This window comes from Thunnus thynnus, chromosome 6 (assembly GCF_963924715.1).
Source record: "Thunnus thynnus chromosome 6, fThuThy2.1, whole genome shotgun sequence".
In the NCBI taxonomy this organism is placed as follows: domain Eukaryota; kingdom Metazoa; phylum Chordata; class Actinopteri; order Scombriformes; family Scombridae; genus Thunnus; species Thunnus thynnus.
The window spans coordinates 34,247,190-34,319,278 of NC_089522.1; the positions used below are offsets into that span (position 1 = coordinate 34,247,190).

Consider the following 72,089-nt stretch of genomic DNA (forward strand, 5'->3'; position numbering starts at 1 on the left):
TCACATGTAGCTCATCTGCTGTCTTGACATCTTCACATATCACCAGGACAGCTTGTCCTCTACTTGCTGCTTTCCAGGTAGTATCACAAACAGTCTGGATCCATTGGTCATTGCCCCCATTCACCTGCAGGGCTGGCAACTCAACCACTTTTTTATGACGATGAGCTGGAATAGTATAGCTCTTTGTTCCGTAATGCCTTTCCAGAAAGTCTCTCTCTGCATCTCCCCCTAATGTGCCAGAAACACCAAATATGCCATTTCCACGGATGTACCGTTTAAAGTAATGGAAGTTAGACATGTAGTTGGTCACACTGGACAAAGGTGAAATTGCAAGCTGATGTTTCATCTCCAAAAACTGCTGGAGTCCATTACCCCACTTCTTGTTTTTCTCCAACACCCCACTTGCTTTGAAGTCCACTGGAATTATGGCATCATACTGATGCTGGTCAGGATCACTGGCAGCTACGTTGTCAGCAGCTCGTGAAATGTCGATCATGTACTCTCTGCCCTGAGTCATCCCAATGGCCCTCAAGGCATTCTCAACAAACACTGGTAACTGATTTTCAACATATCCCTTCAAGAAGTGAGGGATAATGATGAAGTTGTCGTGTTTATCAAAATCAGAATATTCATCTGAGTACTTAATACAGGACTTCACTGCACTCACAGTTGCTTCAATGAGAGATTTTTCTGACATGATTTCACATGCTAATCCATTTTCAAGGAGTAACATGCTGACTTCTAAGTCAGCATGTCTTTCCTCAGTCCCGTAACGTTTGGCTTTGTTGTTCTCTGCCGAATAGCACTCAAAAGCCACACTGTTCTCCATTACTTCCTGAAATATACTTAGAAGATCATACTGTTGTGAAACTCCTATTTTCTTCATGACTTGTTCAATCGCTCTCCAGCCGTCATCCTGGTAGTCATCACCTGTGTTTTCTGTTTCTGTCTTACTCATAGCTTGCCTCAATGTCTCAATATCCTCTGATGAATAGAACCCCAAATCCACACCTGGCAGCAAAATGTCAAAGGCTGAGAAGCTGTCAGATGGTTCTGATCCCATAACAGCAGATGTTGCTGCCTTATGGAAATGTTGGATCCTTGTTGCCCATTTTATCTCTCCTGTATCTAGCATTTCAATTGGTTGACAAGTAGATGTCATTGCCCAAATGTTGGCGAGAATTTGATCCATATGCCTCAAACTGCTGGCTTCATGAGACAGGAATGTCACTTGAACTCCATTATCCAAGGTCATGTAGTCCACTTCATCCACTATCACTAGTTCAAATCCTCTTGTTCCACGGGTAGTTCTCCTCTCAAACTCTTCTTTTAATGTGTCTGCTGCAAAAGCACCAACAGTGCCATACACAACTTGTTGTTTGTATGCCTCTTCTAACAACTTATCTGGTTCCACAGAGGAAGATTGTTTGGAGAGGGGTGGGGGTACTACAGATGATGTGACACCAAACTTTCCAAAAAACTTCTTCCACTCCTCCTGGTCTCGTCGTGCAAGAACTGGTGAGCTTGTCACAATGTCCACCTTTATTCCACGAATAGCCAGGATTGTAGCGAACATTGCCAAGATCGTGGATTTCCCTTCACCTGTGCCAATCTCAAGGAGACAGCCTTTATTTTCAGTTAGCTGTGACAGTAGGAGCAAAAGTAACGATGCCAGCTGAGTCTGTCTTGGAAAATAGCCTGGACTCTCGGTTCCATCTTGCATCTTGAATGTTGTGCTGTCTTGCACGGCTACAGACATTCCAATCAACACTTCCTTCAGAGTATTGATATCTGGGTTTGCAAAATCAAGAGATTTAATCTTCATCTTGAGATCCTCTATATCCTTCTGAATAAGATCTTTCTTCCAATATTTTGGAAGTTCTGTTTCCATGTGTCTGAGAACATCCTCAATCACTGTCAGAATATTCTCTGGGCACTGGGATTCAGAGAGTTCCCTCAAAATGGTGTCAGTATCTTTGTCCTTGTCTTCTCTTACTTGTTGTTGTAGAAACATTAGTGGCTCTTGCTTCTTCAGAGCAGAGAGGGTGAGGAGGCAGTTTAGCCTGTAGGTCTGTACCATGTGGAGGACTTGGGGAATCTGTTTGTGGTCTATTGATGAAGCTTTGCGAATGAAGAGCATTATTTCTGTTGGTGTCCAGATGTTATTGAACAGTATTTGACCCAGAGTCTCCCTGCTTTTTGGTAAAAGCTCTGAAACTGCATCAAGAATTCTCAAGGAAATCGGCTCAGCCAGAGTTGGATTTGTGACGTAAAGTTCCTCAACCAAACAGAAAAGGAACTCATACTTCTTATCCCAGTGAAGTGAAACCACATTTTCATCTTCAATCTCAGTGGTGCCCTGAAGAGTTAACTTCAGAACTGCCTCAAGAATGGTGAGTTTCTCAGTCAGAAAAAGTTCCTCATATCCCACAGCATGGTCAAACGTAAACTGAGACCACTCTGGAAGCTTGTTTTCTCTGCAATATTGGAGCGTCAGTTCATTATGAAGTGTTTTAATCCTGTCCTCAAGCCCGCAGTCCTGCAAGTCTTCACTCTCTGTGATTTTGTATTTTGAAAGAAGTTCTTTGAATTTCTGCTCTACATCTGCAAGCTACATGGGACATTAACAGAAAAGAAAGAATACAGAAGAGGGGATGCACGTGAATTAAAAATGCACAGTTATATTTGATTTTGTAAGGTTTTCAAATACTATATTTGTAAAAGGATTTTCTTTAGTTGTATAGAGCAAGGGTCAGGAACCTATGATTTGTTTCATTCCTGGATTTTATATGGCTCTCAAATATTCCAATGTTGACTGAAAATACAATAAAAAATATGATGCTGCAATTTAAAAGTATCAATGTAATTGATTAATTCATAGTAATTATAGAAAAATGATACATAGTATTTCAAAATAGTAAGCTTTTGCTCTCACAAGTGCCTCTTTTTTTTATCCACAGCTGTAGGCTAATAGAAGAATAACAAAGGCCAAATATCGGCCAAACTTTATTTTGAGCGGTCCCTTGTAGATGACTTACAAAATATCAGCAGACTATCAGAAACATAAAAGCGACACCTCAGTAATGAATATCAGTTGACTGGTGTCATATATTTATGTGTTGAATATATGTTGACAACAAACATTAGAATTCTGAATTTATGTGTTCAGTAATTATTAAGGTAAACATCTATTGATATGAACTTGGACACTCCAAATGAAGTGAAAGACAACTGAACTCAGTAGACTGTCAACATACTTTAGGTTTAGGATAATGGTAAGGTTAGGTTTAGGGCTGGGGTTAAGGATTCATAAGTTAAGTAACTTTGTAGGTAAACGTCAACAGATTTGAACTTGGACACTCCAAATAAAAGATTATCAACAGACTTGATTTCATCTGGGTTATGCATAGTCTGTTTATAGTTTACAACTCATCTGTAAGGAACTACTTTGGATATGTTATGGATAGTTTGTAGATAGCTCACAAATCACCTGCAAGAGATCATACCAACAAAGCAGCATCAGAAATTAACGGGGGGCAAGGGCAAAAATGCCCCAAGAAATCTCACAATGCCACTAAAAACCTTGATCGAGGGGCAAAAATTGCCCCCAGGATTTCGGAAATTTTTTTTTAGATTCACCAGTTTAGGTCAATATCTTAATTCTACATGATGCCATCATTTTATTTTCTTTCAATTAATTTAATTTCAGTTTCCGTCTCTCACACTACACTGCCTGACAGAGGCGTTGCACTCCTGTTGCACCCGCAGAGAAGTTCGCTGCCAGGGTGGACCGCTAATGTTACCTCCTTAAAAAAACTCCAACTGTTCCACCCAAAGAAAGCAACCTAAATCCCAGGCCGTCACCACCACTGCCACCAGCGAGCAAAATAAAGACGAATAAGACTAATTTTGAGACTAAAAGATGTTGTGTAGCTGAAGATCCATTGGCCCAATTGACAAAGTTTTTTCAGTTACTACAGGCTCTTTTGAAAAATGTTTCAGTTTGTAAGAGAAATTTAGATTGTTTGGGTAAAAAGGTTCCTGACCCCTGATATAGATGCTGATTTTGAAAGTAGCTCATTAATGCCATACCTCATTCCTCTCGATTGCAGCTGCATCGTCCTCTATTTGCTGGTGGAGAACTTGTGTGCGCTCATGATGGTGCACCTGACCTTTGAAGCTCTGTTTCTGACGAAGCTTCTCCCTCGATCGAGACAGTTTCTCTCTGGAGATCTCACTCTCTCTGTCTATCTCCTCTTGAATCCTTTGCTCCCGTTCCAGACGCTCCTGTCGTCTTCTCTCCTCCTCCCGCTGGTCTTCCTCCTGTTTTCCTGTTGAAAAGATTCATACGTTAAGTTTTTTTTATTCTTTCCATCAGAGGATATGCTTTGGTTTGATAATTTTTTTCATAACCAAAGCAAATCGATACTTTTTACATCAGTGTATGTGTTGTGTGCTAATGACCAAATAATATTTTGGGGGCCAATCAATGGAGCTCTAGCGAAAGTTCAGTCAGGAAGAATATCTTTCCATGCATAAGCTATAGTTATATTTCTCATACCATCATGCAATTCACATCTCTCAGGCATGCTCACTCATAATTTCCTTTGCTGTCATTATCTGGGCATCCATTGAGCTATCAGCTGATCACATCTAACCAACAGCACGGTGACATACCTTCATTGTCATCATATTGCGACTGTCTTTTTAAATACATTTTCTCCTTCTCTGCTTTAGTGCTTTCATACTGCCATTATAAAAGGAATTATTAAAAGCTGCTTCAAACGATTTCCAGCCTCTAGCATTTGGAAGGGAATTGCAACAGTAAATCAAAACAAACTCTTTTGTTTGTATTGACTTGTCCTTTTGCTCAACTACCCTCCCTCCCCGTTTCTCCCCCCTTTCTTCCAAGAACAAAGCTTACGATAGGGAAGAGGAGATTATTATCAGTCTGGCAAAGAAAATCAGGGAACAGAAGACAGACAATAACAACAAACTGACTTAGAGCCGGGCGATATGGCAAAAAATATGATAACAATAATTTTTCCATATTGATCAATATTGATAGATAATTTGATAATGCTGCCAGTTTGAAGAGTATCTTCAGAGGGTTCATTAGTTAAACTTTATAATAAATTATTAACATATGATTACACAAACATTTAACTTTGCAAAAGCTTTATCTGCCTAACAAAACAATACAAGTTAGTTTGCCTTGTAACTTATTAAGATAATATAAATAAAACTAAAAGCTGTGACTACTATCACATCAAATTCCTTTGACCATCTCTCAGTTTTAGAGGTAGAAATCTGAGTAAAAAGTGCAAAATTGTAAACCAGCCATTATGCTACATCTTCATTCATATATATACAGTAGGGTAATAAAAACTTCTTCATTTATCTTACTGACAACGTTATTTTCTGTGCTTAATTCATCATTAGATTCACTTTTACAGAGGACATCCACTTTCTTCACCGGTAGCTCAAACAATGCTCCGCGGTAAAAAATAGGTGCATGTACTCTGATGCGCAAGTCAAAACCTGCAGACTGACAGGCTGTTGTCATGTTTATTTCTGCTGTGTGATAGGCTGTTAGATCTATCCATATCGAATTAAAAAGGTCCCAAGTTTATCATCTTAATCAACATTTTATTGCGATCCCATATTGAGATAATTTTCGTCCAGCCCTAGACTGACTGGCTCATATTCAGAGGAAAGATCATTCCAACATTCCCTCAGATTGCACATGGCTATTTTTTGCTATGTTAATGCTGAAAACTTTAATGAATGCAACTTTAAGACCCACAACCACAAATGTACAGTAAATCTAACTTACATGACCTAACAAACACACCCTCCACAGTCAACGGCACCAAGGAAGAATCTCTACCAACCATAGTTTTTTTGTTTTGATCTTCTTTTTGGTTTAAACTGTATCTGAAATAAACTAGTAATTAACATTAATGAAAAATTGTGACAACTCACCATAGTTGAGACACGTATTAACACTCCCCTCTGTATTGCAATGCCACTCAATGCGTGAGCGGTCAAAGCTCTCTCTGATGGTAAATGTGGGGTCGCCTTTGTGAGAATTGTATTCAGTTCCAAAACTATTCCAAGTATGACTGTGGTATCTCAGATAAATGTAGCACCAGATATCACGCCTCTCTTCATACTGTACGGTACAGCCACTGGCTACACAATGAAATTCCTAAGAGACAAAAAAAAGATCATTTTGATTGGCTGTGGAATTGTAGCATCACTGCACACATGAAAATAACAATTACACACACATTAAGTGTTATTCATATGGAACACTGAAAACGCTTACTGTGCATTTTTAAATAAAAAATTCAATATAATAAAATGATTTCCTGGTCTTTCTGATGTTCCTGTAACAATAGACTTAATGTCGCATGTGGACCATTAGAGCCCTTTGGATACCTGGACACATGAAAATGGAATTTCAATATAAATGCGAAATTAAGAGTCTTTTTTTTTAAATCTACATCCTAACAACACATTCTCATTCACAATTTTTTTATACTTCATTTATTTTTGTGATAGCATTGCCTGCTTTGTAGATAAACTTATCAAACTTAACACATGTTAGTTATGTGTCTGTGTAGATATCTTTCAAGTTGTTAGTGCTAATGTTTTAGTTGTTAGCTGTAAGGTAAGCTGGTTCATGGCTACAAGAGTCTGGGTTAGTTGTAACAACATGTGAAAAAATGTTGCAACCTACCCCAAGCAAAACATTTCATTGTATTTATATGTTTACTTTGAATTTCAGTATGCCTAGGTCCTGTAAGAGAGACTGACAGGGGGGTGCCTCTCAACATTTTGAAGAGAGCATCAAATGATGTAAAAGAGCGGGGAAAGAAGATTGGGTTTGGTTTATGACCTGTAGTCTGTGGGCCCACAAAGCCTGCACTCCAGGGATGCCGTACATTTGTCACCACTGTGACAACTGTGACGGTGACTAACATACTTTGGCACACACAGACACACTAATGTTCAATTGATGAAGCCGGTGCACATTTGCATATTTTTTTTCAGTTTTATTATTATGTTCAAATGCTAGTGTGACACACACACATGCAGACATCCCAATTATGTTAAAAAGTAATTTAAGTGTTGAATAAAAAGTCTTCAATATCTTAAGTATTTGTCATAATCTTTATTTCATAATGTTATACATTTCACCCCAAGGTATGTTACAACTAACCCAGACTATGGGGTCAGTTGTAACATTCCACTCCTTGTGTTTGAGACTAAACCATGCATTTTCTGTTTGTATTGCAGAGATAACAGGTACACCATTTAATAGCAGACACATGCCACTAGTTTGCATCACATTTTGAATGCACTGGTTTAAAAGAGCTCCAAGCTACAGACAAAAATGTCAAAGATGTTACAACCATCCCCGGTCTCCCCTACATCAGAAAACAGACAACACTATCATGTGCAGAGTTGCACCAATCAGTTGAGCTCGCTGGTAGATTGATAGTTATATTATTGTAAGTACAATAAAAGCTTTTCAAGTAAAAAGCCAATAAGAGTAATTTATTAATTACTCTTTCAATATTGCTTGCATAAATGGAAATCAGGTGACATTGTTTATATTGCATTTTAATTTTCAAATTTGAAATAACATTTGTATGTGAAAATGAAAATGCAAACTGGATTATTGCATTTTCATTTAATTTTTTTCCTCAAATAACACATATATATGTGGAAAATCATAATGCTAATGTGCAATTACATTTTCATTATCAAGTTTACATGATCATTTCAATAAAGTCCCCTCTGAGCTTCCACATAAACCTAAGTCTGGGTAAATATTTATTTTCCAGAATTTCAAATAGTTGGAAATGTCGATTTAACCATGTAAGGGTCTCAATACCGGCATATCTGCCGGTCTTTAGCATCCAGAGTGAGATGTAATGGGAATTATATTGAAGTCTATCGGATAACCTCACACATCCAAATATGACGCTAAAGGGCCTCCATGGCGTCGAGATGTGACGGCAGGGGCTCTTGACCAAGCAGCTGTATTCAATGATTTGGGAATGAGAATGTGTTGGTCCTAAATGATGAAATAGAAGGTAAAAATGTAAGTCAGCCAAGAAAGAACAGAACTAACACGTTTTATCTGTTACTAGATTCAATTGTTTGCTGGTTATCTGGCTTATATAAATATGCAACACAAAAAGTCACATCAACAGTTTGTGCATACATGACCAAAGTTATTTGTATAATGAACACTTCAAATTGATGACATACTAAATCCTGCAAAAGTATGAACAAAGTTCATATTATGAACAAACAAACAAACTCTCACCCCTGAGCTTGACTTGGAGTAGTACCAGACGTAAGGAGTCTCATTCCTCACTGAAACTTTAGCACCCATGGTTCAGGATCTGTCAAAGAAACATGGCATTAAAACATCAGTGAGTAGATTTGAATCTGTCTATACTGTATTTAAGTTATGCTCCTAAAAATAATATTTTTAATTATATTTTATTGTGACTGTGAACAACAGCCTATAGACTCGCAGGGGCAGTTTCCCAGCCTACACATGACTACATGGTCCTTTAAATTTGGACAAATCATAATTACATTTTTAGAACATGGTTTAAAACAACTCCATGATGTGACTACTTGATTTCAAAATTCTTTTAGAAGGATTGGTTGAGGTTATATATTAAAACTAGTGAGGGAGGTTTAAATTCAAATTTGTGGAGTCTACAGTATTCAGTAATACTTGATTATATCGGTCAATGTCTGAAAGCATCTAAGGGCCCGGGTAGAGGAGCAGCCGTAGACAGGAACAACCCAATGAATGACTTTGATTAATTATTGTGTGATCACTTATCTTCACAGAAACCAAGTACCGGTATGCACCAACTGTACCTTGAACTGCATAAAAGGCTACTTGAGGTGTAATTTTCTTTTTCTCAAGCCTTCTAGTAGTGCCGTCATGATATGGTTATGTAAATTTCTGTCTTCTGCATAATTATGGTAACATATTTTGTTGATTTCCACAACTCATAATAACATTCATGTTAAGAAAATGTATAATATTTTTATTCACATCAATAATTGTGAAAAGGTGAAAAGATAAACTGCATGCTGTCAGTTTAATGAACACAGATATGTAATCTGTTGAATAAAATATTATTTATCTGCTATAAATACTGATGTCAATAGTGATATTGATTTCTCTAAACTTACTGATAATCAGAATATTTACTGCCCTCCAGTGGTCACACTGAGTCACTACAACACTACTTTTAACTGATATGTGTCCATCAGGATTCAAACTTATTAGGGTCAATATGTACAATGTGTATGCATGGAGGAGGAATTACATTCATTGACATACATTGAATTTGAAAGGATTCATTAATATTCAGTAAATTTAACACCAATACATTTTTTTTAAGTGTCAGTTATCCATCAGGTACTGAAGAGAAACTTAAACTATTAAACAAACCAAACTTACAGTTAACAGTCCAAACTGCTGAAGGCAAAGACTCTCCATTCAACGTCTGTCAGAAAAGCTCACAGGTGAGCTGTTTCCTGGAATGAGTCAGAGCTTGTTGTGGAAAAATCTTCAGATGAGCCAATAAATCTTCAGTTCCTAAACAAATATCAATGGAGTATGATATTTTTAGATAAAAATGGTCAAATTGCTTCAATACTTGATAAAATACTTAATAGCTGAAGAAAAACACTTGTGCAATAACTGATATACTATGTAATCAGCAAGATACAAGTGCACTGAACATGAATCAGAGAGCACTGTCTTATATACTCCTAGTTGTTCCTCCTATTTTGGAGCCTATTCAATAGGATGCCTCCTGTTTGCCACCACAACCTCCACCTGTAGAGAAGGTCGGACAGGTAGGAAGACTCAAAACATGATGACAGTTTAAGCAACCCACTGTCAAAGCTGGTTGGACTGAGTGTCAAATTAATTTGCTGAAGTGTCATTAAGACATGAAACTTTCTCATGTGAACACAAACACTCAGCTGCTGTTTGAATGTTTGAAAGCTGGAGTTCAATAATCACTGCTCAGAGTCACATTGACAAACGTTAACATGAACTAATCAGTCAAATCAATTACTGCAAAACATCTTTTGCTTCAATATTGTCACACTTGATTCACTTGCAGCTGTTTTGTCTCTGACATCATAACTGGACAAATACTTTTCAATGTGCTGATTGTTACGACCCTGCCTAGGGGAAACCCTGGTGCAACATGAATAATGTGAGACTCCTCTCTTCCCAGCTCCCAAGAACCACCAGCCACAAGGAATTTGCAGGATTTTTTAGGTTTTTATTCAGAATTTCTTAAATTTCAGGATGGGCTAACAGCAAAATACCAAACAGAAGTAACTAAAGCTAAGGAACCTAAACTTACCTACTCAAACAAAAAAAGAACAAAAAGACAAGCCACAAACCTAACTCCTAACCTAACAAAAACAGGAGAAAATAGAGTTAAACAGAATTGCTACCCACCCCTGCAAAACCTGGGCTGATATTTCACATGAGAAAAACTACATAGTGCATCAAAACATGTTGGCTGGAACATGCTGGAACAAGCTGGAAGAAGCTGGCCACAAAACTGCAAGCCTGGAGGCTGAAGCCAATCAGCTCCCTAGAACATCCCGCAAACTCACACAGTCACAATCATTCAGTTATCCCCTGCACACCTGCATCCCAACACACACACACACACACACACACACACACACTGCTGAGCTGGTCGAATTCTATGCCAACGAAAGGTGCTTCAGTGCTTCCTTTCTAATGTCCTTTAGTATACGCTACACTTGACCATCCCTCACAAAAGGAAAGGAGATAATTCCTTCCCACATCTCCTTGCAGCTGCAATATTTAAAGCGACCAAGCAATGCACCGATCACAAACTCAAACGATTCAATGAGAAAAACTGTCAACATGACTGAAAATGGACAGAGACGACCATCTAAGTTACTGTTGTTTAAAACAAAAAGCGTCTGAAATATGAATGTAATGAACAGACAACCATCTTTCCTCATCTAAAGATGAACTTTAGCAGCTGATATTTCTGTTTGAAATGGCGACTGTTTAAAACCACCACATGGTTAAAAGAAACTCCATCCAACAAAAACACATTCTTCATAAATTAGTTTCTGCTTCTGAAATAATTATTGATTGATTTACCACGAACTAGGCTGCTGCCAAACCACCACTTCTCTGGAAAAATAAACAGTCAGACTGGTTGGACTGAGTGTCAGTCAGGATAAAATTGATTTGCTGAAGGCAAGACAAGTTTTTTGTATAGCACATTTCAACAACAAGGCAATTAAAAGTGTTTTTCATAAAGCATAAAAGGCATCAAGACAGAATATAAAAGCAACTCAAGTAAAAAAGACATTTAAATACAATTTAAAAGTGTTAAATTTGGAAATAAAAACAAGACAGATAAAACAGGAGAATAAAAGTTACAGTGCAGTGTAAAATATTAACCCTCAAATGTGGTTTGATAAAAGGCAAACAGAAAAGTCTTCAGCCGTGATTTAAAAGAACTGAGAGTTGCAGCAGATCTACAGTTTTCCGGGAGTTTGTTCAGATATGTGGAGCATAAAAACTGAACACTGCTTCTCCATGTTTAGTTTTTACTCAGGGGACAGAAAGCAGACCTGATCCCAGACGACCTGAGAGGTCTGGATGGTTCATAATGTAGCAGCAGATCAGAAATGTATTATGGCCCTAAACCTTTCAGTGCTTTATAAACCAGCAGCAGTATTTTAAAATCAATTCTTTGACGGACAGGAAGCCAGTGTAAAGATCTGAGAACCGGAGTTATATGATCCACTTTCTTGGTCTTAGTGAGGACTCGAGCAGCAGCGTCTGAATCAGCTGCAGCTGTCTGATCGTTTTTTTAGGGAGACCTGTGAAGACAGCGTTACAGTAGTCGAGTCTACTGAAGATAAATGTAGGACAAGTTTTTCCAAATCCTGCTGAGACATAAGTCCTTTAATTCTTGATATATTATTCAGGGGATAGTAGTCTGACTTTGTATTTGTCTTAATGTGACTGTTGAAATTCAGGTCTGAGTCCATGACTACACCAAGATTTCTGGCTTGATTTGTAGTTTTTAATATTATTGATTGAAGCTGAGTGCTGACTTTTAAATGTTCTTCCTTGGCTCCAAAAACAATTACTTCAGTTTTATCTTTGTTTAACTGAACAAAATTCTGGCTCATCCAATCGTTGATTTGTTCAACGCACTTACTCAGTGCTTGTATCGGACCATAGTCCCCTGGTGATATGGTTATGTAAATTTGTGTGTCATCTGCATAACTGTGGTAACAACTTTTGTTGTTTTTCATAATCTGAGCTAGTGGGAGCATGTAGATGTTGAACAGAAGAGGCCCCAAAATGGAGCCTTGGGGAACTCCGCATGTCATTTTTGTCTGCTCAGATGTGTAAGTACCTATAGACACAAAATAGTCCCTGTTCTTTAAGTAGGATTTAAACCAGTTCAGTACTGTGCCAGAAAGTCAACCTTCAACTCAGTGGGTGCAATGGTATCAATAACATTTGTAATTTTAGAACTGAAATTATCTACAAGCTCATTGACTGAGACGCGAGAGAGGGCAGGTGTGGAAGAGAAGGCCTGAATAACTGTTTCACTGGTGTTTTCAGTGATGTACCGTTTTTTGATTACCTCTGTTTGAACATTTGTGTGCATGGAGATAGCACTCTCAAAGAAAACACAGGAATGATCAGAGAGAGCAACATCAGTCACCACAATCTTAGAAATGTTCAGACCCCTGGAGATGATTAAGTCCAGAGTGTGCCCCTTGTTGTGTGTGGGTTCTGTCACATGCTGAGTCAGTCCATAGTTATCAAGAAATGGTGACTGTTTAAAAACACAACATGGTTAAAAGAAACTCCATCCAACAAAAACACATTCTTCATAAATTAGTTTCTGCACCTGAAATAATTATTGATTGATTTCCCACAAACTAAGCTGCAGCCAAACCACCACTTCACTGAAAAAGTAAACAGTCTGACTGGTTGGACTGAGTGTCGTTAAGACATGAAACTTTCTCATGTGAACACAAACACTCAGCTGCTGTTTGAATGTTTGAAAGCTGGAGTTCAATAATCACTGCTCAGAGTCACATTGACAAACGTTAACATGAACTAATCAGTCAAATCAGTTAATCGACTGCAAGACATCTTTTGCTTCAATATTATCACACTTGATTCACTTGCAGTTGTTTTGTCTTTGACATCATAACTGGACAAATACTTTTCAATGTGCTGATTGTTACGACCCTGCCTAGGGGAAACCCTGGCGCAACATGAATAATGTGAGACTCCTCTCTTCCCAGCTCCCAAGAACCACCAGCCACAAGGAATTTGCAGGAATTTTTAGGTTTTTATTCAGAATTTCTTAAACTTCAGGATGGGCTAACAGCAAAATACCAAACAGAAGTAACTAAAGCTAAGGAACCTAAACTTACCTACTCAAACAAAAAAAGAACAAAAAGACAAGCCACTAACCTAACTCCTAACCTACCCACCCCTGCAAAACCTGGGCTGATATTTCGAATGAGAAGCAGCACATAGTATATATAAACATGTTGGCTGGAACATGCTGGAACAAGCTGGAACAAGCTGGCCTTAAAACTGCAAGCCTGGAGGCTGAAGCCAATCAGCTCCCTAGAACATCCCACAAACTGACACAGTCACAATCATTCAGTTATCCCCTGCACACCTGCATCCCAACACACACACACACACACACACCTCAGCAGAAACCCTGGAGGGAGAGAGAGATCCACAACACAAGCACAAAATTAAAGCACATACAGATTACACAGCAGAAAAGTGCTCAAACAACTTCTGGGTCATAACATGATGATCATCTTTAAGAATAATTATTGATAAATGATCAGTACAGTTATAATGTGTCTAAGATATGCATTAATTTTGGATTATTAGACTGGAGATGTACTTGCTTTTTAACCACATGTTGGTGTAGACAACCAGCTAACGTTCTGAACGGAATCGTTCATACTTGCCTATGTACTTTGCGTGTTACTGGAGGAATCCCCTTGCAGGCACATCAGAGATCAAACGATACAAATAGAGCTTCTGGATTTGCATGATGTAAACAATAAACATGATGACACTCAAGGAGGTTACTATTTTGTAGAAAATTGGTCTCAGGCCCTGTTTATATTTGGCATTAACATGTGTCTTGGGTGATCGATCACAAGTGGATAGCTCTAAGTACAGGTGTGAATGCATCCAAGACTCATCGAGGACACATTGAGAACAGATCACTCAGACCACATTCGGAGGTGGTCTGGGCCACATGTGACCACATTCTTTTCGCAGTAAAAACGCAATGTGTCTTGGCTCACATTGAAGGACCGCCTATTCAACTGACATCCTCTATTTTCCAGCAGACTTGGCACTGGAATGGCATTGCTGCCTCCTGGTCCATGAACCCTCAATCCAAAGCTGTGCTCAACTTGTTTGACAACAGGATAAAGAAATTCAATATTTTGTTTTTCAGTTTTTCATGTGAATTAAAAAGACAAAACCCATTTTCCCATTTTTCCTGTTCTCCTAACCTGTTTTCCTCTTTAAATTGGCATTTGGAATAAAAATTAAACCAAACCCTGAAAATAACTTTCCCATGTCTGTCTAATAAATATTTCAGAAGCTAAATGTTTAATTCTGTTTCCCATGGATAGTTTGACTGTATGAACCTGGACTGTGTGTGTGTAACAGCTGACCTTTTGGTGTGTAGAAGAACACAGGACATTAATTAGTCTGTTTGAGCTACCAGTGTGTAATGTGATGACAATCATGTCTCGTGGTAATGAACCTTCAGAGAATCAGCGTCTCAGCCGCTTCACTCTCAGTGCTCTCATAGCGTCGTTTGAGCCGCAGCAGGCAGCTGTTTTCAGAGAAAAAGCTGTAAAAAGCCGCTGTACACTACCTGCTCAGCACCAAACAGCAAACAGACACAGTTAGCTGTAGACTAGCTGGTGAACATAGTGGAGCATTTAGCAGCTAAAGAGCCAGATATTTCCCTCAGGAGTTGGTAGAGACCAGAAACAGCTAAAAGAGAGTGAATATTGGGCTCACATGCACCAGGTGGACAGAATGAATGACCAAATGAATGATAATGTTGCTCCGTAACTGCTGGATGTGGAAATAAGCGAGTGTTTGCTAACAAGTTCAATATATCAACTTAAAAACTGATGATGAGTCAGAGTTGTGTTCACTACTAGTTTCTGATGAAAACTAGTGGACAAAATATCAGTTAATGCAGGTTTAAATAATAATTTTCATATCATTGTCAGTACATATTGACATTTCAATGAATTTGCAAGTTAATTTCAGACTTTGGAGATTGAGGGAAGCTCCAGCAAAAACAGACCCAATATGTTAAGACAGTGGAGTGAAAAATGAGACAGGTTTTATATATTACAGGTTTTGCCCAAAATTTTTTTTATTTTTTTTTTTTACCTTTTTAACTCATCCAGATAAGCAGTTTTGAGATACAGAAAATTGAACTTGTATTCAGTTTTTGTTTTTAGATATGTTTGGATGTATGTGTGTAAATCTTATATCCTGTTGCTGGCATCTGTACTTTAACAGTATTGTATTTCAAATGTTATGTCCTAATGAAAATGCTTTGATTTTTATGAAAAATCAATAAACTAAACTATTGCTAATGGCGTGTAGGGTAAAAATGAATGAATGAACATACACACACTCTTTCATTCATTTTCACCCTGCATGTAGTCCTTTCTTGAAAATAGTTCCTTAAAGAAACTATTTTTGCACAAGTTCTTTAGGGAGCCATTCAAGGTGCCTCAAAGAACCTTTGTGGTTGTTTAAAGAACCACCCACAGAAATGGTTCTTTAAAGAATCACACTCTAAAAGGTTCTGTGTGGAACCAAAAATGGTTCCTCTATGGCATCACTCTGATGAACCATTTTTGGTTCCAGTTAGCATCTTTATTTTTCTGTGTGAGCTTAGTTACTTCCAGCACTGCTGGCTGAACTCCTGTAAAGATCACAGGCACTGCAGTAGCTTTGTGTTGCAGCGCCACCATGTGCAATGATGCAGTATTGCAGCTACTTTACAGATAATATTTCTTTATATCTTTCAGCAAAGAATGCGACAAACAGCCTGCTGGTAAAGTCAAGTGTCATTCATATTAGTGCTCAGTTTCAGTTCACCTTTGTTGTTTTTTAATGAATTCTGTAACTGATTGAATTATTGTTAAATAACACACTTCCTGATATCCACAGCCTGTCTCACCTGTTTCCTATGTAACACAAGTTGTCAGATAGAAAGACAGATATAATTCAGACCTGGCAGTGGTAAATAAAGCTAAGCTGTTCTCCAGTTCTCTCTGGGTATTCAGTGTACTTCTTTGGACAATTCAGGTGTTTTGAATGTACACCAGCTGCTGAATTCACCCAGGACTAAACTTTTTCTCCACAGCTTTGCATTCTCAGCTCTAAGTGTAAACATTTGCATCATTACACTAAGTGCATCAATGAGTCTGCTGCCTTTGAGTTTCTTGTATTATTGCAGAATAGATACAACCCCGGAACATGTTCCCGTTCATAATGACCGTCAGTGTTTCGACCAGTAAGAGGCTGAGCTAGATTCAGTTGTTGTCCCTGCTCAGCCTGCTGTAGTTTAGTGTAGTCCATTTGTGGATTCCACCACAGAACAAAATAATCCAAACAGGTTAACAAACTTTGGACGTATCACAGTCCATTTTTAAAACCTCATCAAACCGGCCAATCACTTTGTCTTTGTCACTGTTTATGTCCCACTCAAGACACAGCAAAGTGAGGTTGGACAGTTTGGCCATTAGCCACTGTCAGGCTAGTCATGCTAACAGTAATGTTAACTTGATTATCTGTTCCATCATCACCACAGTTGTGTTGAAAGGACAAGCAAGATGAGAAGTAAGATGTAAGAGGAGCACAGGATGCAGTTAAACTTTTCTTACTCTCTCTTGTGTTTTAATGCACCCGATTTGTACTTTCTCTCCATTTTACCTCCTAGCTAGATTAAAAAAACACATCACCTTGATCAATAACTTGATAGCATGTGACAACATGATGCCGTATTGCGCCATTAAATGTATCCAGAATTGGTTATCAGTTCCTTTTTATTATCAGTTTGCAGTGTAGCCACAGATCAATAGACACCTCTGGATTACTTTGATGCTGGAGAAAACTTACAGAGAGCGTCTTTTTTCTATCATTTATAAACACATTTACGGACATTTATTCACGATGCCCATCACAAATGATGATATAGTAATGCTGAATCTAAAAATATGTGTATTATGTTTGTATGTTCAGTTTTTACTGAGTCCTAACTCAAAGATGGAGAGGGTCTCTCACTCTGCCCCTCAACTCAGAGTGAAGACCAACAAATGAGGCCAAATTCAAAAGAAAAACTGTTATAAACAACATCAATTAATTTATGTCCATTCGATACAAAGATGAGATAAAGTACTAACATTACAACCAAAATTCATTTTAATTTAACCTGTTTAAGCCAAAAAGAGATGCTCATAAATATGTTATGTTTGTGACACACACACACACATACGTTGTAAGTGGCAGGCTGTAGGGGAGAACGGGGTAACATGAGCCACTTTTTACATTTGATGATTTTACTGCAAAAAAAGTGTATTTGTTTTAAATAACAGTTACTATATATACCCCAGGTTGTTGTGTACCCATGGAAATTAAAACAAGTTATCTTATTATTATGGTTTTAGAACAATGACCCATCAAAAAAAGTAAGTCCTATGGTGCAAGGTAGGGGTAAATTGTTGTTCAAGATGTTACCTAAAGATTTTCAGTAAAGATGAAACTGTGATCTTTGTGTGTTAGCTACAGAAAGAATGTGTGTGTAAATGTGCTCTTGTAAAGGAAAAACTGGTCCAGGTCTGAATGCTTGACCCCTACAGTGAGGGGATCTGGTGGCTCTGTTATGCTGTGGGGGGTCCACTTGTCCCCTTAGAGGGAAGGGTCACTGCTAATCAATACAAAGTTGTTGTGAGTGATCACCTTTATCCTATGATGAAACATTTCTATCCTGATGGGAGCGGTCTCTTCCAGGATGACAATGCCCCAATTCACAGGACACGAGGGGTCACTGAATGGCTTGATGAGTATGAAAATGATGTGAATCATATGTTATGGCCTTCACAGTCACCAGATCTCAACCCAACTGAACAATTATGGGAGATTTTGGACTGATGTGTTAGGCAACGCTCTCCACCACCATCATCAAAACACCAAATAAGGGAATATCTTCATGAAGAATGATGTTCATCCAACTTTAATTTGTGGTCACATGATTACTTATGGTTACCTAGATACAGGCAGTGGCTCATTTTACCCACTGGCTCAACTTACCCTGTTCTCCCCTACTGAAACTGAAAGTGTTCAGTCAGTTCAGACTCCATTTTGAGATGACCAAGCAGATTAGATGGATAAAGACTGTCTGATGCAAGGTGAGTGTTAATAAAACATTCTTATTTTACTGTCAAAGTGTCAGTCCTCAGTCAGTTTCCTCTGTAGAGGGGAGAAGAGTCATAATGAACTTCTGTGGATATAAAGAGAGGAAAGAAAATGGTTTGTGTGTTACTGCCTGTTTTCTCTGTCATTGCTGTGACTCTTGAACAGATTTGTTTCTCTTGAATCTTGCTTTCTGACAGTCAGTGTTACTGGTTTACATCTCAGACTGACTGATGACGATGTGTCCAAAATAGCATAGTATGTACTACATACACAATACATGTAGTATTGTTCATCATAGTTTTTTGTGAATAAAGAGTAGTATGTATGTTTTCAGATGTACTGAGCCTTAATAATTGCTACCCTTGATTGTGCTTTGAAGTTGTTATGGTTGATACAGGCTATGGATGTGTAATGTGACAAAATAGTTAATTCCCCAAAGATATTACTATCAGATAATCAAGGGCCCAACGCTTCTGTACACAACGATCGGCCAATAACTCATCTACCCAGCTGAGTAGTATATATCCCAAGTGGCCTAAAAGGGCAGCTGGGGATTTTCAGAGTTATACAGCAAATGGGAGACATGGAGCTTGGTGCTGCTGTGTGGCTCACCTTACAGCAAAACATAAGAAACATTCACAGGAGGAGGGTAAGACTGTGGAGGCTCATAGCATTGTGTTCACAAATTGTAAGAGGATGCTGATTTGTGTTTTGGACATAGATCACAGGGCATGCTTCAACTGAACATATTATCAAAGCATAACTGAAATTGTTTCTGAATATAGCTGTTGTTTTGCCTAGGTTTAAAAATGAATAAAAGGGAAAAAAAGAGCACACTAGTTCTTTATTTACACTTTGTACAGCTTGTGAATGGTGTGTCGCTTAGTGGCTTTAAATATTGTGGGACAGGATTAAATCCTTTCCTTTCGTCCTTTCGTTCCTAAGTAAAAAAGACTATTAAACCGTAGCCAAAGTTCTCACCAGAACAGGAAACAAACTGGTAAGTTCATCACTTTGTACAACTAACTCAATAAACAACAAGCTAAACTGCAACTGGAAAATCTGTAGTTTGGGTCTGCCTAAGATCATTTCTAGCCTTCCTTTGTATTAATGGCAACTGGAAAAAAGGACGTTGGAGGGTTAAAAATCGCCATTATAACTGCAGAGCATTAAAACATATTCAATAAAACTTCTATAAAAGAGAGTCATCATCTCAGAGGAGACATTAAAAGAACACAGTTTCCTCAGGAAAAAAAAAGTTGTTTGACCTTTTTTTTTTATTATTGTGGAAGCAACATGAGATTCAAAACACAGTTTTTTGATCCACTAACTTATGTTTTAAAGCCATGTTTCTTTAACAGATCCTGAACCATGGGTGCTATAGCTTCAGTGAGGAATGAGATTCCTTACGTCTGGCACTACTCACGATTTGACTCAGGGGTGAGAATTTGTTTGTTTGTTCATAATAACAACTTTATTCATACTTTTGCAGGATTTATTATGTCATCAATTTGAAGTGTTCATTATGTAAATTAAATTGGTCATGTATTAAACTGTTAATGCTTTTGCCTTCCTAAGCCCCATCATGTATGTCCTTAACTTTTTGTTCCTTTTTATGTTGCTTACTTATATGAGTCAGATAACCAGCAAACAATTGAATCTAGTAACAGATAAAACTTGTTAGCTCTGTTCTTTCTTGGCTGACTGCATTCCGGCAGTGTATTACAGGTGTTGCCTGCCTGTTTCAAGTCACAAGGTTGGGACATCAGGGATCAAGGACAGTGAATGATTGGTTAGTGTGACTGGTGGTCAAGGGCCCTATGGATTCTGTTTTATTTTTTTTGGATTTATTTTTCTGTGATTCTGATTTTTATGTTTTAGCTTCTATTTCATCATTTAGGACCAACACATTCTCATTTCCAACTCGCTGAATACATGCCCTCTAGCATCATATTTGGACATGCAAGGTTATCCAAGAGACTTCAATATAATTCCCACTATGTCTCACTCTGGATGCTCTGACTGAGCTAAAACCTGGTTCATCTGTAGGTATTATACACCTATGGTTCTTCTGTGGTTGTTAAACTTGCCAAAGTTTTGATAATCGGTGACTTCAATATTCATGTTGATGAAGCATCAGATAAATTTGCTGCTGAACTCTTAAGCATAACTTAGTCCTTAAATTTAATACAACATGTATCAGGGCCAACCCACAATCATGGTCACACTCTTGATTTTGTTTTTTACCTTGGATCTGAATCTGAATACCATATGCATTGATGACTTTTTTGTGTCTGACCACAATGGTATTATTTTTGATATTGTCTTCAATGCTGACACCAAATCCATCAAACGCACAACCTGCTCTCATTCTCATTCTCAGCCAGTCTGCAGACAATTTGCCTCTGTCTTTGTAGATCTCAGTAAGCATATGGCTTTGCCTGCTCAGACCAACGATGTTGTCTGTTCCTTTAATAACCTCTGTTTATCATCCCTAGATGTTGTTGCTCCACTTAAAAACAAAACTATTCGTACAGTTAACTCATCTCCTTGGATGAATGACGACATATGCTGTCTTAAAATAGAGTGCAGAAAGGTTGAGTGGAGGTGGAAAAATACTAAACTTGAGGTTCATTTCATACACATGAAAGAACTACTTTCATCTTTTAATAAGAGAGTGAAGGAGGCAAGACCAGGAAATTTTAATACACTATACTGAGAACATTTTATTGTATTGAACTTTTCATTTAAAAATGCACAATTAACGTCTTCAATATTCCATATGAATAACACTTAATGTCACTGTAATTGGTGTTTTCATGTGTGCAGTGATGCTACAATTCCACAGCCAATCAAAATGATCTTTTTTTGTCTCTCAGGAATTTCATCCTGTAACCAGTGGCTCTACTACACATTATCGAGAGACGCGCATCCATTGTAAACTTAATCTGAGATTCGAAAATCATGACTGGAATACTCTTTCATATGATTATCATGGCTTTCTGATACACCAGTACCACAGGTTCACCATCAGAGAGAGCTGTGACCGCTCACGCTTTGAGTTGCATAGCAATACAAAGGGGAGTGTTGCAACGTGTCCCAACTATGGTGAGTTGTCACAATTTTAGATTAATGTTAATTAATTAGTCTATTTCAGCCAATGTTTAAACCAAAAAGAAGAAGAAGAGGGTGTGTTTGTTAGGTCATGTAAGTTAGATTTACTGTACATTTGTGGTTGTGGGTCTTAAAGTTGCATTCAGTAAAATTTTCAGCATTAACATAGCAAAAAATAGCCATGTGCAATCTGAGGGAATGTTGGAATGATCTTTCCTCTGAATATGAGCCAGTCAGTCTAGGGCTGGACGAAAATTATCTCGATATGGGATCGCAATAAAACGTCGATTACGATGATAAACTTCGGACATTTTTAACTTGATATGGATAGATCTAACAGCTTATCACACAGCAGAAATAAACATGACAACAGCCAGTCAGCCTTCAATTTTTGGCTTGCACATCAGAGTACATGCCCACCTCCTTCCGCGGAGCATTGTTTGAGCTACCGGTGAAGAAAGTGGATGTTCTCTGTAAAAGAGGAAAAATGAGGGGAACTGAAAGCAATATGATGATACCGCAACACCCTCAGATTAGGCTCTATGTTGGAGTCTATTCTCGGGTGAACAGTGAAGCCAGGCTGGTGAAGAGGGACAAACTGTGCCGCATCTGCCGACGAAGTGCAAACATTAGCAGGGCAACAGCTGGAGTGCCCGTCACGTCTAAACCTAGCCCAAAAAAGCTGCTCTAACTCACAGACACTTCTCTCTAGTAGAGACAATCTGTCTGCGACTGCAGAACAGTCATCACACATCATCGTTTTAATGAGGCTGCTTTAACTGTTGATTCACCAAGCTAACGGCTAAGCAAGGCTAAGTGAACAGAGTAACAAAGACTACCCACTAACATTCTTCTTGACTGAACTTTCGCTAGAGCTCCATTGATTGGCCCCAAAATATTACTTGTTAATTAGCACACAACACATACCTGTAAAGTTTGCATACATTATTAAATTTTACAAACACTAATGTAAAAAGTATACATTTGCTTTGTAAATGTAATGAAAAAAATCAGTATTGCACTTTTATACATTATTAAAACAAAGCACCTTCGGCATGGAAAATGTTGCAGAAGGACGTGAAACTCAACAAATTAATCTCATTAAACACATTTAAATCCAAAATGAAAGAATTAGATGCAGACTCCCTAGAATGTAAATGTTTTTAATTTACCTGACAACTGATTCCTAGAAATGTTTCTTTTGAAATGTGAGTTTACCTATTCTTGTTTTTGTTTTTATTTTTTTGCTTTTTTAAATTTGCCTCCTTTTATGTTTTCTGTCTGTAACTATGTGTTTGTATTTGTACTGCTGCCTGTCTTGTCCACATCTCCCATGAAAAAGAGATTTCAATGGGATTCTCCTAGTTAAATAAAGGTTAAATTTTTAAAAATCCTCTGATGGAAGAAATGAAAAAAAAACTTAATGCATGAATCTCTTCAACAGGAAAACTGAAGGACGACCAGCTTAAGGAAGAGAGAAGACAACAGGAGCGTCTGGAACGGGAGCAAATGATTCAAGAGGAGATAGACAGAGAGAGTGAGATCTCCAGAGAGAAACTGTCTCGATCGAGGGAGAAGTTTCGTCAGAAACAGAGCCTCAAAGGTCAGGTGCACCATCATGAGTGCACACAAGTTCTCCACCAGCAAATAGAGGATGATGCAGCTGCAATCGAGAGGAATGAGGTATGGCATTAATGGGCTACTTTCAAAATCAGTGTCTATATCAGGGGTCAGGAACCTTTTTACCCAAAGAATCTAAATTTCTTTTACAAATTTAAATATTTTTTCAAAAGAATCACAGCACTTATACTGTCCCAGTGCATTGCTAAAAAGATCCACGTCCAATTGTCCATGTTTCACTGTGGGTTATCATGGGTAACCACTTCTTGGTCAACATAGTGTTTGCCTCTACATGCTTCACTTGGTAAGGCCTGTTAAAAGGTTAAAAGAAGTGTATGGCTGCTTTCCGTTGTAGCAGCAGATGTGCAAGCTAGGCTTTGACCTTTCAGATCGCTGTTCCTCATGTAAACAAAAATGCTAAATTAGCAGATAAGGGGGAAAAATATCCAAAGAGGAAGTTGATTTTAAATATATTTGAAATGTTTGATTTTTTTGCTGAAATTTTTGAGTCCTTGCACAGGTAGCTCAGTTGCAAACAGTTTTTGCAGGTGCCAATAACGTTCTCTACTGCTATACTGTGGTGACTATTGATTCTACATTTTCAAATTTCCAGTTATATCAATTAGTCATGCTGGGTGGAGGAATGACAGCTCGATTCTTTACATGCTATTGTATTAAACTTGAGTTGATGAAGTTCAGAGGCTCCTGTATTCACAGGTTTTTCTTGTTTGAATAGTTTTCTGTGCAGTGTAGTTGGCAAGCACACTGTACGCTCCCTCCCAGTAAGAACTGTATGCTCCTCCTCCGTTCCAACACCACGTAGTTCCTGTTTCATTATATTTAACTGGGCTAGGAGGGCTCTGCGGATTCTGTTTTCATGGAATTACAGATAATTTAATGGAATTCACACATGAAAATAGAATTTCAATTTCAAGGGAATTGTGAGTTTCCTCCCTTTATTTCAAAATATTACCAAACAAATTGTTTAACACGCGGATGTACTACAAGTATGTCACAGGAGAGGCGCAGCAGTGATATGCTTAGATAATTAAGTCAGCTACGGGCATGTATATCATCTGTCTATTTTGTATACATGAGCAAGCCTATGACACTTCAAAGTGACCACAACCACAAACTTCCAAACCCTCAAAAAAAAAAAAGAAAGAAAATTCATTACTGTCAGTTTAGTTTAGTTTAGTCAACAACATTTACGAATCAGATGGTCAATTATTCTTTAAAGCCAACACACCATTCTCCATTAATGCTAAGAGTTTATTTAATATTTTTCTTTTGGGTTATTTCATGCATTTAAACAGTTAAAAAAATAACCAAAGATATGAAATCATGTTTTTTGACCAATACCCTAAACTTTGATGTAATAGAAAAGGGTAAAAACGTAACAATCTGAATCACCTAAAAATTAATCTGAGAAAATGGAAAATGGGGGAAAAAATAGAATTTGGGAAGAACTTAAAACAGAATCCCTAAGGCCCTGCTATGTATGCTATATGCTATAATGCATGCTATAATGTGAACACCATCACCAATTATGTGTTGCCTGCTACCTAGCCGTAAGGATTGCTGTCTAAGAGAAACTACGAAGACATACACCCAAATTGGTTTTAACATAAAATGATTGTTAGATATATTAGATAGATAGTTTTTGAAAGAAACAAAATGCTCCCTTCATTATGGACATATCACTAACCCTGATCTCTCCACAAATTCATAGGCAGCTGTCCATCCAATTGAAATAAATAATGCTCATCTTTTCCCGTAACATACGTAACATATCCAAAATAGGTCCTTATAGATGAGTTGTAAACTATAAACAGACTATCCATAATCCAGATGAAATCAAGTCTGTTGATAATCTCTTATTTGAAGTGTCCAAGTTCACATCTGTTGACATTTATCTACAAAGTTACTAAACACATAAATCCTTAACCCCAGCCCTAAACCTAACCTTACCGTTACCCTAAACCTAAAGTATGTTGACAGTCTACTGAATTCAGTTGTCTTTCACTTCATTCGGAGTGTCTAAGTTCATATCAATAGATGTTTACCTTAGAATTTACTGAACACATAAATGTGTAACCCTAATGATGCTGTCAACATATATTCAGTAGGTAAATAAATTACATCAGTCAACTGATATTAGTTAATGAGTCGTTGTTTTTATGTTTCTGATAGTCTGCTGATACTTAAATCATCCACAAGGGACCACTCAAAATAAAGTGGGACTGATATTTGGCCTTCAAGTGGCCTACAGCTGTCAAAACTCTTGTGAGAGCAAAAGCTTACTTATATAATTTACTTTTTTTGTATTTTTGTATTATTAGTATGAATTAATCAATTACTGATATACTTTTAAAGTGCTACATTATCAACATCATTTTTTAAGGTATTTTCAGTCAACTTTGGAATATTTGAGAGCCATATAAAATCCAGGAATAAAGGAAATCATAGGTTCCTGACCCTTGGTCTATACAGTTGAAGAAAATCCTTTTGCAAATATAGCATTTGAAAACCTTACAATATGAGATATTACTGTACATTTTTAATTCAGGTGCATCTCCTCTTCTGTATTCTTTCTTTTTTGTTAATGTCTCATGTAGCTTGCAGATGTAGAGCAGAAATTCAAAGAACTTCTGTCAAAATACAAAATCACAGAGAGTGAAGACTTGCAGGACTGCGGGCTTGAGGACAGGATTGAAACACTTCATAATGAACTGACGCTCCAATATTGCAGAGAAAACAAGCTTCCAGAGTGGTCTCAGTTTACGTTTGACCATGCTGTGGGATATGAGGAACTTTTTCTGACTGAGAAACTCACCATTCTTGAGGCAGTTCTGAAGTTAACTCTTCAGGGTACCACTGAGACCAAAAATGAAAATGTTCTTACACTTCACTGGGATAAGAAGTATGAGTTCCTTTTCTGTTTGGTTGAGGAACTTTACGTTGCAAATCCAACTCTGGCTGAACACCTCTTTTTCAGAATTCTTGATGCAGTTTCAGAGCTTTTACCAAAAAGCAGGGAGACTCTGGGTCAAATACTGTTCAATAACATCTGGACACCAACAGAAATAATGCTCTTCATTCGCAAAGCTTCATCGATAGACCACAATCAGATTCCCCAAGTCCTCCACATGGTACAGACCTACAGGCTAAACTGCCTCCTCACCCTCTCTGCTCTGAAGAATCAAGAGCCACTAATGTTTCTACAACAACAAGTAAGAGAAGACAAGGACAAAGATACTGACACCATTTTAATGGAACTCTGTGAATCCCAGTGCCCAGAGAATATTCTGACAGTGATTGAGGATGTTCTCAGACACATGGAAACAGAACTTCCAAAATATTGGAAGAAAGATCTTATTCAGAAGGATATAGAGGATCTCAAGAGGAAAATTAAATCTCTTGATTTTGCAAACCCAGATATCAATACTCTGAAGGAAGTGTTGATTGGAATGTCTGTAGCCGTGCAAGACAGCACAACAATCAAGATGCAAGATGGAACCGAGAGTCCAGGCTATTTTCCAAGACAGACTCAGTTGGCATCATTACTTTTGCTCCTACTGTCACAACTAACTGAAAATAAAGGCTGTCTCCTTGAGATTGGCACAGGTGAAGGGAAATCCACGATCTTGCAATGTTTGCTGCAATCCAGGCTATTCGTGCAATAAAGGTGGACATTGTGACAAGCTCACCAGTTCTTGCACGACGAGACCAGGAGGAGTGGAAGAAGTTTTTTAAAAAGTTTGGTGTCACATCATCTGTAGTACCCCCACCCCTCTCCAAACAATCTTCCTCTGTGGAACCAGATAAGTTGTTAGAAGAGGCATACAAACAACAAGTTGTGTATGGCACTGTTGGTGCTTTTGCAGCAGACACATTAAAACAAGAGTTTGAGAGGAGAACTACCCGTGGAACAAGAGGATTTGAGCTAGTGATAGTGGATGAAGTGGACTACATGACCTTGGATAATGGAGTTCAAGTGACATTCCTGTCTCATGAAGCCAGCGGTTTGAGACATATGGACCAAATTCTCGCCAACATTTGGGCAATGACATCTACTTGTCAACCAATTGAAATGCTAGATACAGGTGAGATAAAATGGGCAACAAGGATCCAACATTTCCATAGGGCAGCAACATCTGCTGTTATGGGATCAGAACCATCTGACAGCTTCTCAGCCTTTGACATTTTGCTGCCAGGTGTAGATTTGGGGTTCTATTCATCAGAGGATATTGAGACATTGAGGCAAGCTATGACTAAGACAGAAACAGAAAACACAGGTGATGACTACCAGGATGACAGCTGGAGAGCGATTGAACAAGTCATGAAGAAAATAGGAGTTTCACAACAGTATGATCTGCTGCGTATATTTCAGGAAGTAATGGAGAACAGTGTGGCTTTTGAGTGCTATTCTGAAGAGAACAACAAAGCCAAACGTTACGGGACTGAGGAAAGACATGCTGACTTAGAAGTCAGCATGTTACTCCTTGAAAATGGATTAGCATGTGAAATCATGTCAGAAAAATCTCTCATTGAAGCAACTGTGAGTGCAGTGAAGTCCTGTATTAAGTACTCAGATGAATGTTCTGATTCTGATAAACATGACAACTTCATCATTATCCCTCACTTCTTGAAGGGATATGTTGAAAATCAGTTACCAGTGTTTGTTGAGAATGCCTTGAGGGCCATTGAGATGACTCAGGGCAGAGAGTACATGATCGACATTTCACCAGCTGCTGCCAACGTAGCTGCCAGTGATCCTGACAAGCATCAGTATGATGCCATAATTCCAGTGGACTTCAAAGCAAGTGGGGTGTTGGAGAAAAACAAGAAGTGGGGTAATGGACTCCAGCAGTTTTTGGAGATGAAACATCAGCTTGCAATTTCACCTTTGTCCAGTGTGACCAACTACATGTCTAACTTCCATTACTTTAAACGGTACATCCATGGAAATGGCATATTTGGTGTTTCTGGCACATTAGGGGGAGATGCAGAGAGAGACTTTCTGGAAAGGCATTACGGAACAAAGAGCTATACTATTCCAGCTCATCGTCATAAAAAAGTGGTTGAGTTGCCAGCCCTGCAGGTGAATGGGGGCAATGACCAATGGATCCAGACTGTTTGTGATACTACCTGGAAAGTGGCAAGTAGAGGACAAGCTGTCCTGGTGATATGTGAAGATGTCAAGACAGCAAATGAGCTACATGTGAAAATGCAAGACGAAGAGAGATTTAAGCCACACCAGATCACGATGTACACAATTAGTGAGAGACACAACATTGAGAAAGATAAATTTAGTGGAGGGAGGATTATCATTGCAACAAACCTTGGAGGGAGAGGAACAGACATCAAGGTTGAAGAAAAAGTAAATGAATGTGGTGGCCTCTTTGTGCTTCTCACGCACTTCCCACGCAATCGAAGAGTGGAGAAACAAATCTTTGGTCGCACTGCTCGGAAAGGAAACCCCGGCATGGTCCAGATGGTTCTGAACCAGGATCATCTTGCACCAGCTTACCAAGGTCAGTCTGTTGAGATAATGTGCCAGCTCAGAGAAGAGTATGAAGTAAAGCGTATAAGTGAAATGGAAAGTGATGAGCTGGTAGAAATAGACTTGAAGGGAGAACTTTTTACTACATTCTGTCAATCCCTTGTGGACTTTGACCAGAATTACACGGAGGATGAAAGAAAAGATCTCTCACGATTGAAGCCTAGAGATATACCTGATCATCTCAGAGACTCTCAGGCTAAGTTTGATTATCAGCCAGCCCTGAATGCTTTGAAAGAAGCATGGGCATTGTGGCTGACTCTTCATGAGGAGCATATCAACAGACATGATGACATCCATGACCTTCAGGCAGACCTCATCAAGACAATGAATGAAACTAAGGGAAAGCTCTTGCAGGGGGAAAGTGATCATTTCCATGATCACATTAAGCAAGCCATTCTCAGGACTAACCAACACTGCAGAAACAAATCCAAATGTGACTATGGAGCTAAAACCTATTGGCAGAAGGCAGCAAACTCTGACCCACTGTACAAAGCTGTGGCACTCTATAACCAGGCATACATCACCCTCAACCTGGCCAAGGGTGACTATAAAGCAGAGGCAAGGAAACTGTTGGAGCAGGCTAAAAAGTCCGTGGGTGTTTATATCTCAGAAACATCAAACACAATGGTCTCTTGTCAGATGTCTGTTACTGACAAACTGAAACCACACAGCAACAACTTTCAGAGTCAAATGGAGGCCAGAATGAACATCTTCAAGTCGTGGACGACATACATCGATAACGCATTGAAGAAACTTGTGGAGCTGGAAAAAGACAACAGTGATGCAATAACAGAGGAATGTTCGGTCTACATGTTGTTAGAGGAAAAAGATTTCATCACCACAAATGAGCTAATGGCACTCTATGAGCTTGGCCTTGCTATTGTTTTTGAGGTGAAAAAGAAACCCAAGTTTTGTTTTGATGCTCTCATTTGCTTCTTCATCGGAGTAATCCAGGTGTTGGCTGGGATTCTTGTTTGTGCCTTTTCATTTGGCACTGCAAGCCAGTTTGGACTTGGCCTGATAAATGAGGGAGTATCAGACATGATCAATGGAATAGTGGGCATGGTAACAGGTACATTTGACTGGGCATCATGGGCAATATCCAAGAGTATCAGCATTGGCATTTCTTTGCTTACTGCTGGATTCAGTGCCATCAAGAAAGCTGTCACTGCAGTGTACAAGGTATCAAAATCCCTGCTTAATGGTACTAAGTCCTTCTCATCTGTTGCCAGGGATATCATCAAGTCAGGAAAACATGTGTTTTCATCTATCAAAGGAACTGCTCAGTCTGCCATCTCCTCTGTTGGTAAACAAACCTTTGGAAGTGCAATGAAAAAGATGACAACTTCAACAGTTGTAAAGCAGAACTTCAAATATGCTGCCAAGTACGCTGCACAGGAAATAGGGAAGCAAGCTGTGGTCACTGGTTTGAACTATGCAATTGATGAAGGCCTGAAGGCAGTCTTTGAAAAGATTTTGGATTCAGCTTTTAAGGATGTTGTTCCTTCAGCAGTGAAGCAGAACCGTGACTTGGATAAAGCTATCACTGACTTCATCTGCTCACAGGTCCCAAAAGCAGCCATGCAGAAAGATAACTTTAAAATTGACAAATTCGTTGAGGAAGAAATGACTAAAACAATTGTTTTTTTAACTGAAAAAGTAATTCCTAACCTCATGATGCGCTGCACAACAGTGCATGAAGTTATCAATAGACTCACTGAGGTGTGCAATGGAGCAACAGACCTCATGAAGAGAGAAGGACATTCTGGTATTATTAAGGCTGCCGAGTTATGTCTGACAGTTGCAGATCAAACTACCCGTTTCATTGAAATATTGGATTCTGTTCCTACAAAAAGTGTCATTGATAAAACTTTTGTTCCTACTTTACTGAGAGACATTGAGGAGCTTCAGCAAGATGCAGAGAAATATGATCAAGATGGACGACACAATTTACAAGATGTGCAACGTCTTAAGGACAAAATTCTGAGCACCCTTGCAGACAGTGTGTCCCAAGCATTTATCAAGGCTTGCTCTGGACATATGACCTCCTTTTTGACAAAGACATTTAAGAGCAAGTTGAACAAAGCTACTGGTAAAGCTGTTGGCAACATTCTGGGCAGACATAAAACTCAAAGTTTTTTTTTGATGACCAGAGACACAAGCACAACATGAGATCAGCCAGTCGCAGAACTGAGAAGTCGCTTACAGAGAAGGAACGGATGGATTTAATGGATTACATGGAACACATAAGCAATGTAGATCACCCTGCCACAGATGTTGACCTTATTGTGCTCACAAAAAGTGGCTTACTCAACGGTAGAGGGATTCACCTCACTGTCATTGATGAGCATGGAAACAGACTCACAGAGGAACATTACAAAGGAACAGACGAGTCTGCTGGCAACATCACACTACAGCTGACAAAAGTAAAAGAACTGCAGCCACCAGAGTAAGTTCACTGAGAAAATCCCACTGATAATTTCAATTTAATTATATGAAGATTAAGTAGTACAAAAACATTATTCTATAATATTGTGATATTTGTGGATTAAAAAGTATACATTCAGATATTTCATTTGTTCTTTCTCAGGAAAAGCAGTTCACAGCAGTTTTACAGCGGCCATTTTGACATTGTTCAAGATGATGGTACAGTGGTCAATGTGAACTCAGAGCACCAGAATAGTCTCTATCATGCAATCACACAAGAAACTGGAAGTGATCGAAGCGATCTTAAAGGAGCTGCTGTGAAGCTTCGTGAGAAAGTGAAAAATGAAGTGAGTATCCATCTTAGAGGTTGATAACATTTTATGTAAAGTGAGTGTAACAGCACAGGGGGAAGAGTGCTGTGAGTGTATCAGGGGGCATGGACAGAGTCAGATCTCCTGTAGAGATACTTTACTGAAGGTGTAGTGTAAATAGAAACTTAGCTGCTTTGATCAACATTCATTGTCAATCACCAAACTTAAAAAAAAAAAGTTACTACTTAAAAAATGAAGTTTCAAACATCCACAGATGCTGCAGCGCTACTCCTTTCAGCTGCAATCTAAAGCAGCTTATTATAGTTCTGGTAACTGATCAATACTCACTAGTCCTGCTGACTAGAGATTCCTGGGGCCTAATGACCTTCCTCAAAAGTTAAGCCTTTCCACTAAGCTATAGTCTGGTTATATAGTAGACATTGACTTCATATTTCCATGTCCGTGTTGTTTTTATTGAGATCTGGGACTGAGCATCTTAGCTTGATCTAACTAACTAATGAAAAGGTGTTGATTTTAAATAGAAGAACAGTCCCATTATGTCGGTGTCTTGCTTGGATTGTCAGTGGTAAATGTTAAATTTTCCTATTTATTGATTAGATATTGCAGCAGATAAAGCATGATGGGATATTAGTCAGAGAGCAATACCACTGTGACTTTAAGGATAAATTCTGTAAATGTGTTCATGTGAGCAAATCACTATATTAAACACTTTTTTTGATCAGGTTCAGGAAAACCTTGCTTCATACGCACCAATTCTTAAGCTTCAGCAAGGCTATGACTACTCCCACAGAAACCCTGGAAAATACGCCATCACCGGAGGAGCGAGGCCAAGAGATCATTCTGAACTTCTCACTGAAGAGGAATATTTGAAGAGTATCAGCTCAATCAAACCTGATGAATGTGACATTATCAGAAGTTATAAGCTTGGAAATGTTGGAAGATACAAACAGTAAGTAATTTTAATAATCCCACAAGAGAGGCGCCAGAAGTAGAAATAGTAAAAAATAGTAATAAATAATTTTTCAAAGTATAAGTGATATTCAGTTATTTGATGCCCATGAAGTTATGTTTCAATAAGGTCATAATATATATGGGCCATGGATGAAACGGTAATGTATTTTTGTTTTCCAGTTTGAGAAATGCTCGAGGATCCAAGAACAACAGTAGAACAGTGAATGCAGACCACGTTCCCCCCAAGGATTCCATTCGCAAAGCTTGGGAGAGGACAAAAGACAAACCTGAGCTACAGCAGCTCAAAAACAGTAATCCAAAACTCTATGAAATGATAGAAAGCATAAAGGATGACAATAATGGGCGGAATCTTATTGCCATGGAGGTGTTGGCCAAAGATCACTACCGTGCTCTGACCACGGCCTCAAGCCACCAAGCCATGAAGTGCCGGTAAATAATAGATTTTCCTCTGAAAGTTATTCAACCAGATGAATCCAGTGATCTCATACTTGACCTGTAGATGGTGTTCTTGTGTTCCTCTTACCTCACAGGGAGCTGCTAGCAGAAAGTCTTGTCAGTGGAGATGTGGAGACAATGCTGAAACAGTCTATGATTGTTGCTCACCCTCTGACCTCACAGGAACTTAAGGTTGGTTCAGGTAAGACCTAACTGGCGTGGTTTATGTATGCTGACAAATTAACACACAAAGTCTTTAGTGAAGAGGACAAAATATAATCTGTCATAAAATTAGGAGATTCACTACTGTCATACATGCTGTCTTTTAAGTTAATGATTCGGAAATTGATAATCATACTATCATGATGTTGTTATGCTGTTATAAGCTATAAAAGCCACTCAGAGTCTCTCAAGTCCTACTGAAGTAAAGTGGCACTAAACTAATAAAACAGGGTATTTGGAGACTATACTTAATAACAGAGTGCACTTGGGATGCACAACCATAACCATGCAATATTTAAACATTTTCAATCTTTTCATTGCACCCATCATTCTGCTTCCAGGTGAAGACAGAAGACCACCTCATAATGAGATGTCAAAGGAAGGCATCAGGGGCTACTACAAGGCAGGTTACACCAATCTTGTGACAGTGTACAGCCGGCAGGGACTCATCGATCAGAATCAGAAAGATCGGCTGATGAAGTGGGTGAATCAAGACAAACATGAAGATAAAAACACTCCTGAGTACCTGAGTATCAAGGACTTTCTCAGTGTAAATGTTAAACCAATGGGAAAAAATAAAAAATGAGAGGAAGATGGTAGATGCTAACTGATTATTGTTATAGTAATGTATTTGGACTCAAATTCTGGTTGTGATTATGTGTTAGCGAACGCTGAGTCTGAGTACTTTGACAGCTTCCTGTGCCTCACCATATATGGCTATAGGTCAGGGGTTCTCAACCTTTTGCAACTTAAGGCCCACTTCTGATTGTTAAAAAATTTCTGAGGACCATCTTCCCAAATAAATGAAAAAAAAACATGACAAAAAACTGTGCTGTAAATATGTGTTCTGCCACTGTCAGCTGTAATGACCACAATAAATATTCTGCTTACCCCCAGTAGGACACTTGGGCTTCTGGGAAATAATGAGATCAAGTCGTGGTGGGATGGATGAGAGGTTGACATGCAGAGTAGCATTCCAAGTTGCTCTCAGTTTGTCCCTTGCCTTCGATTTTGTGACAGTCACAATGGAAACTCTGACTCATATAAATATGTGATGGTGAAAGAAAACAGAAATTTGATTGCCCGTTTTGACAGAGAGGGATTGATTGATTGGCCACCAGCGTCCAGAATGAAGCAAGGTCACCTTGTGTGAAGCTTCAGGCTGCTGTCTGCCGATAGTTCCATTAGTTCATTTTCCAACACAGTCTTCTGAGGAAAAATCCACAAAGAAAGCTAGCTAGCTTACAGTGGCAAAACATGTTTGTCTCTACCTGATGAAGTGTCATGGTTGGCGTGGTGATATCAAAACATAACTGGTCAATTAATTAATTTGATGTTTTTTTATTTATGTGAATTCTTGCTTTGTAATAAACTTTGTAAATTACCAAAAAAAATTTATTTTAACCATTTCGCAGTACCACTGCCTCTGCAGCCTACTGGATGGCGCTCTGAGGCCCACCTGTGGGCCGTGGCCCACTGGTTGAGAATGGCTGCTATAGGTGACAGGACAAAGATGGAGGCCATTCACAATGTAGACCAATGGAGGTGGTGGTAAAATATTTTTTGACCACCTTTCAAGGATTTTTGTTACATCTGATTCAACTTTTTGTTTTTGTTTCATTTGAAGTATTTTTCGTTTAATGAAACTGGCTTAGAATACATCAGAGTGAAAGGCTTCATCGAAAGCTGAGACGGTCTTTGGCGCATTAACGATTTCAAATGCTGCTGCCATAGCATTGTAGCTTCTTTTTTATTTGAAAAATGGGTGTTATCTATTAAAATATAAGCAATAGTGTTTACATTGTTGTTACGACACATACATTCGCACACAAGCACACACATGCATATCCACTCACACACACACACACGCTGTCCACCAGTTTATCAATCTGTCCCTGTTAATTTATATAACCTATACATCTTTAAAAACACACATTTTAAATGTGCTTTTACTTAATGAATTCCTTGCTGTGTATGTCTAATGATCTACTCTATTGTTTTTTATTATTTTGATATCTTATCAGATTCTTTATTTTAGTTTATTCTTGCTTTTATATTCTTTTTATCATGCTCTTACTGTCATTTTATTGGGTTCGGCTTTTTATTTTGCTGTTGTTAAGCACTTTATATTTTCTATTATATTTTTTTTAATATCTTATCACATTCTGTATTTTAGTTTATTCCTACTTTAGAGTTCTTTTTCATAATGCTTTTACTTTTGGGTTCTGCCTAATATTTTGCTGTTGTTAAGCACTTTGTAACTATGGTGCCCCCCCCCCAATCGAGCCACTTTCATCTTTCCCCTCGCCTATCATCCCACCGTACATGACCTTGAATAACCTCCGGCTCCTGTTCATCTTCCCTGAGTCCGACCCCCTTCTCCCCTCTCCTCAACCCCAAACATCCCACCACAATCGACCCTCATCCTATTTTCCCCAAGTCTTCTTGCTAATCCCAATAAACTTTAAAAATACTACACAAATGGCATGGTCTTTGTAAGTGAACTAACAGAACAACTGTATGAATCATGAACTGAGTGTTATGTATTCCAAAGCAAAGTCAAAATAAAAATGAGAGTGGGGTGACATTGCACTTACAAATAGCAAACTTCAGAGAGACACTAGTGTTACAGTAAGGAATGAGACATCTTACACTTGGTATTACTCCAAATCAAGCTCTGTGAATAGTTTGTCAATGTTAATTTAAGAAAATAAATCATTTTACAAAAATAAATGTTTGCAGACTGTTAAGAAAATTTTCCAAAATAACCCTCGGGGAACGTTCACTGTGTTGGTCCAGCGAATGTTCTCTGAACTGAAAATTGTTTGCTGGATTAAGCATATTAGTGGTAAAACTCAATATCAATTTTGTCTCAAAGTGACTTTGGCAATCAGCATCTGCTGATTCTTTTAAATTTGTCTGAACTTGCATTCCTGCCTCAATAAATGCAGCTATAAATTCATCAGGACAATCTAGTTTTTATTGACAATTTTAATGTTTTCTGGAGCCGTCCCTCCTTCATTAGGAATGATGGCATTCATCACAGCAACCTAGGCACACAAGCCTTAGTGGACAAAATATTTTACACAATGCTGAATACCTCCACGAAATGACTGAAGTCCCATGATTTTAGAACTTCCGTCTGTATCAGCCAGGTCAGTCATACCAAGCTTAATTCTCTCTTACAGGTGTGTATATCTATGCCTTCTTCAGCCTCAAAGGTTTTCCAGTTTGATCCCTCTGCTCCTCTAAACTCTGACTCTGCTCTACACCCCATTCTTAATCCTTTAGATTTTAAGAATAGGAAAGTTTAGGTTAAGGTTTTATTGATTTAAATATTATGAGCATTACTAAGCATGGAAAATTGGATCCACTGAAAATCTTGGTAACACAAACGGATCCTGACATTGTGGTATTATCATAAACTTGGCTAAGATGCACTGTGAGTGATTCTGAAGTACCTTTAGATGATTACAACCTTTTTAGAACGGACAGAAATTCAAGAGGAGGAGGTGTGGCCGTTAATACAAGCACTTGTTTTACCTGTACTGTTCTTAATGCAGTCACTGAAGAAAAATGTTAGAGTTTTTGGCTCTGAAAGTGTGTATTGCAAAAAAAAATTAAATTATTGTGGTTGGTGTATACAGACCTCCTTCTGCTTCTTCCTCAGCTGTTGACAAGATAGCTGATCCACATTTGCATACTTCACATTTTAATTTGAATTGCCACACGGATGTTTTGGGTCAAGCGCCCTTCTTCAGCGTGTATACTGGCAATCAACATAATCAACAACAGGTGGACCTAATTATAGACATCCACACCTGACACAACAGTTTCACAACAGTTGAGTTTACTAGGTGTGCTGTCCTAACTCCCTTTTTATTCAACAACAATTTTTTAAGGATTAAGCATCCGGCTATTTTGACTGTGAGTTGAGCACGTTGTACTATGAAATTCTTTACATACTCCACATTTGCAATATTTTCCCTCAAGCTTTTGTTGTATCAAATTGTTGCAGAAAAAGGTACCAGAGCAAAAAACTCTCTCTTGAAAATAAAAAGGGAGTCAGAGGTCCAAGTAGCAAAGTGTTCTTTAATGCCGGCAAAAAAGGGGAGCAATCAGCACTTTACAACGAACCAAATCGCTCCAAAGGTTTTTTCTTTGGGGCATTGTTTTTATGCCCTTGGGTCGGCTTAGGTCACACCTTATCACCCACCCTCCCTATTTTTTGACAAATTATTATGTTACTTTTATCTCCGTCACTCGTTGTTGGTCAAAACTCTTCAAAACAGGTTTTGAGCTGTTTGAGGATATGTACTGGCATATTCAATTCTACCTGATTATATCCAATTTTTATATATAAGTATTGGGAATCATTTTACACCATTATTGCCAAGTTGTCTTCTGGCCTCTTATTTTTTTATTTTTTTTATTCTAGTCATTTTACACCCTTATTTCCTGATCTCCTCCAGAGAGTATTTTTTAAAAGGTGAAGACTTTAGCAGACCCAAGCAAAGTGACATGTAATACAAACACACTCACATTTCTCCAGTGTATGATTATGATTCTTCTACCGTGCCTCTATACGTACATTGTGATTAAATATGGTTCATGAGATTATAACTACACCAATACAAATTGTATCACACTAGCCCTTATTGCTTATAAACTTATAAAATCAATCTGTATAGCTTAATATTGTCTTTAAGCACACTAATGACATTTAATGAAAATACACCACACTTTCCTCTTCCATAATTCATCATCATTGGACTACCTCCATCTATGTCAAATCTTCCTTCATATTTACTGTAGAGATCCTTGTATTTCTCTGCTGTTTGTCTTTCTCCTTTCTTGCCATAATGTGCTAAGCTGTCATTAGTGTTGAACAATATCAGGGGTCCTAATTTCAACGTGATCGCCTCTGTGGTTGTTGCTGTGGTTAAGGGCAAACATCTGCCCTCTTGCCAATAATCAATAATGCCCTATGCATAACCTGATCAAAGTCATAATGTATTTTTATAGTGATAATTTCAAATGTCATACCTTTAGGGAGTGTGAATCTCCTGTTTCTTCAAGAGTCACATTGTGTGTCTGCGATACGAATTTCATATGTCCATACAACAGGAGGATATCCTACTGACTGTATTGAACACCCAGTCAAACGTTCCCTGGTCTGTGACCGGTACAAGAATATGGGCCCATAGGGCAAGTCCTCTAAAACAGGTTGAAGTTTCTTGTTGCACTGTTTCGTCTTGGTTGTTTTTTGTTTGTTGGTGGCCATGTGAGAGTCCTAGTCGCCAATCATCTCGTCAGTGACTGCACCTAGACAACACAACAGAAAACATTTTTATATGGTCCAGGTCAATCCTGTCAGTCTAGTCTCTGATAATCTCCTTCCCATCATTTCACTTTGCCTGTAGCATAATTTAGAGCTACAGCCTCCCCCTGGCCAATTAACAGGTTACTGTGGTATGGAAACTATATCCTACATCTGTCTTTGTATTGTGCAGATTTTGTTCTGCCTTTTAGTCCCATATTGTCAATGTGTTCTTTCCCTCTTAGTATGACATTTTCATGAGTGCTGAACAGGGTCGGGTACCCTAATTTCACAGTGATTTCTGGTAGTGATCATAGGCAAACGATATCCTCAATGCCTGCAATCAATTGCAACACATCGCATGAAACCAACATCAGCATTACCATCACCTCCCCTATAACTATGCCTATCCTGGTCATTACTCCCTTCCATGTCGTGGAGTTAAACCAATCCCACCATGAGTCTTTGTGTTCCAACTCGAGCTCTGCACATGTTTTTTTTCTCTTTTTTCAGTTTCTCAAGTGCTTTAATCTTTCCCCCTGTGTCTGTGTGCATTGGAATAACAGTACAGCATTCCTCTCCGATTCGCCCACACACTCCTTGATCTTCTGCCAGTATTGTATCTAGAATGAACCTATTTTACAGTGTCATCACTGAGGTGGCATGTGGCTGTTTTCTCACCGCCTCTAGTGGCTGTACTGTATAGTTAATAAACCTCTGTTGATTGTACCACAGATAGTTTACCCATCTGCTGTTTCTTGCTATGTACTGTGTATTAATTATGGGAGGCCCTCTTGCACCTTGACCAGATTGTATCCAGGTCTCTGATAATGCTTGTTGCTCCTCTGGCACACTATGAGGTTCCTGATTCCAAGCTACATACACCTGTTCATTCTGTTGCTACTCTCCTTTTTGCTCTTCTTGGTGTCTTTGAGAAAGTGAGCACTGTTAACTGTCCTGTCAGCATAACCAGTGCACAAATTCCAGTCCAATTTGCTGACAATACTGGTCTAACCACTCTATCTTTATTATAATACCAAAAAACATCTCGTACTGGGTGCGTGCCATTAGAACAGTCAGTGATTTTAAACTGTCCTCTCTGGGTAAGAGCATCTGCTAAACAATGTAATGTAAATATAAACATCTAGATTTACCTAGAAAAAGGTTTTCTGTTGCTCCAGACAACAAATATAATCCTTCATGTCCAGTGTTGTGGATCATATAACCTGCAAGTCAAACTTCCAGCAAATGACTGACAGGACCTTTATTACACTCACTGCTTCTTGATCGCTGTCTCTCTGCTCTTGCTGGTATTTGATCTCTTTATTTCATTCATTTAAATTTCTTAGATTAAGAAGGACGTACAAAAATATGAGCTTAACACCCTCCTCTGGAGAACTCAGTCTGATGGGAAAGTGTTCCAGAAAAAGGCCGAATTGTGAACTTTGACAGGTTTGTGAACTTAAAAGAGCGGCAAAAACCGGATGGAATATGTTTGGGCTTTTCTCAGTTGTATGTTTTTAAATAGAAAATTGGACCACTTAAGCATATATAGTTAACTTCCCTTTTCCTTCTGAGCCACTGTCACAACTTCACTTCTTTTCTATGATTAATGTAAGTATGTCTGTTACCTACATAAGTAAAAAGTGGCCAGAAATCTCTGTTCAGTGTTGTTTTGCTTGGCAGTCATTCCTCTTTAAATTCACCAGCCATGTATCCAGATGGATATGATGGGAGGATGCTCCAGTTCAAATACACTAATGATCCAGTTTGCTTTCAGCATTCTTATTGCCTGTGTAGATGTTGGTGTGTATGATGTCGTAAGACATTTTAGGTGTTTCAAATAATCACAGGACAACAACATGATCTTGCCAGAATTTATTCTGAGAAATCCATCCAACAAGAGTCTTTCGCGCCTGGATAGCAAGGGCTTTGAGTGGTGAAACAATGATTAGTATAGTTGGTTTAATTAATTATACAGCACATAGTTTAGGAAAATTCAAAATCAAATTGACACAAAAAGTATGATTTCGAGAATAATAGATGTCAAACTAATACCACAAAGATTCATAGTATAGACAGTTGCAACGAAAATCCAATAAGTATTAATCAGGCATGAATATCTATAGTCTGATTAAGGCTCAACACCTCATGAGTAGATTAATCATATTGCTCCTCAGCATGGCATCTTAGAGATAGAACAGCAAAATAAAAAGCCGAACCCAATAAAATGACAGTAAGAGCATGATAAAAAGAACATAAAAGTAAGAATAAACTAAAATAAAGAATCTGATAAAATATCAAAATAATAAAAAACAATAGAGTAGATCATTAGACATACACAGCAAGGAATTAACTGAGTAAAAGCGCATTTAGAAAGTGTACTTTTAAAAAATGTATGGGTTATGTAAATTAAAATGGACAGATTGATAAACTGGCAGACCTGGGAGTTACTAGTAACATTAATTAAGTAAATCACAACAATTACTGACAGTGTTAATTGCCAGTGTTAAATTGACAAAAAAATTATGATTTCCAGAATAATGTCAAACTAATTCCACAAAGATTCATAAACAGTTGCAACAAAAATCCAACAAGTATTAATCAGGCATGAATATTTATAGTCTGCTCAGGGCTCAACACCTCATGAGTAGCTCAATCAAATCGCTTGTCAGCATGGCATCTTAAAGAACACCAAAGATACAGTGGCACCATAGTTACAAAGTGCTTAACAACAGCAAAATAAAAGGCAGAATCCAATAAATGACAATAAAAGCATGATAAAAAAGAACATAAAATCAAGTCAATCAGAGTGTACTTTGACAGATGTCCCTTGGGAAAGTAAAGAAACATTCCAAAATCCAAAATTATGAACCTCTCATTCTTACAACGTGAATAGTGTGAATTTCATTCTGTCAGTTCCAACAAGTCCTCCAACTTAAACGACCACAGAGGTAATTTATACCTGCAATCCAGAAAGACCCTTTGGAGCATCTGTCACTCAAAAGTAACTATAGGTCGTTTCTGGTGACTGAATTTACGACTTATAGTGTTGTTTTTGGTTTTTGAGAGTACAGGTTCAGTTCATTGAATCCAAACTGATATCACGCAGTAGCCAACAATATTAAACTCAATATAGGGGTCAAATGTCCCCTCAGATTTTCTGAAGTCTGTGATTTTTGATTGTAAATCTGATTCTAGCTGTTAGGAGCAGATAGAAAAGTAGCTGAGAACGGAGTGGTCATTAGATATCACTTTTTCTACTCAAAAATATGCTGTGTGTGAACATACCCTTACTAACCAATAAGTACCTGGTTCATCCATGATTGTGTGTATGTGTGTGAGAGATTGTTTGTGTCAGCATGTGTGTTTTCGTGAGTATATGTGTCAGTGTGTGTGTATGTAAGTATGTGTATGTATGTTTGCATTTGCATAACAACATCAATGAAAACAGAGGTGTTTACATGTTAATAGATAACATCCATTTTTCAAATACAAAAGAAGCTACAATGCTATGATGGCAGCATTTGGAATCATTGATACATCAAGGACCATCTCGGCTTTCAATGAAGCCGTGGCCAAAGTACAGCGATGGTGACTCTTGACTCACTCTGATGTATTCTAAGACACTGTGCTGCTCATTAAACATGAAAAAAAATATATGAAGACAAACTAAATTCTGCTCAAAATGAAACAAAAATGAAATTTGACTCAGAGGTAACACAAAAAAGAAAGGTGTTCAAAGGCTTATATTTTACCCCCACTTCCATTACCCTACATTACCTCCATCTTCTTCCTGTCACCTATAGCCATGAGACACAGGAAGCTGTCAAAGTACTAAGACTCAGTGTTCGCTAACACATAACCACAACCAGAATATGAGTCCAAATGCATTACTATCACAATAATCAATGGGCATCTATCATCTTTCTCTATTTTTTCTTTTTTTCCATTGGTTTAACAGTTACTTTAAGGAATTCCTGATACTCAGGTACTCAGGAGTGTTTTTATCTTCATGTTTGTCTTGATTCACCCACTCCATCAGCTGATCTTTCTGATTCTGATCGATGAGTCCCTGCCGGCTGTACACTGTCACAAGATTGGTGTAACCTGCCTTGTAGTAGCCCCTGATGCCTTCCTTTGACATCTCATTATGAGGTGGTCTTCTGTTTTCACCTGGAAGCAGAATGATGGGTGCAATGAACAGTAGGAAAATGTTTAAAAATTGCATGGTTATAGTTGTGCATCCCAAGTGCACTCTGTTATTAAGTATAGTCTCCAAATACCCTGTTTTATCATTTTATTGCCACTTTACTTCAGTAGGATTTGAGAGACTCTGAATCGCTTTTATATCTTGTAACAGCATACAACATCATGATATTATGAAAATCAATTTCCGAATCAGTAAAAGACAGCATGTATGAAAGTAGTGAATCTCCTAATTTTATAAAAGATTATATTTTGTCCTCTTCACTAAAGACTTTGTGTGTTAATTTGTCAGCATACATAAACCACGCCAGCTAGGTCTTACCTAAATCAGCCATAAGTTCCTGTGAGGTCAGAGGGTGAGCCACAATCATAGACTGTTTCAGCATTGTCTCCACATCTCCACTGACAAGACTTTCTGCTAGCAGCTCCCTGTGCGGTAAGAGGAACACAAGAACACCATCTACAGGTCAAGTACGAGATCACTGGATTCATCTGGTTGAACTTTCAGAGGAAAATCTAATATTTACCGGCACTTCATGGCTTGGTGGCTTGAGGCCGTGGTCAGAGCACGTTTGTGATCTTTGGCCAACACCTCCATGGCAATAAGATTCCGCCCATTATTGTCATCCTTTATGCTCTCTATCATTTCGTAGAGTTTTGGATTACTGTTTTTGAGCTGCTCCTGTAGCTCAGGTTTGTCTTTTGTCCTCTCCCAAGCTTTGCGAATGGAATCCTTGGGGGGAACGTGGTCTGCATTCACTGTTCCACTGTTGTTCTTGGATTGTCGAGCATCTATCAACCTGGAAAACAAAAATACATTACTGTTTCATACATGGCCCTTATATATTATGATCTTACTGAAACGTAACTTCATGGACATCAAATAACTGAATAGCAGTTACACTTGGACAAATTTAACACCATGTGACCAGTTCAGACCACAAAGGTTTGAGTGTATTCTGGCGTCTCTCTTGTGGGATTATTAAAGTGACTTACCATTTGTATTTTTCAACAGATGCAAGCTTATAGCTTCTGATAACATCACATTCACCAGGTTTGATTGAGCTGGTACTCTTCAAATATTCCTCTTCGGTAAGAAGTTCAGAATGGCTGGCTCCTCTTGGCCTCGCTCCTCCGGTGATGGTGTATTTTCCAGGGTTTTTGTGGGAGTAGTCATAGCCTCGCTGAAGCTTAAGAATCGGTGCGTACGAAGCAAAGTTTTCCTGAACCTGATCAAAAAGTGTCTCAATATAGTGATTTGCTCACATGAACACATTAACAGAATTTATCCTTGAAGTCACAGTGGTGTTGCTCTCTGACTAATATCCCATCATGCTTTATCTGCTGCAATATCCAATCAGTAAACAGGAAAATTTTACGTTTACAACCAACAATTCAAACATGAGACACCGGCATGATGGGACTGTTCTTCTATTTAAAATCAACACCTTTTCATTAGTTAGTTAGATCAAGCTAAGATGCTCAGTCCCAGATCTCAATAAAAACAACACGGACATGGAAATATGAAGTCAATGTCTACTATATAACCAGACTATAGCTTAGTGGAAAGGCTTAACTTTTGAGGAAGGTCATTAGGCCCCAGGAATCTCTAGTCAGCAGGACTAGTGAGTATTGATCAGTTACCAGAACTATAATAAGCTGCTTTAGATTGCAGCTGAAAGGAGTAGCGCTGCAGCATCTGTGGATGTTTGAAACTTCATTTTTTAAGTAGTAACTTTTTTTTTTTAAGTTTGGTGATTGACAATGAATGTTGATCAAAGCAGCTAAGTTTCTATTTACACTACACCTTCAGTAAAGTATCTCTACAGGAGATCTGACTCTGTCCATGCCCCCTGATACACTCACAGCACTCTTCCCCCTGTGCTGTTACACTCACTTTACATAAAATGTTATCAACCTCTAAGATGGATACTCACTTCATTTTTCACTTTCTCACGAAGCTTCACAGCAGCTCCTTTAAGATCGCTTCGATCACTTCCAGTTGCTTGTGTGATTGCATGATAGAGACTATTCTGGTGCTCTGAGTTCACATTGACCACTGTACCATCATCTTGAACAATGTCAAAATGGCCGCTGTAAAACTGCTGTGAACTGCTTTTCCTGAGAAAGAACAAATGAAATATCTGAATGTATACCTTTTAATCCGCAAATATCACAATCTTATAGGATACTGTAGTTGTACTACTTAATCTGCATATAATTAAATTGAAATTATCAGTGGGATTTTCTCAGTGAACTTACTCTGGTGGCTGCAGTTCTTTTACTTTTGTCAGCTGTAGTGTGATGTTGCCAGCAGACTTGTCTGTTCCTTTGTAATGTTCCTCTGAGAGTCTGTTTTTATGTTCATCATTGACAGTGAGGCGAATCCCTCTACCGTTGAGTAAGCCACTTTTTGTGAGCACAATAAGGTCAACATCTGTGGCAGGGTGATCTACATTGCTTATGTGTTCCATGTAATCCATTAAATCCATCCGTTCCTTCTCTGTTAGCGACTTCTCAGTTCTGTGACTGGCTGATCTCATGTTGTGCTTGTGTCTCTGGTCATCAAAAAAACTTTGAGTTGTATGTTTGTCCATAATCTTATCAACAGCTTTACCAGTAGCATCATTCAACTTGCTTTTAAATGTCTTTGTCAGGATGGAGGTCATATGTCCAGAGCAAGCCTTGATAAATGCTTGGGACACACTGTCTGCAAGGGTGCTCAGAATTTTGTCCTTAAGACGTTGAACATCTGGTAAATTGTGTCGTCCATCTTGATCATATTTCTCTGCATCTTGCTGAAGCTCCTCAATGTCTTTCAATAAAGTAGGAACAAAAGTTTCATCAATGACCCTTTTTGTAGGAACAGAATTCAGTATTTCAATGAAACGGGTAGTGTACTCTGCAACTTTCAAACCTAACTCGGCAGCCTTAATAATACCAGAAAGTTTTCCTTTGTTCATAATGTCTGTTGCTCCATTGCACACCTGAGTGAGTCCACTGATAACCTCATGCACTGTTGTGCAGTCCATCATGAGGTCAGGAATTACTTCTTCAGCTAATACAGCGATTGTTTTAGTCATTTCTTCCTCATCCAATTTGCCAATCTTAAAGTTATCTTTCTGCATGGCTGCTTTTGGGACCTGTGAGCAGATGAAGTCAGTGATAGCTTTATCCAAGTCACGGTTCTGCTTCACTGCTGAAGTAACAACATCCTTAAAAGCTGAATCCAAAATCTTTTTAAAGGCCTCCTTCAGGCCTTCATCAATTGCATAGTTCAAACCAGTGACCACAGCTTGCTTCCCTATTTCCTTTGCAGCGTACTTGGCAGCATATTTGAAGTTCTGCTTTACAACTGTTGAAGTTGTCATCTTTTTCATTGCACTTCCAAAGGTTTGTTTACCAACGGAGGAGATGGCAGACTGAGCAGTTCCTTTGATAGATGAAAACACATGTTTTCCTGACTTGATGATATCCCTGGCAACAGATGAGAAGGACTTAGTACCATTAAGCAGGGATTTTGTTACCTTGTACACTGCAGTGACAGCTTTCTTGATGGCACTGAATCCAGCAGTAAGCAACGACATACCAATGCTGATACTCTTGGATATTGCCCATTGTACCCAGTCAAACGTTCCTTTTACCATGCCCTCTATTCCACTGATCATGTCTGATACTCCCTCATTTATCAGGCTAAGTCCGATCTGACTTGCAGTGCCAAATGAAAAGGCACAAACAAGAATCCCAGCCAACACCTGGATGGCTCCGATGAAGAAGCAAATGAGAGCATCAATACAAAACTTGGGTTTCTTTTTCACCTCAAAAACAATACCAAGGCCAAGCTCATAGAGTGCCATTAGCTCATTTGTGGTGATGAAATCTTTTTCCTCTAACAACATGTAGACCGAACGTTCCTCTGTTATTGCATCACTGTTGTCTTTTTCCAGCTCCACAAGTTTCTTCAATGCATTATCAATGTATGTCGTCCACGACTTGAAGATGTTCATTCTGGCCTCCATTTGACTCTGAAAGTTGTTGCTGTGTGGTTTCAGTTTGTCAGTAACAGACATCTGACAAGAAACCATTGTGTTTGATGTTTCTGAGATATAAACACCCACGGACTTTTTAGCCTGCTCCAACAGTTCCCTTGCCTCTGCTTTATAGTCACCCTTGGCCAGGTTGAGGGTGATGTATGCCTGGTTATAGAGTGCCACAGCTTTGTACATTCGGTCAGAGTTTGCTGCCTTCTGCCAACAGGATTTAGCTCCATAGTCATTTGTTTTGTCTCTGCAGTGTTTGTCAGTCCTGAGAATGGCTTGCTTAATGTGATCATAGAAATTGTCACTTTCCCCTTGCAAGAGCTTTCCCTTAGTTTCATTCATTGTCTTGATGAGGTCTGCCTGAAGGTCACTGATGTCATCATGTCTGTTGATATGCTCCTCATGAAGAGTCAGCCACAATGCCCATGCTTCTTTCAAAGCATTCAGGGCTGGCTGATAATCAAACTTTTGTTTGTTTCCTATTTTCTTGTACTCCTGGTCAAAGTCCACGAGGGATTGACAAAATGTGGAAAAAAGTTTTTCCTTCAAGTCTATTTCTACCAGCTCATCACTTTCCATTTCACTTATACGCTTTACTTCATACTCTTCTCTGAGCTGTCGCATTATCTCAACAGACTGACCTTGGTAAGCTGGAGCAAGATGATCCTGGTTCAGAACCATCTGGACCATGCCGGGGTTTCCTTTCCGAGCAGTGCGACCAAAGATTTGTTTCTCCACTCTTCGATTGCGTGGGAAGTGCGTGAGAAGCACAAAGAGGCCACCACATTCATTTACTTTTTCCTCAACCTTGATGTCTGTTCCTCTCCCTCCAAGGTTTGTTGCAATGATAATCCTCCCTCCACTAAATTCATCTTTCTCAATGTTGTGTCTCTCACTAATTGTGTACATCGTGATCTGGTGTGGCTTAAATCTCTCTTCGTCTTGCATTTTCACATGTAGCTCATTTGCTGTCTTGACATCTTCACATATCACCAGGACAACTTGTCCTCTACTTGCCACTTTCCAGGTAGTATCACAAACAGTCTGGATCCATTGGTCATTGCCCCCATTCACCTGCAGGGCTGGCAACTCAACCACTTTTTTATGACGATGAGCTGGAATAGTATAGCTCTTTGTTCTGTAATGCCTTTCCAGAAAGTCTCTCTCTGCATCTCCCCCTAATGTGCCAGAAACACCAAATATGCCATTTCCATGGATGTACCGTTTAAAGTAATGGAAGTTAGACATGTAGTTGGTCACACTGGACAAAGGTGAAATTGCAAGCTGATGTTTCATCTCCAAAAACTGCTGGAGTCCATTACCCCACTTCTTGTTTTTCTCCAACACCCCACTTGCTTTGAAGTCCACTGGAATTATGGCATCATACTGATGCTTGTCAGGATCACTGGCAGCTACGTTGTCAGCAGCTGGTGAAATGTCGATCATGTACTCTCTGCCCTGAGTCATCTCAATGGCCCTCAAGGCATTCTCAACAAACACTGGCAACTGATTTTCAACATATCCCTTCAAGAAGTGAGGGATAATGATGAAGTTGTCATGTTTATCAGAATCAGAACATTCATCTGAGTACTTAATACAGGACTTCACTGCACTCACAGTTGCTTCAATGAGAGATTTTTCTGACATGATTTCACATGCTAATCCATTTTCAAGGAGTAACATGCTGACTTCTAAGTCAGCATGTCTTTCCTCAGTCCCGTAACGTTTGGCTTTGTTGTTCTCTTCAGAATAGCACTCAAAAGCCACACTGTTCTCCATTACTTCCTGAAATATACGCAGCAGATCATACTGTTGTGAAACTCCTATTTTCTTCATGACTTGTTCAATCGCTCTCCAGCTGTCATCCTGGTAGTCATCACCTGTGTTTTCTGTTTCTGTCTTACTCATAGCTTGCCTCAATGTCTCAACATCCTCTGGTGAAAAGAACCCCAAATCCACACCTGGCAGCAAAATGTCAAAGGCTGAGAAGCTGTCAGATGGTTCTGATCCCATAACAGCAGATGTTGCTGCCTTATGGAAATGTTGGATCCTTGTTGCCCATTTTATCTCACCTGTATCTAGCATTTCAATTGGTTGACAAGTAGATGTCATTGTCCAAATGTTGGCAAGAATTTGGTCCATATGCCTCAAACCGCTGGCTTCATGAGACAGGAATGTCACTTGAACTCCATTATCCAAGGTCATGTAGTCCACTTCATCCACTATCACTAGCTCAAATCCTCTTGTTCCACGGGTAGTTCTCCTCTCAAACTCTTGTTTTAATGTGTCTGCTGCAAAAGCACCAACAGTGCCATACACAACTTGTTGTGTGTATGCCTCTTCTAACAACTTGTCTGGTTCCACAGAGGAAGATTGTTTGGAGAGGGGTGGGGGTACTACAGATGATGTGACACCAAACTTTTTAAAAAACTTCTCCCACTCCCTCTGGTCTCGTCGTGCAAGAACTGGAGAGCTTGTCACAATGTCCACCTTTATTCCACGAATAGCCTGGATTGCGGCGAACATTGCCAAAATGGAAGATTTCCCTTCACCTGTGCCAATCTCAAGGAGACAGCCTTTATTTTCAGTTAGCTGTGACAGTAGGAGCAAAAGTAATGATGCCAACTGAGTCTGTCTTGGAAAATAGCCTTTAATGCCTTTGGGCTCATTTGTTGTGCTGTCTTGCACGGCTACAGACATTCCAATCAACACTTCCTTCAGAGTATTGATATCTGGGTTTGCAAAATCAAGAGATTTAATCTTCATCTTGAGATCCTCTATATCCTCCTCAGTAAGATCTTTCTTCCAATATTTTGGAAGTTCTGTTTCCATGTGTCTGAGAACATCCTCAATCACTGTCAGAATATTCTCTGGGCACTGGGATTCAGAGAGTTCCATTAAAATGGTGTCAGTATCTTTGTCCTTGTCTTCTTTTACTTGTTGTTGTAGAAACATTAGTGGTTCTTGCGTCTTCAGAGCAGAGAGGGTGAGGAGGCAGTTTAGCCTGTAGGTCTGTACCATGTGGAGGACTTGGGGAATCTGATTGCGGTCTATTGATGAAGCTTTGCGAATGAAGAGCATTATTTCCGTTGGTGTCCAGATGTTATTGAACAGTATTTGACCCAGAGTCTCCCTGCTTTTTGGTAAAAGCTCTGAAACTGCATCAAGAATTCTCAAGGAAATCGGCTCAGCCAGAGTTGGATTTGTGACGTAAAGTTCCTCAACCAAACAGAAAAGGAACTCATACTTCTTCTCCCAGTGAAGTAAATGATCACTTTCATCTTCAGTCTCAGTGGTGCCCTGAAGAGTTAACTTCAGAACTGCCTCAAGAATGGTGAGTTTCTCAGTCAGAGAAAGTTCCTCATATCCCACAGCATGGTCAAACGTAAACTGAGACCACTCTGGAAGCTTGTTTTCTCTGCAATATTGAACCGTCAGTTCATTATGAAGTGTTTTAATCCTGTCCTCAAGCCCGCAGTCCTGCAAGTCTTCACTCTCTGTGATTTCATATTTTGACAGAAGTTCTTTGAATTTCTTCTCTACATCTGCAAGCTACATGGGATATTAACAAAAAAGAAAGAATACAGAAGAGGGGATGCACCTGAATTAAAAATGCACAGTTATATTTGATTTTGTAAGGTTTTCAAATACTATATTTGTAAAAGGATTTTCTTTAGTTGTATAGAGCAAGGGTCAGGAACCTATGATTTGTTTCATTCCTGGATTTTATATGGCTCTCAAATATTCCAATGTTGACTGAAATACAATAAATAAAAAATGATGCTGCAACTTAAAAGTATCAATGTAATTGATTAATTCATAGTAATTATACAAAATCATAAATAGTATTTCAAAATAGTAAGCTTTTGCTCTTACAAGTGCCTCTTTTTTTTGATCCACAGCTGTAGGCTAATTGAAGAATAACAAAGGCCAAATATCGGCCAAACTTTATTTTGAGCGGTCCCTTGTAGATGACTTACAAAATATCAGCAGACTATCAGAAACATAAAAACAACACCTCAGTAACGAATATCAGTTGACTGATGTCTTATATTTATGTGTTGAATATATGTTGACAACAAACATTAGAATTATGAATTTATGTGTTCAGTAATTATTAAGGTAAACATCTATTAATATGAACTTGGACACTCCAAATGAAGTGAAAGACAACTGAACTCAGTAGACTGTCAACATACTTTAGGTTTAGGATAATGGTAAGGTTAGGTTTAGGGCTGGGGTTAAGGATTCATAAGTTAAGTAACTTTGTAGGTAAACGTCAACAGATGTGAACTTGGACACTCCAAATAAAAGATTATCAACAGACTTGATTTCATCTGGGTTATGCATAGTCTGTTTATAGCTTACAACTCATCTATAAAGAACTACTCTGGATATGTTATGGATAGTTTGTAGATAGCTCTCACATCACTTGCAAGGGATCATACCAATAAAGTGTTACCCAAATCACTTCTGACAAAAGCTGGTTTTTAAATGCAAGGTGTGCATTATGTACCTAAATACCTGAAGAAGTAGAAATTAATAGGAACAAAGTGATAAGATGGGAAAAAGATGAGCATTATTTATTTCAGTTAAACGGACAGCTGCATATGAATTTGTGGAGAGATCAGGGTCAATGACATGTCCATAATCGAGGGAGCATTTTGCTTTTTTCAAAAACTAGACCGGTATATCCGTTCTTCCTCAATTTTCAAAAATATTAAAGAAATTATTTGCTAAACAACTCGACCTTTTCATTGGTAAATATGAATTATTAAATAAACACCAGTATGAATTTAGGGAAAACTACTATCTATGCAGGATGATAGATGATGATTTCCAATGATACCATGATCTCCAACGGAGATGGTAGAAGAAATAACAAAGGCAATGGAAAATGTTGTATTGGTATTTATATTGACCTACAGAAGGCTTTTGATACTATAGATCACAGCCAATTACTGTGAAAAGTGGAAAAGTAAGGGATAAGAGGTATAGCTTACTATTGGCTGAAAAGCTACATGGAAAATAGACAGCATGCAGTGTGTGCAAATTAATGGGCCCTATCGTAACGATCTAAAGTGCACGGTCTGAAGCACATGGCACAAGTGCATTTAGGGTGTGTCCAAATCCACTTTTCTATTTTAATGGCGGAAAAAATGGTTGATGCACCAGGCGCATGGTTCAGAGGGGTTGTCCATAGTCTCCTAATTAATCATGGGTTTATGGTGTAACATGCAATAAACCAATCAGAGTGTCATCTCCCATTCCCTTTAAGAGCCAGATGCGCTTGTACCTTGGTGGATGCTATTATGATGGCGCATTTGCCAAGTAGTAAGAAGGGATGCTTCTCTGTAGAGGAAACGTCCCTGGAAAGGTTTGGTTGAAGTTATTTCATTAAAGGGGCTCACAACAGTTACTGAAAGCAGGGGTTGCCTCAATAAATACATTAATAAGTTAATTGTTTTTGTCTCATTTTTGTAACTGGGTTCTGTTTATCTAGTTGTTGGACTTGTGTAAAAATCTGATCATGTTTTAGGTCATTTTTATGCAGAAATATAGAACATTCTAAAGGATTCACAAACTTTCAAGCAGCAGTTTATTTAAAATCAACCTCACCTTGGGATATTTTTTCCCTTATCTGCTAATTTTGCATTTTTGTTTACATGAGGTACAGCAATCTGAAAGGTCAAAGCCTAGCTTGCACATCTGCTGCTACAACTGAATGCAGACATACACTTCTTTTAACCTTTTAACAGGCCTTACCAAGTGAAGCATGTAGAGGCAAACACTATGTTGACCAAGAAGTGGTTACCCATGACAACCCGCAGTGAAACATGGACAATTGTGTTTTTAGCAATGCCCAATCAGATCTCAGCACTGGGACAGTATAAGTGAAAAATATTTAAATTTGTAAAAGAAATTTAGATTGTTTGGGTAAAAAGGTTCCTGACCCCTGATATAGACGCTGATTTTGAAAGTAGCTCATTAATGCCATACCTCATTCCTCTCGATTGCAGCTGCATCATCCTCTATTTGCTGGTGGAGAACTTGTGTGCGCTCATGATGGTGCACCTGACCTTTGAAGCTCTGTTTCTGACGAAGCTTCTCCCTCGATCGAGACAGTTTCTCTCTGGAGATCTCACTCTCTCTGTCTATCTCCTCTTGAATCCTTTGCTCCCGTTCCAGACGCTCCTGTCGTCTTCTCTCCTCCTCCCGCTGGTCTTCCTCCTGTTTTCCTGTTGAAAAGATTCATACGTTAAGTTTTTTTTATTCTTTCCATCAGAGGATATGCTTTGGTTTGATAATTTTTTTCATTACCAAAGCAAATCGATACTTTTTACATCAGTGTTTGTGTTGTGTGCTAATGAACAAGTAATTTTTGGGGGCCAATCAATGGAGCTCTAGCTAAAGTTCAGTCAGGAAGAATATCTTTCCATGCATAAGCTATAGTTATATTTCTCATACCATCATGCAATTCACATCTCTCAGGCATGCTCACTCATAATTTCCTTTGCTGTCATTATCTGGGCATCCATTGAGCTATCAGCTGGTCACATCAGCTGGTCACATCTAACCAATAGCACAGTGATATACCTTCACTGTCAGCCTATAATATTGCGACTGTCTTCTTAAATACGTTTTGTCTTTCTCTGCCTTTAGTGCTTTCATATTGCCATTTGATGCACCCCTCCACCTCCCCATCACCTCTGGTCTTTGCAGATTCATCAGTTCATCATTTCATCAACCTGTTCAGTCTCATCAGTCTCAGCAGAAGACATCAGCCACTACCACCAGTGTCTGGACTCCATGGGGGGATTTATCTCGCTGCTGATCAGGACTGATGTCCCTCGATTACAAAATCTCCCTGCAGTGTCTAAACGCCAAAGACTTATGAAAAGACTAATTATCAGTATCATCTGTATAATAAACAATTATCTTTGCTTCATTATCTTGTCTTTCCTGATGTTTTTGTTATATGTTACAATGTCACATGTTAGGGAAAGTTCTCAAGATTAATTTCAGGTACAGACTAAATGCATAATTTTCCATTTAAAATTATACAAGGAATTATTCAAAGCTGCTTTAATCGATTTCCTGCCTCTAGCATTTGGAAAGGAATTGCAACAGTAATTCAAAACAAAACTTTTGTTTGTACTGAGTTGCTCTGAGTTCCTCTTGCTCAACTACCCTCCCAGTAGGGTAAGGTTATAAAAACTTCTTCATTTATCTTACTGAGGAAGTTATTTTCTGTGCTTAGTTCATGTACAACTAGATTCACTAGTTTATGATACCACACAGTGTTAGTGGGTAACAAGGGATTGTTTGATTGTCCAGCCTGGCTCATATTCACAGGAAAGATCATTCCAACATATCCTCAGATTGCACATGGCTATTTTTTGCTATGTTAATGCTGAAAACTTTAATGAATTCAGACAGATTCTTTCAGACTCATGACCACAAATGTACGGAAAATCTAACTTACATGACCTAACAAACACACCCTTCACAGTCAACGGCACCAAGGAAGAATCCCTACCAACCATAGTTTGTATGTTTGGATCTTCTTTTTGACTTAAACTGTATCTGAAATAAACTAGTAATTAACATTAATGATAAATTGTGACAACTCACCATAGTTGGGACACGTTGCAACACTCCCCTCTGTATTGCAATGCCACTCAATGCGTGAGCGGTCAAAGCTCTCTCTGATGGTGAATGTGGGGTCGCCTTTGTGAGAATTGTATTCAGTTCCAAAACTATTCCAAGTATGACTGTGGTATCTCAGATAAATGAAGCACCAGATATCACGCTTCTCTTCATACTGTTCAGTACGGCCAGGGTATACACAACGAAACCCCTAAGAGACAAAAAGAAAAGATCATTTTGATTAACCAGGCTGTGGAAATGTAGTATCACTGCACACATGACACAGCAATTACACACACATTAAGAGTTATTCATATAGAACATTGAAGATGCTTACTGTGCATTTTTAAATGAAAAGTTAAATACAATAAAATATATAATACAATAATGTCAGTCTAGTGTATTAAGATTTCATGATCTTGCTGTTGCATGTGGACCATTAGGGCCCTTTGGATCCCTGAACACATGCAAATGGTATTTCATTATAAACGCAAACTCGCGTGAAATTTCTCCCCACCCTTTGATTTTGGCACAAACCATTTTTCAAATAGATACACTATAAATATTCACTTGCTTCATTAATGCTGAGATTTTTATTTGACATTTTCTTAGTAGGCTATTCAACATTAACAATGTGATGCAGTTAAACAATAAATAAACTTAAGGTGCGTAATCATTTTCCTTTTATCTATGTCCCAAGTGCAAATCCTCATTCCCAACTCATTGAATACAGCCACTTGGTCAAGAGCCCCTCATGTCACATCTCTGCACTGCAGTTCCTCGAATGGCCACTTGAGGCTCCAAAAGTGAGTCAATTCCCATAGACCCCCATGTTAAACTTTCCAACTTTACAGCAGGAATAAACATATTTACAGCCTGGTACAAAAAATGGCTTTGGTCTTTATATGCATAATTAAGGACATGGCCACTTTGAGTGATAGGTTGATAGCTGCTAGGTGTCTTGTTTCAGCAATGAGGCTTCATTCAACTGCCTCAGCTCCACCTCTTTGCCCATTTAGGAGTCAGGCAGAGTCAGGAAATGCCAAGATGGCAACGGCCAGAGCTGCCCACTTTGAGCTTCAAACCGCTCCTCAGAAATCAATGGGTGACGTCATGGTGGCTATGTCCATATTTTTTACAGTCCATGATCTCAACACCATGAAGGTCGAACCCAGTTCTGGATCTGAGATGTGAATTCAATGTGGAAGTGCCTTAAACCTGCATTCTCTCTAATAGCCAACAGGGGGCGACTCCTCTGATTCTAAAAAGAAGTCTGATTGTAGGGAAGTCTATGAGAAAATGACCCTACTTCTCACTTGATTTATTACCTCAGTAAACACTTTCCTAATGAGTTTATGGTCTCAATCACTAGTTTCAAGTCTTCTTCAATACAGCATGATGTTCATTTTGTAAATTATGGTCTCATTTAATTTACATTTGACAATAAATAAGGGTATGCTTTAGGGTATGCTACTTTGTGATTGACAAGTTGCCACCATGGCAACAACGTTGGTTAGCTAACATTACCAAGGCGTAACCCTAGATTCACAGAGTATAGGCGTAGCCGTCATTATTTCAGTGTTTTCAGTTCATGAAAGTTAATTGTAACATTTTAATTGCCTAAAAAAGTCTTGTTCAGCATTTGATAGCACTAAAAGACCCTCTAAGCAGTTGGATGTTCATTTCATTTGAATAAATTACAATGATATAGACTCGCTGTCATTTTTGGCTGATTGTATTGCAATGGGTCTCACTGACTCAACTCAAGGCATCCACATGTGCTGCACAGGTCCGTCGGTGCCCGCAGAAAAAAAAACGTTGGATTTCTTAGGATGAAAAAAAAACGAAAAAATGTTTTGGACCTAAATTAAGTTTATTTGTTCTCTAAAATTTCCTCATACAGTGTAGTTTATGCTTTCAATGCCAGTTTGTTGGTGACGTGCGTGCTATAGTATTCAGGCTACATGCATCCCCTAGTTTAACATTTACATGCTTGGAATCAAGCCTTCGACTTCTAAATGCCTTAACTCTGTTAGAGGTTGGAATATTTTAATTGAAGAGAAACAACCCTATGGAAGCCTGTAGGGGAGTTAATTAAAATGATAATGTAAACTTGAAAATGAAAATGTAAGATCAAGATCAGATCAAGCCGGGCAGGAAACCAGACACAGGAACAACATAGAGCATCCAGTCAAAATAAAACGCCATGTGCCAGTGAGGGACCGTTGGTTATATACAGTGAATGGTTACATATCATAACCACAGATGTCAAATTGATGAGGTTATTAATTAGCCTGAGCACAGCCTGTAATAAGAAGTTACCCCTTTGTTGTGATTTGTTTTGACTCTATAAAATGCTAAAATCTCTTGTAGTTTGCTGTTAGCATGGTGCTAGCATTAGCCAATTGACCGGATGCTCTATGCCATTTTATTGTGACTTAAATATTACTTGCATAAGTGGAAAATCAAGATACATTGTTAATATTGCATTTAATTTTCAAATCTGAAATAATATTTGAATATTGTCCACTGTACAGTGCGGTATGACTTTGAAAATTAAATGTCAAACAGCTTTTCGATTTTCATTTTAATATAGTCATAGAACGCCCAAACGAGTACGTGAAAATGGAAATGCAAATTGTATAATTCCATTTTCATTTTTACTGAAATAACATACAAATGTGGAAAATTATAATGCCATTGTGGAATTACATTTTAATTTTCAAGTTTACATGATCATTTCAATAAAGATCCCTATGGGCTTCCATACAAATCTGAGTTCAGGTAAATATTTATTTTCCAGAATCTCAAATAGTTGGAAATGTCAAATTAACGTAAGGGTCTCAATACCGACGTAACTGTCAGTCTTTAGCATCCCGAGTGAGACATAATGGGAATTATACTGAATTCTAAATAACTAAATATGACTAATATGACGCTAGAAGGCCTCCACAGTGTCGAGATGTGACGTGAGAGGCTTTTGACAAAGAGGCTGCATTTGAAGAATTAGGAATGAGAATGTGTTGGTCCTAAATGATGAAATAGAAGGTAAAAACATAAAAAATCCGAATCACAGAAAAATAAATGACCACCAATCACACCAGCCAATCACTGATATCCCAACCTTGTGACTTGAAACAGGCAGGCAACACCTGTAATACACTGCCATAATTCAGTCAGCCAAGAAAGAACAGAACTAACTAAGTTTTATCTGTTACTAGATTAAATTGTTTGGTGGTTATATGACTCATATGAGTAAGCAACACAAAAAGAACAAAAAGTCAACATTTAACAGTTGTTCATACATGACCAAAATTATTGATATAAAGATTTTTTCAAATTGATGACATACTGAATTCTTCAAAAGTATGAACAAAGTTATTATTATGAACAAACAAACAAACTCACCCCTGTTTTTGAGTTGGAGAAGTACCAGGTGTAAGGAGTCTCATTCCTCACTGAAACTTTGGCACCCATGGTTCAGGATCTGTTAAAGAAACATGGTTTTAAAACATAAGTGAGTGGATCTGTATTAAATCTTTAGTCTATTGGTTTAGTTAGATTAAAGATTGCTCAAATGTTAGTTCTTGTTCTAAATAAATAGACATATCAAGACAACTAAAGTAAACCACAGTTATAATTGCTAATAAACAGTTAAAAAGGAGAAGCTGTAGAAGAGATAAAGCACAAACCTGCTTCTACTCTTGCTGTGATCTGTCCATGGCTGAAAGCTCAGGCCTCTATGTGGAGGATCACACTGTACACTGTTCACAGACTGGTGGACTTATTTATATAGTATATTGAGGACGTGACAAACTGTCTCATAAAAAAAATGAAATAAAAAGTCGCCCTACTTTTACAGCATGACACTCTGTTAATGATTCATCAGTAGACCACAAGATTAAAAGAAAGAAAAAAACTTTTACAGCCAAGCAGCACTCCATGCATCTGTTTGTTGACTGAGAAAAAAAAGTATTAAAAATGTCATATCATTTCAGTATTCAAGGAGATTCCTTCTCCACCAATCCCACTGCAGGAAACTCTCTCATCTGTATGCAAGTCCACATTTCACTCAAAATTTCTGCACCAGTCATTGAGACTAGCTGCTTACTACTGTTTGGGAATGGAGATGATGGTGGTTGATTTGAAGCAGGTGAGGACAGTCTGGAGGAAGAGGGGTGCGGGGATGTGGAGCAGCTGAGGTTTTCAGTGGGGACAGGGGTATTGCAGGAAGGCAACGGTGGCTGGCAGGGAGGTGGGGGGGGGGGGGGGGGGGGGGGGGGGTCATCAGGAGGAGCAGAGTAGAGGCAGGACATGCTGGTCTAACAGAGGAGCCAAACCTGCCGTAAAAGGAATAGAGTTTGTCCGGGAGGGTGGGTGCTGTGTCTGAGATTTCTTGTTTTTTTCCTTTGAAGTCTGTAATAGTTTGGAGTCATTGCCATAAGTGCCTTTGCTTGGTAAACGTCAGTTTGGACTCCATCTGTTGACTGTATTCCCCCTTTGCCTGTTTAATTGTTGTGTTGGAGATTTAAGGTTCATTACTGAAGTGTGGAGGATAATCTTTGAACTGGTCACTCTTCATAGACAGACAGCTGGATACTGGACTCTCTGCTCTCTGTCTTTGGTACTGACCTCTGCAAACACAAAGATTTTTTTATTCATGTCATGTCAATCACTGATAAATTCTCTGATGAACTCTCAACTGACTTCCTGCAGTGACGTCAGCATCAAACAGCACAGATAACACTGAAGGATGGAAGAAATACACTAGAATCCATAAACAGCATCGTTGTGTCAATCAATCATTAAACATGGCCAGTTTCCATCTGCTGATGACCTGTCTCACATTAGCTCCAAAGACCTAGAGTGATGCAATGGTAAGACAATGGCATTATAAGTTTGCAGCCTTTTACCGACATCACCGTCTGTAACAACTGCAGACGTGTCAGCAGAAAATAAGTTCATCCTGGTTCTTCAAGTCTATCAGTGTATTAAAACTGACTGCTGAGGTTGACTGCTTCTTGTGAAACTGAAAAGAAATTTTTACTTACAAAAAGTGTACTAATTTTTTCTGCCGCTGATAAAAATCACAGATAAAAAAAATACATTTGTTAGAACGGGTGTAGCCTGGATGGTACATTTCATGGTGCAATTCTGTCTTTTATAATTACAATAAAACTGAACCTTAATATCAGCAATCAAAGGGGTGTATTGGTTGTGAATACACTTGATAAGTTACCATGTAGCAGAGTTTACAACAGTTAGCATGACAATAAAACTGAACCTTTAACCTTAATCTTACCAATCAAAGGGGTGTATTGGTTGTGATTACAGTTGATAAGTTGGGATGTAGGAGAGTTTACAACAGTTGGCATGATAAATTTACAGCCTAAATGATGAGATTAGACATCAAAGGTTTACTGTAGACATTGTTTGAGCAATAACACCACGCAGTACTAATGTCAGTCTGAACATGGCCTTATGAGTCTGGTGATTTTTTATAGTTTTCAACAAATCTCACATTTGGATCCAAACCAACAATGAACTGATCTACTAACAAGTATTGTGTGTGTGTCAAAGCTGATATATCTTATTCCTCTGTGTTTTAGACCTCTGTTGTTGTCCAAAAACAATAAAACTGAACCTTTAACATTGTTAGGACCCCTAGTCATTGTTATATTGTTTTTGTCCATAATCCTGAATATTGTGCAACATTGTTTTTAAGAGAGGGAGAGCTCTCTTTTCTTGTGAGGATCTGTTTAATGACAGATGCAGGTGTATTTTCCTTATATTGTACTTTGTAAACAGCTGAGACCTTTAAAACTTCATGAAGCAGTAGGGGTGAATCACCATTTTCTTTTGAGCACAGTTCAGGTTCAGAAAATGTCTTTTGTTTATTCTCTTTCGTTTGTTTAGGGATTAGTCAGAATTATTTTGATAAGCTAGTTGGTTTTGTTTATTGTTTTGGCCTTTGGTTCATCCTGAAGTCAGGCTTCATTGATTGAAAGTTAAATGGTAAATGGACTGTACTTGTACAGCGCCTTTCTAGTCTTCTGACCACTCAAAGCGCTTTTACACTACGTGTCACATTCACCCATTCACACACATTCATACGCTGAATGGGTACAGGGGCTACCATGCAAGGTCCCAACCTGCCCATCAGAGGGAACTAACCATTCACACACATTCACACACTGATGGCACAGCCAGCGTGGCAATTTCAGGTTCAACAGGACACTTCAACATGCAGACTGGAGGAGCTTTGAATCGAACCGCTGATCTTCTGATTAGTGGACGACCTGTTCTACCTCCTGAGCCACAGCCGCCCCCTAGAAATCAGTAACAAGAAATCCAGTTATCTTCCACTGGCTGTATATACTGCTCACTCTGTGTAGCAATAAATTGCTCACTTTTTGCATCCATCTCACTCTCCATTTCTTGTCCTGTGGTGAGAGTGGACAACCCCACCTCTTCACTGCTGACTCTCAGAATGGGAGCGCCACAGGGCTGTGTCCTCAGTCCCCTCCTGTATTCCCTCTATACCCACAACTTCATGGCGACACAGGCTTCAAACATCATTGTTAAGTTTGTGGATGACACAGCAGTTGTGGGGTTGATCGGTAACACTTCATTTTACGGGTCTGCAAATTTCATGGTAATTAGGTGGTAATTAGCAAGTAACTTCATTGAAATTTCTCAGAAATTACCTCAAAATTTGTCTCAACTTTCATGGTAAGTAGATATAATGAGCAAATAAGTTTTTTGAAATTTAGTTGAAATTACCCCAAAATTATCCCAACATTTACCTCAAATTTCATGGTAAATAAGTGACTTGTTGCAGCTTAATTTCCAAGTAGTTTCTGTCTAATTTCTACTGAGAGGACCCCTAAATTGAAGTGAGTTTTTGCAGCTTAATTTTCAAGTAGTTTCTGCCTAACATCTGATTTTTAATCATTTTCATTCTCACCAATTTCTGTGTAATTTCAGCAGATCAGTCCAACCTTGAATAAAATTTCCTATATATCCGTTTTTAAAAATTGTTGCCACCATAAATTGTTAGTTACCGACAAAAACAACTTCATAATCAAGAATCAAGTTACAAATTGCCCATTTTAAAAGTCTTTGCTTCCTTATTAAGGCCTGATAATAATGTCTTCACACCACTCAACAAATGTCACTTTTATATTTTGAGACAATACATTAACAAAGTAATTAAATTTATACAAGATTTCTGACATGAAAACACAGCATTTGTGTTGTGCTACTTTTACACATTAAAAACACTCTGATGTCTTTAAAAAGGCGTCCAACCACTCCATCATGTTTTTGGCCAACCAGTGGTTCCACTCGATGAATCTGAGGTTCATCTTAAGAGCTGTGGCCGTTCGGTTCCCACCGAAGTGGTAGATGTTCTCCTTATGAGAAATTAAGCTGCAACAACTCACTTCAATTTAGGGGTCCACTCAGTAGGAATTAGACAGAAACTACTTGGAAATTAAGCTGAAACAAGTCACTTATTTACCATGAAATTTGAGGTAAATGCTGGGGTAATTTTGGGGTAATTTCAACTAAATTTCAAATAACTTACTTGCTTATTATATCTACTTACCATGAAAGTTGAGACACATTTTGAGGTCATTTCTGAGTAACTTCAAAGAAGTTGCTTGCTAATTATCACCTAATTACCATGCAATTTGAGGTAAATTTTGGGTAATTTCAAAGAAATTTCAAAGACGTTGCTTGCTAATTACCACCTAATTACCATGAAATTTGCAGACCTGTAAAATGAAGTGTTACCGATGAATTTTCCTACAATCCTAAAAAGTGTTTATCAGTGAATCCATAATTCCACATTTAAGACTAGCCTGGTTTTATTTCAAAAATCTGTCCCTTAATATCTACCTGATGCATTGAAATATGTCTAATAACTTTATTATTTTCAGGTCGTTTACAGTAGAAACAGTCTCATACTTTGTGTTGGAGAGTTGAGGTTCATTACTGAAGTGTGGAGGATAATCTTTGAACTGGTCACTCTTCATAGACAGACAGCTGGTTACTGGAGTCTCTGCTCTCTGTCTGTCCTCTGCAAACACAAAGATGTTTTTATTCATGTCATGTCAATCACTGATAAATTCTCTGATGAACTCTCAACTGACTTCCTGCAGTGACGTCAGCATCAAACAGCACAGATAACACTGAAGGATGGAAGAAATACACTAGAATCCATAAACAGCATCGTTGAATCAATCAATCATTAAACATGGCCAGTTTCCATCTGCTGATGACCTGTCTCACATTAGCTCTAAAGACCTAGAGTAGACCTAGAGCAATGGTAAGACAATGGCATTATAAGTTTGCAGCCTTTTACCGACACCACCGTCTGTAACAACTGCAGACGTGTCAGCAGAAAATAAGTTCATCCTGGTTCTTCAAGTCTATCAGTGTATTAAAACTGACTGCTGAGGTTGACTGCTTCTTGTGAAACTGAAGACAGGCCTGCTTGTGTGCAATGAACCTGAACTCAATGAAAGTATCATATGGACATAAATGCTGACATATTAGCAGCCATTTGTTTTTTTCATATCATTTCATTATTCCCGGGGCTGTAGAGCAGGTTGTTAAACAGGTGTATCCAGATGTTGACACAGTCCAGCTGAGGTTGAGGATACAGGAAGCTGTTTTTAGGCAATTGCGCACTGACGGTGAAATTCTCTTATCTTACTATTGCATCACTCTGGCGCCACATTTAATGATTGATTGACACAACGATGCTGTTTATGGATTCTAGTGTATTTCTTCCATCCTTCAGTGTTATCTGTGCTGTTTGATGCTGACGTCACTGCAGGAAGTCAGTTGAGAGTTCATCAGAGAATTTGTCAGTGATTGACATGACATGAATAAAAACATCTTTGTGTTTGCAGAGGTCAGTACCAAAGACAGAGAGCAGAGAGTCCAGTATCCAGCTGTCTGTCTATGAAGAGTGACCAGTTCAAAGATTATCCTCCACACTTCAGTAATGAACCTTAATGAACCTAATGAAGTTATTAGAAATATTTTAAACATTTTAACTTCTGAACTGTTGGCTGTAACAGTATTTAGTGTGTTGAGGTCTTGCAGTTGATGTCACTGTCTGTAACAACTGCAGACGTGTCTGCAGAAATTAAGTTCTTCAAGTGTATCAGTGTATTAAAACTGACTGCTGAGGTCGACTGTTTTTTCAACTTAAAAAAAACAACAACCGCTTTTTCTGCTGCTGATAAAAATCACAGATAAAAAAAAATCTAATATTTGTTCAAACATCTGCGTAGCCTGGGTGGTGCAATTCTGTCTTTTAAAATGACAATAAAACTGAACCTCGAACCTTGATATTATCAAAAGGGCTTATTGGTTGCGATTACACTTGGTTTGTAGCAGCATTTACAACAGTTGGCATGATAACTGAAAGCAACAGAATGTGCTTCACAAGGTCAAGGCATGTGTAATGACATAAAATATGAGCATTCATACATGGACGAATAGGTAATTAAAGTGCATAATAGTGCATAATTTAATTCAATTAAAACAGGAGCAGACAGCTGAGTTCATAATGATTCAGGTGGATTCAAATGCAAGAGACAGCAGGCAGACAGGATCAAAAGCAGAATATTTATTGCAAAATCTAAAGAAACCGTAAAACACAAGAACAAGACAAACTGAGCAGACAACTCGACAAAGACACCGGACATAAATACTGACTGAAGTAACGAGGAGATGAGGTGCAGGTGAGAGGAGATGAGAGGAGAAGCTCAGGTGAAGAGAATGAGGAGACAAAGCTGATCCGGTGGAAGGTGTGAAGGGAGAAACGGGCCGGGGAGGAGTGCAGGAACATGAAGCAAAAACATAAAATGAAAACCCAGAAAACACAATTAATTGTCTCAATAACTGAGACTGAGTAAGCTGTGTGAGTACAGACTGAAATAAAAAAAAAAGACAGACTAACTAATAAAGGCAATAAATGCAACCACAGGAGCAGATAATCTAGCTGTAAATCAAATTTAACAAAGCAATTAATGACTCATATCTTCTGTTATTGGTAACTACCACTTTAAGCCCTCATAGTGTTACACTAAGAGCTTGCTGTTGCTGCTCAGGTTGAACCTACTCTGTTGGAATGTAAGAATTTCAGTTCAGCATTCGAATACCACAAATTCAACGCAATCTAGTCGAGCTGTCAGAATTGGCTGTAAATTCAATTGCTCCCATTTTTAATGCAGACACAGCCATGAGCCCAGTGAATCACAGAGAGCTTGTACCTGCTGTTACTGCCCTGCATCTCAGTTAATGCATGTTAAGATTTTGGGTAAGCAGACTTACTCGTGTAAACCTGCGTTTGCCTTTACTGGTCCCAGTCTCTTTATGCCCACTAGAGCCACACACACACACACAGACAGTGACAGCACCTCTCCCTCCCTCTGGTTACCTGGAGGCATGAGAGCTCCAGAGCTCTGTTGTCACGATCATAGATAACAACACAGACAGACAGATACCAGTAACTTACTTTTCTTGCAGTTTCATCGGCAAACTTGGGTTCTTAGCAACCTCAGTAACAGCCAGACATCCTGCTATCAGTTGAGGAAAGCCTCATTTCTGATTCAGCTCAGACACTACTGTCCTACTTTGGATCAAGTCCTTGGTAGTATTTTGTAAATGTGATCGCTTTGCAAAACTCTAGCTTAGGAAACCTATTATGTATTTACATCATACACATGTTCTCACCCGACACAAGTTTAGGACATTAACATACTGCTACACAAAACCACAATACAGCCATTAAGGACTTTGAGATCTTTAGAAATGTGATGACTTCCTTCTGCAGCAACACCTGCCTGAAGGACAAAATTGTGAAGTCTGCCGAGATCAGACTGAGGACATTGAATAGTCAGTACTGTCGTCTGATCCAATGAGTGAAACAACAAACACTGTTGGACTCCAGAAATGGCTTCATCATTTCAGGTGCCACTCTCTCAGCTTCTCATCTCAACAAATTTACATCACTATCACTCCTGTTCTCACAAACCCTGAAGAATAATGAGAAACAGGTTATGTATTTAGGACTATGCCTTTGTTGTTGTTTATCATGACTGTTCTTGCTTAGCCAAGATAGATAATGTCGCCCGCTGCCCAGTTGGTTGACGAGCTGATTTAACAAGCACAGGAGCCACAACGCAGAGTTAGCTTGCCGCTAACTCCGTAAGGACTGAACATAGAGGTGACCTGCTTCCTCCGGCCTGCAGGGTTGGATCAGCGACAGTCAGCAAAGCCTGCACCACTCAGCCTCGGAGCCTCAGCTCTTCCCCCAGCCCGGTTCACCCGCTGGACTCAACAAAGACCTCTGGACCTCCTCTCTTTCTCCATGGACTCGGTAATGTACCGGCCATAGCATAGAACAGCCACATGGCTACAGCACTGGACTGCTTAATTTAATCAATGTACTGTACTGGATTGTTTTGGCTCATGTTATTCATTGAGCTGTATTGATGTGATGTCTTGTTCATGGTCAGGTTATTGAATAGCCACACACACATCCAGTAAATAGACCGAACCTCTTCCTAACCAGCACCTTTATCCGTCACCTGTTGGTCTTGAACAGAGAACAACCACACAGTGAAGAGCTTTAAAATCCAGTTTTGCACATTTTGCTTCAGGCAACACACGCGTGGTTTCAAGACGCCACATGGTCCGGCCTTTTGTCTCTGTGGTTCTCTTTGTCGGCCATATTGTCTGCATACCGTGTGCTCAGTCACTTCAGCCATCTTGCCGTTGCCCCCCCCCCCCCCCCCCCCCTTTAACACACCTGTATATAGGTACATTAGATTACATATTGTGTGTTTAGATCTTTTATCTTTTAAATAAATGCTTTCAGACATACATTCTGTCTGTTTAATGCTGCTTAAAACTGAACTTTTCCAACTTCTGTTCAGCAAAGAAAAATCCAAAATCCTTCAACTTTAACTCTCAGTTGATATGGTTGTTTATAGTTATTAAGTTAATTATTGATCAAAGTTCCAAATTGGTAACTTAGTAAATTTCTTTTTCCCTGACCCCAGGGTGGTGCCCTGTTATTATTCATTCTTATTCATAATTTCTATTGATTGTAATAATTAATAATTATCTTTAATAATCATTAATTATTTCTGGTAGCCAAACCTGTAGCCAAGGCCCAACAAAACCATAAAATTAATATTTTGATGTTCTGTTTATGATCATTTTGTGGAAGAAATTGTTTAATATGTCACAGAAAAAAAAACAAAATTTAAAGAAAAAAAAAAGACTTCAGAGGACGTTGTACAGGTTGTAAAGCTTCTTTGTGATATTTGGTTATAAAAATAAAATTCAAAGATGTCACCTCCCATTTTGGGAACTTGTGACGGGCGGTTTTTTACCATTTTCTGACATTTTATAGACCAAATAAATGTGAATAAAACTCCAGGTGAATATGTGTAAAAGTGTGTTATGTGCAGGTTGTTTCATGACAGAAATAAACCAAATAATTAAATTATTTGAAAAAGTGACCTATCACTAATGAGAGCAGTCGTTCCTTGTGTTTGACTCTTTTTTTTAACACAAAAACACACTTTGAAAAACAGGAAAAGGTACATTTTGGCATTCAACACTTTATTCACAAACTAAAACCAATCACTGTATCCACAGGTCAGTGGGTGACTGTACAGGTGTGTTAGATCAGTATCACTGGCTGCTCGCTGCAGCGTTTACATCATCATATGTCGTCGCTTCCCATCTCAACACAACCCTTCCATTGGTCCGTTCATCCGTCCATCAAAGTGCTCAGCAGTTTGTCCTTCAGTGTATGTGTGTGTGTGTGTGTGTGTGTGTGTGTGTGTGTGTGTGTGCGTGCAGGTCCGTCCAGTACAGATCCAGAAATCTGATCTCAGCTGGTCCACAATGGTTCGACTCTAGTGCGCGTCTCTAAAAAAAAAACACACCTAAAACATTTACAAATACATTCAAACACAACCAGGAGGATTTGTTCTTTTCCTAGATAGTTGTTAGACAGCAAATAGCACCGCAGAGCAAATACATAGGGGGTTAAAAAGAAAAAAAAAGAAACTCTACCGACAGCAGATTGGTCGGCTGCATTCACACAGGAAGGAAGGAAGCAGAAATCACCCTTCACACTGTTTCAAAATAAAACTCTGTGATGAAGAGTTTACAGCGTGGTGCGTTTCCTCTTCCTGTGGATCCACAACATGAAGTCTGAATTCAATCAAGTTTAAGAGACGAAAATGAATCAGAGTGAGAGCTGCTTTCTTTCTGTCTTTCTTTCTTTAGTGGCCATTTTTATAAAGTCAGAAATCAAACATGAAGAAATCCATCACAGAGGAGGAAACAGACCAACAGCCCAGAATGTAACATGACTGGAAATATTCACCACAGCGTTACTGCATCAGAGAAATTCTTCCCTTAAAACACTAATCAGCTCGCTTCAAATATTCACTTCAATCCCTGAATCTAAAATGGTGACACTCTCCTTTAATAAGCAGCATATAGACAGTTAATGAATGGTTTATAACCCACTATAATATAGTTATAAGCAGCTAAAAGGATATTTTTAAGTGTTTATTGAAGTTCAGTTTTTATTCTGACTTCTCCTATGAAGACATATTTAATATAATCACAGCCGTGTTTTACTATATTTTCATTCATTATCTGTTTAAACAGCAGCGAACACGACGCAGTTATAGTTATTGACTAATATTAATAAACACTTATATCTGCTGATTTAACTCTTTATAGACTGACTATAAATGCTGAATAATCAAAGGACTTAAAGTGTTACCACTTAAATAACACAAAATGTTTTTCAAATTAAAAGTATTAAATAATCTCCTCCACACTCTTTAAGTGCTTTAATCTCATTTTGTAGACAAATAGAGCAGGTTGTAGCTTCAAAACAGAGGAAATTATTTTTGCTAACTAGTATCATAAACATTAACCAGGTTTCCGACCAAAAAACAGCACAAATTTGAACCAAATTTCAGATAAAGATTTTCAGAATAAAACGCTTGTTTCCATCGACGGCTGCTGCGTGAATATTAGCGGATGACGTCATTAATACAGTCGAAGCTCAAACGATGGAAAACGTGATGGAAATATAAACGTTTCTGTTAGTTTCATGTATTGATGTGAGGAAGGTTACAGCCTCCTCCTCATCATCATCATCATCGCTCCACACAGATCGGATGTTTTCAGTGACGTTTAAGTCACATGATTCATGTTACGTCATCGTTTATTTGCTTTTTATCCACACGGCTGCTCTTTTTTGTTATATTTCAGGATTTCCTCTGTTTATTTTGTTTATTTTAATGTGCAAATTGAAAATACGTTTGGATGGAAACACACTTAATGTTGATTGGATCAGACCTTTGACGCTGATGTTTCTCAGACTGTTTTTGTTTGTTTGTTTGTTCGGTTCAGGGAACAAATATGAATAAAATCTGCTCCTGCATCGTTTCCCTCGGTGTGGTTTCTGCGATTGCCATGAAAGAAGTTGAACCGTTATCTTATATACTGAAACATTATCTACCTGCAGACCAACAAGCCTGACAGTCATGTTTCAAGATTATCTGCACGTTTCTCTTTTAGTCTGAATCAAACAAGGAAGCGGAGTGTTGTAATAATTCCCTTTTAAAGTGAAAGGAGCGCTTGTTTTTCACGCTCGTAAAAGGTCACAAAGAGGTAAAAAAAAAAAAAAACAAGCGCTCCTCCTCTTTCTTCTACCACTCTATACCGTCACCCAGTGATGTCAAGAGACCGTAAAGCTGCACGTGCCTTCTCTGAAGGCCGCCGAACGGCATTCTGGGATATGTAGGAAATCACAAATCAGAGGAGCGGAAGGCAAGAAAAAAAAAGGGAAATTACAACACGTTATCAGTAAATGTTAGATGAATATTTGATGTTAAACAGTGTAAAAGTATATAAGGAGCGATTTTAACTCTGACACACGTCTGATCTTAATGTTTCTTTTTTTTAATGTCCTGCTCATAATCAGCTTATAAATGACAGAAATAGAAATGAATTCATCTGAAGACCAGACGTGTGACACAAATCTTCTTTTCTCTTCATGTGTGAATCCAGTTGTGTTTTTCTACAGTTTTACTTTTTTTTTTTTAAGTTATATGTTCTAATTTAGAAATCTGGACATTTCTGAGCGGTGGGTGGGTTTATGTGAGGCGAGGACAGAAAATAACAACTTAAAAAGTAAAAAAAAAAAAAAACAGCTGAACTGAACAGGAAGTGAAGCGATCGGAAGGTAACGGCAGGCGGTTAACACGAGTTACAAAATAAAAAATAAATGCAATGACACAAAAACCAGGACTTTGCGACTGGTTTTCTGGTAACATTTTTTTTTTTCCCCATCAACAAAACAGCTGTAACAAGTTCTGTACGTGATGACATCATCATCAGGTCTCACTTTTTATTGGCTCACGAGACATCAAGAGACTTTAAACTCCCACATGTTTTTTTTTTTTTACTGTTTGTTCTCTTGGATTTTTTACTCCAAAAATGTTCTCGTTGTCGTTCTCTTCTGTGCTGCCGTGTTGCATCGTGGGTACTGTAGTCACCGGGTTTGTACAACTTGTAGCTCTGCTGTCAGTAAAAAGCTGTCGGTCACCATGGTAACCAACACTCGAGTTAGTGAAAGAAATTTTTGTTGTTTTTTTTTAAAAAAAAAAAAAAAGAAAAAAAAAGAAAGAAAAGGAATGACATCACGTTTACATCAGAGGTGATGTCACAGCGTTCGACGGGGGAAGTTTCTCTGCTTCCGTCTCAGTCGGGGGTTTTAGTAACGTTAAGAACAGAAGGAGAGCAGGTCCTTTAATTTCTTTACAGACTTTGTTAGAGAGACTAAATATGAACATGTAAAACAAATATGGCCGCTGGGAGGTGAGCTGAAGAGGAGGAGGAAGAGGAGGACATGAGGCTTAGAGGAGGACACGGGGGGAAAGAGGAGAAAGTTGTTGTTTTTATCTTTGTTCAGATGTTACCGTCCGCTACAGAAGCAGATGATTTATCGATGCTGCTTTCCTAAATGTTTCTTTCAACAAATGTTTTTACTCAACAAAGAAAGAAACGATCTGTGCAGAGCAAGAAAAAAACATCTCCATCTCATCAAGTCTGTCTGTAACTGAGTCCTAAAACTCTTATTTTCTTAAAACAAGAGCAGCGACATCATCTCAACCTCGTCCCTGTATCTGTGATTTTATAAAAACCCAAACAAGTAGAAATAGTCCTACTGCTGATCTGTTTTAAATGTGCTTTACACAATCAGCATCACCAGCAGGCTCAGGAACAGTTTATTCCATAACACTGTTAACCATGCCGAACTCAGCTAGCCCAGCGCTAGCCCACTCCCGCCAACAGAGACCCAAAAACTGTTGTTTGTACCAGGCTGTAAACATGTTTATTTCTGTTGTAAAGTTGGGCATTTTAACATGGCGGGGGGGGGGGGGGGGGTCTATGGGGATTGACCTGCTTTTGGAGCCTCAAGTGGTCATTTGAGGAACTGCTGCTTAGTAAAAACTAGCTGACATGATTCAAAAAGACCCATTAAGTATAAGAACACTGTGCGGCTAACTGTGGCTCCAGCTAACAAACAGCTGCTGGTAGCGTTACATGAGGAGGATTTTTCATGCAGGACTTTTACTTGTAATGGAGTATTTTCACCTTGTTGTATTGGTACTTTTACTTAAGTAAAAGTGCGATAAACAGCACGGCTACGTACCGACACGCCTCTTACAGTCGTTGACTCTTCTAGCAGAAGTTGTGTGTTGTTACCATTAAAGAAAATGAGAATTTGACGACTCAAATTACAAAATTACAAAACCGACTTGATGAGATGGAGATGATCTCTGATGTGGTTAACAGAATTTTAATTGAACGGCCTGGGAGGAAGCTCTGCCTGGCAGGCGGAACTCAGGGCAAAAAAACCACAGTCCTTTCTCCCAAACAAATCTACCAATGATGCCAGTCATCCTGTCTACCTCTCTGCCTCCTCCTCCTCCCCTTCATCTTCCTCCTCCTCCTCCTCGTCTCCCCGGCTCCTCCAGTTGGAGCTGCCCTCCTCAGAGGAAAACAGCAGAGCTTCTGAGGAGGAAGAGGAGGAGGAGGAGGAGGAAGGAGGAGCGGCTGATGAAGAGGTGCGTTGAGCGTCGCGTCCCAGCGTCTCCCTGAGCAGCAGGAGGGTGGGAGGGCCTGGTGATGTCACAGAGATGGCAGAGGCTAATTGGCTGACCGGTGAGTCGGGGGCGTGGTCGCTCAGCGATGACGCCGCCGTGTCGACGACCACGTCCGGCTCCTTCAGGCTGCTGGGGGCGGGGTCAGAAGCCTGCTCCAGCCAATCGGGAGGCTTAGCCCTTCCAGCCATCCCAGATCGGACCTCTGGATTCACAAACACACACACACACACACACACACACACACACACACAGGTGTCAACCTCTGAACCAGTAGGACGTGTGTTTGTGTTGGGTGTGTTTCAGTAGTTCAGAGTCAGCAGACAGATGAAGAGGAGGCATGCAGGCATGTATGA

The 72,089-nt window shown here is 38.8% G+C and overlaps 4 protein-coding genes across 8 annotated transcripts in view; 1 reads left to right on the forward strand and 3 right to left on the reverse strand.

The window, feature by feature from the left end:
• Positions 1 to 8,413, reverse strand: part of LOC137185289 (uncharacterized) — a 15,287-nt gene extending 6,874 nt beyond the window's left edge. The window contains exons 1-4 of the mRNA XM_067593635.1: positions 8,345 to 8,413; positions 5,986 to 6,211; positions 4,093 to 4,331; positions 1 to 2,611 (exon numbers count right to left, since the gene is read on the reverse strand). The exon at positions 1 to 2,611 is cut by the window's left edge and continues 2,725 nt beyond it. Of these exons, the coding sequence (XP_067449736.1) occupies positions 1 to 2,611; positions 4,093 to 4,331; positions 5,986 to 6,211; positions 8,345 to 8,413 (3,145 nt within the window). The remainder of the gene's footprint in view (positions 2,612 to 4,092; positions 4,332 to 5,985; positions 6,212 to 8,344) is intronic.
• Positions 8,414 to 30,957: 22,544 nt separating this feature from the next.
• On the forward strand, positions 30,958 to 35,887 carry LOC137185192 (uncharacterized). Its single transcript, XM_067593512.1, has 6 exons — positions 30,958 to 31,341; positions 31,483 to 31,666; positions 32,374 to 32,600; positions 32,783 to 33,052; positions 33,154 to 33,260; positions 33,622 to 35,887. Exons 1-6 carry the CDS (start codon positions 31,061 to 31,063, stop codon positions 33,864 to 33,866), a joined length of 1,314 nt encoding a protein of 437 aa, XP_067449613.1. The 5' UTR covers positions 30,958 to 31,060; the 3' UTR covers positions 33,867 to 35,887.
• A 5,551-nt stretch (positions 35,888 to 41,438) lies between these two features.
• Positions 41,439 to 58,592, reverse strand: LOC137185193 (uncharacterized). The gene is made up of 10 exons (XM_067593513.1): positions 58,192 to 58,592; positions 57,908 to 57,986; positions 54,485 to 54,710; positions 52,850 to 53,088; positions 45,072 to 50,401; positions 44,747 to 44,930; positions 43,806 to 44,038; positions 43,337 to 43,609; positions 43,132 to 43,238; positions 41,439 to 42,776 (listed from the first exon to the last, which is right to left on the reverse strand). Exons 2-10 carry the CDS (start codon positions 57,974 to 57,976, stop codon positions 42,565 to 42,567), a joined length of 6,873 nt encoding a protein of 2,290 aa, XP_067449614.1. The 5' UTR covers positions 57,977 to 57,986; positions 58,192 to 58,592; the 3' UTR covers positions 41,439 to 42,564.
• An 11,647-nt stretch (positions 58,593 to 70,239) lies between these two features.
• The window catches only part of LOC137185194 (extracellular sulfatase Sulf-2-like), a 95,119-nt gene continuing 93,269 nt past the window's right edge, over positions 70,240 to 72,089 (reverse strand). For all 5 annotated transcript variants that reach the window (XM_067593520.1, XM_067593518.1, XM_067593515.1 and 2 more), the window contains one exon: positions 70,240 to 71,938. In XM_067593520.1, the coding sequence (XP_067449621.1) occupies positions 71,908 to 71,938 (31 nt within the window). In that variant the 3' untranslated portion in view covers positions 70,240 to 71,907. The remainder of the gene's footprint in view (positions 71,939 to 72,089) is intronic.

Excerpts from the sequence above, each read along its gene's own strand:
- LOC137185193 (XM_067593513.1), bottom strand. The coding sequence starts at position 57,976 with ATGGGTGCCAAAGTTTCAGTGAGGAATGAGACTCCTTACACCTGGTAC. Across the intron at positions 50,402-52,849 it reads CTGCAATCGAGAGGAATGAG|CTTGCAGATGTAGAGAAGAA; the intron begins GTATGGCATTAA and ends TATCCCATGTAG. Across the intron at positions 43,239-43,336 it reads CACCAAGCCATGAAGTGCCG|GGAGCTGCTAGCAGAAAGTC; the intron begins GTAAATATTAGA and ends CTTACCGCACAG.
- LOC137185192 (XM_067593512.1), top strand. The coding sequence starts at position 31,061 with ATGAGATCAGCCAGTCGCAGAACTGAGAAGTCGCTTACAGAGAAGGAA. Across the intron at positions 32,601-32,782 it reads AATGTTGGAAGATACAAACA|TTTGAGAAATGCTCGAGGAT; the intron begins GTAAGTAATTTT and ends TTTGTTTTCCAG. Across the intron at positions 33,261-33,621 it reads GGAACTTAAGGTTGGTTCAG|GTGAAGACAGAAGACCACCT; the intron begins GTAAGACCTAAC and ends TTCTGCTTCCAG.